Here is a 72,089-nt window from a genome sequence, read left to right on the forward strand (position 1 = left end):
TGTGGATTATAATTTTCGGGAACTGAGTTAAACATAAATTGTAACCATTAATCTCCAAGTACAGCGTCCCTGGGAAGCCCAAACAAAGATGACTGGACTCCAAGCTGAAAATAACAGCATTTCAACGACATAACGACAAAAACAAACAGCTCTTCCTTCTTCTCTGTCGGAGCTCAACAAGTCCACGCCCCCCTTTTTGTGAATTCATGTGGGCGGAGGTCAGTCAAAAAAAACTGTTTTAGTGACGTCATTACTGCAGGAACTAGAGGGATGTAGTCCAAACGGGTCGTTTTTTGTAGGCGAATTCTGTTAAATCAAATATCTCGCTTGGCATTGAACTTTGAGCTTTAGAATTTTACAGATATTATTTATAATCTAACAACAACATTACACACTAACTAAAGTTTAAAACATGGGATCACGAAGAAGGGCACCTTTAAGGAGTCGTAGTCTCTCTTCCTTGTACCTGACTGCCTGTGATGCATTACAATCTTCCGACAAGAAAGTTATCCATGTTATTCCTCTCGTTATTCCAAGTCCAAGCTTAATCCACTCATTATTTTAGCTTCAAGAGTCCACCTGATGTTACGCTGATGGATGACAAATGCAGCTGTGCTCATGTACATTCTGACTCGAGTTAACTCGCATAATAACTTCGACTGTTTGCCCTTTTGAACTATAATAACGCCACTGACGTTACTTATTTGCTATCATCTCTGTGCTCTCTGCTCTGCGTCGAGTCTGAATCTGACCAATAAAACTTTTAAGATTAAATGGTTCATTTATATTATTATAAAAATGGGAGAAAATGTAAAGTGCGGTTTGTCCCTCACTGGTTGCCATAGAAACATGAAACATGCTGGAGACTGCACATGCTAGCTGTATCAACCTAAAATATGTTTAACACAATTTGAGCGTCATAGAAAACATTCATGTTACAGTTCACCTCAGATTCTGTTGCTGATATGAAATATATTAAATACAAGTGTGTCAAGCCTGCAAGCATTATTATTGTGCGGGCACTTGCATTAAGTCTGAGTCTGCGCGCTCTACTTCTAACGGCAGAGAGAGAGAGAGCGAGAGAGAGAGAGCTTTTTTTTTTTTTTGGCTCACACTTTTCTTTTCCTAATTTTACAAGTTGCAAGTTACAAAAAACACAAGCAGAGTCTGATCACGGCCAGGTGTTCTCCGGACCCGGCTGCTCATTTAAAATATAGACCCGAACCTGTACATGTCGACGGGTCTCAGGTGCACTGTGAAGACCTCTACTGTAGGTTTCTGGGCATCATAGAAAGATTTTCCTCATTGAATGTTATAGAATTGCAAAAACTATTTCTTTCATATATTCTACAATATTTTGGGGGACTTAAAAGATCATATTACTCAACCACATTCTCAACCACTTATCCTTCTGTACTGTAGATAGAAATCCAAACTTTCTATTGCTTGAATTTAAATTATTTACCTAGCAAAGTGGATATTGTATATATGAATTGTAATACCTTTCTGGAAAATCCATCAACTACACCAAATATTATCAGGTTGTACCTATGAACAAAAAGTAATACAAATTAAAAAAAAAGTACATTATTGACTGATACTTACCATGTCACACCGATCACTGCCTTGCATGCTTTAAATAAAGTTGTAACTTTGGTGTAAAATTGGGTTGGATACTATGGAGGTGAACAGAGAGATACAAATACACTATTGTGGACTCATATCACACCCAGTGAATTAGCCTCAACTTCAAGTCAGAGGGCCCCCAAGGACCTGAGTTTAAAACCACTGATTTACTTAACACCTTAGCAAGGATAAAGTTAGCTAATCATGTTATCATGTTATCAAGTTCTGAGTCAGTCATGTTGCTGGAGCATCCTGTCACACTTAGTCCATATTCCTCCATCCTACGGAATATAGTGCATTGTGATACCCCTAACAAGTGCGCTATGCAGGGTACTGAGAATTGTGCTTCTAGTAAGTAATGCAACTGATCTCTCTGTATAATCAGCCTGGGTCCTTGTCACGGTTGGTAAACCATGGTCTCGGGTTTTGAACCCTGTCCACTCCACCTCATCCCCAGACCTCATCACTCCCCTTCACGGCTCTTCCCCCGCAGTTCCTGTGTCACACTCTCCTGCTGCCAACGCACCATCGCACCTTGGATCACCAGTGAGCTCTGCCTCTTCCTGGACTTCGCCCTTCCCGTCAAGATTCCCAGTATCACCTGTCTTCGTATTCATTGTTTGTGTTATTCCATTAAATGTTCTAAAATTTGCACTTGCTTCCTCAAACTTCTTGACCCATCGTTACAGTCCTCCTCTTAACCCCACAGCTGTGTCTAAATGTGACACAGCTGGATTGTTTTCAACTGCAGCTTGGACCAGCTCCAACAAATGGTTTAACTGCTGCAAAATGTCAGTGCCAATGTGTATGTGATCAGCAAAAGACTGAATTAAAATTAATTCATTGTTGCAGACAAACTCGAGGAAGTCCAAACCCACAGGTTGTCTTGAAAGTGGTTGCTGTATTCTAGACCGCAGCCACTCAAGTAACTTCTCCCGAAGGACATCCTGGCAGTAAAAGGAAAATAAATGAGAAATTAGCATTCCAAGAAAGTCACATAAACAACACTAAACTTGCAAATACAGAACAATGCTAAAAGATCTATACATGAAATGCATAGCATAGCCTATAATTTTGTATGCAGTTTCCAAACAGCTCAAACCTTAGATATTCTACCTTCATTTTTATATTGTGATTGACAGCAAGCTTAGAAGTTGTCATTTTTACCAAAACAAGACAGCTGTGAGCAGTAAAATATAATAGTCTTTCAGCATAATAATTGTAAATGTATATGCATACATCGGCAGCAAATGTAGGCTATTATTTCACCCCAAAAAACGCAAATTAAGGAAAATGAACATTTCACTATGGCATGTTGAGGGTTAACGGCATGGTCAGGAGGAGTGATGAATCTGCCCGGGAAAATTCACCATAACCAGGGCCGTTTGAAGGAATTTGGGGGCCCCAAGCAAAATGGACATAGAGGCCCCCCCACACGCACACAAAGCCTACAGGGACCACAGCATAGCCATACAGTTTAAGTTCACCCACATTTTATATAAATAAAAAAGGTTTACAGTGCAAATACTGCTTGAAAAAAATAGTTTGGTGGAAATTCAATAGTGATTTGCAATAATATGACAGCACACACTTATCAGTTTAAACTCTGGGCTTTGCAGGATATCAGCTATAATTATAGAGCTTGTGGAGCCTTGTGCTATATAGAGGAAACATCAGCACTGAGAAGTGATGCATCTGTTGATGTTGAGGATGACGTTGATGGTTTAGCTGGGAAAATAATTGAAAAAAAAAAATCTGAAATTACCTGTGAAGTACGTTTTACCATTTCACTGTTAGCATATTGAAAGAGGTCACTATTAACAGCTCAGGGGTGCATTTCCCAAAACCATAGTTGCTAGCTAAGTTAGATGGTAGACACTTTACAATAACAATCATTAATAGATGGTAAATTGATAGTTAATTAATTTTTAGTTAATTGTCATTTAACTGTTAGCAAACAGTATTTTTACTTATTATAAAGTTTACCAAAAACTTAAAGATATGTTAGCATTTGCATATTTTGATATTAGAAAGGAAGGGATGCAGGCAGCTGCTTTCACTGCCAATGCTTAAAAACATCCCAAGCTAATGTTTGATGCACAGAATTTATTGTGTGGTTTTCCTAACCCCCATTTGGTGAATAGATTATCAAGGTGGAATAGTTTAGCATGCTATTTGCTGTGCCACTTTCATCTAGGGCTGTAGCTATCGAATATTTTAGTAATAGAGTACTCTACCAAAAAATCCTTTGATTAATCGAGTAATCAGATAAAATGTGTTTTTGCTTAATTAAAGTGCAATACTAATTATGCAAGAGAAAATAAGACTTCTGGGTCTCTTAAAATGAACAATTAAGTTTCCATTTTTAGAAAAAAAATATTTTTATTTTTTAAATGCATAGAATGCAATGCATACATAAAAAATAAACATTTAATTATTACCCATTGTTTCTCTGTCTGTACTTGTTCTGTGAACAATGAGAATAAAGTTGACAGATGAATTAAGTGCTTTTAAGTCCCATTCGGTTGGGCGTTTTAAATAAAGTATTTTCTGAGATGCACATTAAGCATTAAACACAAAACATTAATTTATCTTTTAATTATTGAAAATTAAGCAAACAACTTTTTGGTAAACAAAGGGGATTTACTATTAAAAATAAAACATGGAAGACATTTTGTGTGATTAAACCTTAAAAAAGAAAAATGTTTTTTTTTTTTTTAGTAATCTATGTACATTCTGCAGAACAATAGTAATACATCTCTGGCAAATACTTGTCTAAAACAGGACTTTTATTTTGACGGGTTGACGTACCTTTGTATGTGATGTGACGCTAGTTTTACTCAAATCAAACGGTCAAAATTCTCATGAAGTGACTGTCAGACCAGTTCTGGAGATGTTGTTCATGTGTTCACATCCTCATTTAGTGACACAGCAGATGCTGAAATCACCGCGAGCGTCACGCGCGCTTCAGTGTCTGTAATAAAGGAAGACGTGCTTCTGCTCCATTCATTAACAGAGACACGCAGAACATGCAGGATTCATATTTAAACAGACTGTTCCGGTTTAATATTTACAGATATTAGTCCATAACGTGATTTGATGTAAGTGCAATGACCTATTTTTAATTCATTCATTCAAAATTTGGCAAATTACATGTCATTCTACTTTAAACTGTAAATTCTGTTTTTATGACTGGATTCCGCGATTCCCTCTGCGTTTTCTGCATCGCGGAAATCATAGGGCCCTAGTTGTGATATACCAGCTTTATCTTGCAATGGACAAACGCCACGATGTCTCTTTACGTTTGCCCGCGACCTCAAATCAAAACACTGCTGACTCCTTGCAGTATGAGATTTCTGATCTGCGTCTTCCTTATCCCGTTAAAAAACATATTACATTAAAACCATATTCCTTCCGTTCTAAAAAAAAAGTTGCACTAACTGTTCGTTACAAGCAGCATTTGCCATCAGGCAGGTAGCTAACATAAACATATTTTTGCTAGCCTACCTGCTGCAAAATTACACCATTTGTACAAGAGTGACAAGTAGAGCTATTTTATCCAGTGTAATTTATCACTTACCACTATCTTGTTTTTTCTTATCCTCCTCTTCCTTTCTCTTCTTTCTCTTCTGGCTTCCTGAAGCATAATTCCACTTCATTACTGCTGAGGAGGTTTTGTATTTTGCCGGTAGCAGAGATCACGTGGTTGGCTGGCTGCTGTCAGCAACTACTGAGAGGGGCCCCCTTGACAGGGATCGCAATAACAGTGTCATTACACGTTACTGCATTGACGATCAAAGGGGCACTCACACAGTGTCGTTGCATTTTATTCTTAACCACTCGTTGTCTTGGGGCCCCAGGCCAGCTCAGGGCCCCAAGCAATTGCTTGGTTTGCCTGCCTTGTCGCGACGGGCCTGACCATAACTTTACTTTAAAGTTTCGAACACAGCCTCAGTTAGTTAGTGACTATAGAGATGATCACAAGCATGCTATTAAGTTTTTTCGAACGAAAACAAGTTTTCAAACACTTAGTTTCAACCTTTCAGAACTTTATTTTCAGTTTTGAAACATGGCAGGATGTTAATCCCATACTCCGCAAGTTAATTTTCTGCCAGCAGAAGGCGCCAAGAGCGGGAGAGGTAGAGGTTTCTCCAATTATGGCTGCAAAACGGCAATGAGCTCACAAACGCTGCCTTATCAAGCATAACATGCGAGCTGAATTTGAACATTTTCTAAATACAGTAGTTTTCCTTCTGAAATACAGTGATAAAAAACACCCGCTCTGGTTTTTTAAAACCCTGCAGTGTAGTCACTTTAAACCATAAAAAGCAACCCAGCAGGTATGATAACCCAACTGGTTGGGTTAAAATAACCCAGCGTTGGGTTCGTCCCTTTTTGACCTAGCGCTGGGTTGCTAAAATAACCCAAATTGGGTTGTTTTCAACCCAGCAGTTTTTAGAGTGTAGTCAATTTGTGTTTATCCTTGTGTTCATTATTTTGCTATATACTATTATTTGGTTAGTTTCGATATATAAATCTCATACTACTTTAGTATTGTGTTGTGGGATATTCTATTGTGTTATCACAATGCAAAAAAAAGATAACAGGCTATTGAGATTAATATAACTTTACATACAGCCATGCTTAATTAATGCATTCATTTCTACATTCAATATACTCTTACAGATCATAAAATGCACAGATTGCCAGTTGGAGGATGACACTCCTAAAGGTAATTGTTTATACTTTTGAGAAAGAATTGAATGTGCAATCAGTATTTACTAATGCAAATCTACCCCTTTAAAAAAAAAATAATAATAATACACATATTAGTAAACATTTTATTGTGTCACCTGTGAAGAAGGTGTTCTACATAGGCATTTATCATCAAAAACAAATTGTGTTCTGCTCTATTCGATGCGATAGGTGTCAGTAAAGTTATGACAACACCACATCTAATAAAATTTATTTTTCACAATCCAAGCTTCCTTTTGAACATTTTTAACCTTTTGAACTTCTTGATGTTCTTTATATTCAAAAATAATGATACTAATTAGTCCCAGCTTCCTGCTTCAATAGGAAATGAGTGTTTGTGCCAGACAACTTCATAGTGTCTTTGTGTTTGTGAGTGACAGGAAGCTATTGAGAAGTGAGGGCGAATGGGATGGGCAGAAAGTATATTGGAGTCAACTTTAAGTGTTTTGACTGGTTGCTTGTACGATTTGGTACTTCTCCCTCACATTCCGTCGTCTCTGGTGATCAGTGGTTACTTCTGATGTATTCTTTGCTGGAAACCAGCCTTTCTTTCCATCAGAGAGACGCATGCCTTCATACCAACCTTGACAAGTGAAATGGAAATCAATTTTATTTTCGAGAATAAAAAAAAAAAAAAAAAAAGATTTGATTTTAACTGTACCTTCACTGGTTTTGCGCAGCACATTGATGACATCAGATGGCTCCAAGCTTAGCTCGTCTGCCTGTTTTGCTACATACTGACTGACACACTGCACTTGGGGACAGTCTGATTGACACACACACACACACACAATATCATTTCAGAAGCTTCCTCTAAGTGATATCACAGACCCATTTTCAGAGTTTGACAGCAACTGGTCAACATTCACTTTCATTGTATGGAAATCAACTGTTCGCTAAAGAAGTCCTTTTGTGTGACATGGAAAAATTTAAATATTTGGGCATATATACACAATAGCATGAAGGGAAGTACAGGACCAATGATTTTATTTTAGTATGTTATTTTTATAAAACAGCAGATATTGTGTTGTGTGTGTCCAATACAAATTTCCTTTGAGATAGTAAACTTGATCTTATTTTATTTTTGGGAGAGTATTCCATTAAAAGACAGTGCTACTGCATTGTGTGATGTTTCCCACAGTGTCTGTGAGGTATTGAATTGAAAGCTCACCCCAGTCCTCATAAATCTTGTCCTCCCCGAGGGCTGCTTTAATCGACGGGAAAGCAGCCATCCACCTATGCATGTCTGACCTGGGGAGAGGGTGAGAGTGAGAGAGGTTTGAATGATAAAAATGTAAAATGTCAGTTATTGCTAGTTATAGACTAGTATGAATAAAACTGAGCTACATGCATCTTACTCTGTATTAGCCTTGAGCAAGTGTTCACATGTGTTCCCCCGATGGTTTTCCAGTAGGGTCAAACAGAAACAGTGATCCAAGTGTGGCCAAAGATTGTTTTCTGTGGCCTGTACTTGAACCAGAGACCGATGCGCATGATCAATCACCACAAAGCGGTCTGGAGAGCCACTGAGAGGAGAGGGAGGCATGAAAGGACAACACATGGGTCCGTGTATCTTTTGGTCATTCAATTTTCTATTTAAAAATAAATAAAGATAAATAAGAAACAGTTTGATTTTCGTTTTTTCGTTTTGTTTATGAAACGGAAAACAAAAATTTAGCTGGATTTTTCGTATTTTTGTTTGTGGGTAAAAAATCAGATTATGCTTTAATTTTTTTTTGAATGTGTGGGCGGCGCTGAAACGCCCCTTTCATCCCTTCTGTACTGCACCGACAAGCGGCAACCGTGTGCAGTTCATTTTCATCAGGAGAGAAGCGGCATACAGCAGAGTTTATTAATCCTGCCAATTCTTTGCTAGTGGTGCTTGCAAGCTTTTTATATATATATATATATATATATATATATATATATATATATATATATATATATATATATATATATATATATATATTTTTTTTTTTTTTTTTTTTTTTTTTTTTTTTTTTGACCAAACAGAAATTAATTTATTCAATGACATTAGAATTTTACTGTAAGATCTACAATGACAAATATGTGCAGATTTTTTGCCTACTAATTTTATTCTATGCCTATTTAAGAAAAACCTCACAGCCTAACATGTTTTCATTTGCTATACAAACAACAGCAACTGAAACTTTATCTTGTAGAGTGTAGTCTGCTGCACTTCTCCGATCGGCGGATCCCGATCCACAGCTTCCATCCCGATAACAAGAGGAAAGAGCTTCAGCTCCATCAGTTTGGGTCGTAAGACACCCTAAATAACATCAAAACTCAACAGGATTTGCTTTCTGTCATCTCGGTCTACATTAACTTCTTTCTGAAACGTCAGAAATGAACCAGGCTCATGCATCAGACGAACCATGTCTTACTGGACACGTCTACTTTTAAAATAAGCCATTTAAATAGAATAATAATAATAATAATTTTATATTTAGGCCTATGTAATTCAAATGAAACCAAAGGTGCAGTGTTTCCCGTCTGAACTCATTATCTGTAACGATGTCACACCGTCACTATATTCATACAGTCATCTACAGAATTCGTGAATTCAGTTCATAATTCTAAGTAGCCTATAGCATATAATTAAAACATTTAAAGTAGACTAATTATGGGGAAAACTTAACTTATATTAATATAAATTTTATTATAAATGTGGGGTTGGATTTTTCCCATTTAATTTTTTTTTATGAATGGCCTAGAATAAAATAAGTAGGCAAAAAATTTGTAGTAGGCCTATATTTTATTCCATGTTGTTGTAGATCACAGGCTAAAGTAAAATGCAAATGGTGTTTTATGAATAAAGTTGTCAAGTCTGCTTTGTCAATAACTATAGCAGCCGGAAAAACATAATATTTTTTTTTATTTTATTATTAATTTAATTAATTATTATTATTATTATTATTATTATTATTATTATTATTATTATTATTATTATTATTATTATTTTATCTTGCAAGCACCACTAGCAAAGAATTGGCAGGATTAATAAACTCTGCTGTATGCTGCTTCTCTCCTGGTGAAAATGAACTGCACACGGGTGCCGCTTGTCGGTGCAGTACAGAAGGGATGAAAGGGGCGTTTCAGCGCCGCCCACACATTCAAACAAATATTAAACCATAATCTGATTTTTTACCCTCAAACAAAAATACGAAAAATCGAGCTAAATTTTCGTTTTCCGTTTCTTAAAAAAAAACGAAAAAACGAAAATCAAATCGTTTCTCATTTATCTTTATTTATTTTTAAATAGAAAATCGAATGACCAAAAGATACACGGACCCACATGAATCAGAAGATTCACTCAACTCACTAGAACGCCACAGTATTTGTTGTTGCTATTTTTTTATCTTTTTATGTCTGGTGATGGCATTTAGGATTTAAAATTAAAAAAAAACTTTTTTTAAAAGATTATCATGATGAAAATAAGGTATAAGAATTATAACGTTTACTGGTCACAGAGATTTTAAAAATTCAATGGGAAAAATATATCCTATTGATATTTTGTTGATGGGTCCCAGCTTGATATTAAGTTCCAGGTTTGCCTACAAAAATATGTCATGTCTACTAAGATTTTTTTTCTCTCATTTTGAAGATTTATCTCAATAATCACATTCCTCTAACCTTTTCTTCATGGTGAGAATGAGAAGGTCATTGAAGAGGAACATATACACAGGGGTACATTTGTTGCGGATGCTGAAGAGAGACCCTCTTTTACATAGCTCTTGGAGTTCTCCCTGTTTATCTAGACAGCGTGTTTTAGAAACAATTGGGATTGCCTGTAGAAATCAAGAAACACAAATAGCCAAAAACAGAATTAAATTTTTTGTTTGCATATTGAAATAATATAAACTGATCAGCCACGCACGATATGAAAACCAGTTACAGGTGATGTATGATTAAATAGTTAACCCAAAAGTGAACATTACAACTAAATGTGTTGATGCAAATAGAACAATGATTTTTGATGGTTCTTTTAAGCAGCACAATCTGAGTTATTATATGGATCCTATAGTGATACTTAAATTGTCACGTTAAACATTTTAAGGTCAGAGTATTACCACAGGTGCATCTCAATGAAATAGAATGTCGTGGAACAGTTCATTTATTTCAGTAATTCAACTCAAATTGTGAAACTTGTGTATTAAATAAATTCAGTGCCTAGACTGAAGTAGTTTAAGTATTTGGTTCTTTTAATTGTGATGATATTGGCTTACATTTAACAAAAACCCACCAATTCACTATCTCAACAAATTAGAATTCTTCATAAGACCAGTAAAATAAATTTTTTTAGTGAACTGATGGCCTTCTGGAAAGTATGTTATACCTGTACATGTACTCAATACTTGGTAGGGGCTTGTAAGACTGGAGCCGGACCATCTGGACTGAGGGATGACTTCTCCCGAAGAAAACAAAGGACTGATAATTAACATTTGAACACTCTCTTGAACACCCTCCATCATGAGTAACAGTGCCATCAAAGACGCACCATGCCTAGTAGTTCACACCTCACTATCACACTCCACTTAGTTTCACTCAGAATTGCCAATAGTATAATATTCTGCATTAATACAAGTGATATTTACAGTCATATTTGGTGTCATTTGAATTGTCTCAGGGCGACTGGTACAATGGACTCAACCCTAGAAAAGTAGATTAAAAGATAATGTTATGTGGAGGGTAAGGGAGGAACTCATACGCAGACAGGAATCACTACACAGAGGGTTTATTAAAGACAAAAGGGGAAAACAAAACCCATGAGTGGGAAAACAACGACTAGGGCAAAGACTAAATAACTTAACAGGACTGGGTTGACACGATAAACAAACTCTAAACACTAGAACACTAACTACAAACAAACATGACCTAATCAAATTCCAATTGTTAGTTTCTGTCTTCATCTCCGGGAATGTTTGTTTTTGGTCTGAGGTATTTAAAGGTTTGCAGCAAAAGGATCAGCTAATAAATTTTTACATTTGATTTTATTCAGTTTTACTCTAATTATTGACTAGTAGATTACGTTGTATCCTTGTTGGCAACATGAGCATCTGAATGAACGAGTTAATATAAAAGTAAAGAGTTAACTATAATAATCAAATGTCAGAAGAATACTAATTAAAGAGGCATAAAACCAATTTACATTTCAACCTAAATTCAAGGTCATACTAAAATGGAGTCAGATTAAATAATAAAATGGAGTCAGATTTGAGTTTAACCTAAATTGAATAACTCTATTTGCTGAAAGACCAAACACGTAGGAAAGCTTCATCCAGCACTGGATACCTGTCACAGTGTCTGGGTTGTGTTCCCTGGGTTCCCACTAGATGTCATCCTTTCCCACGGTGTTTGTCACTTTATGAACTGTCTGTTCCCTTATTTGGTCGCCTTCCTCCTTGTTTGGGTTAATTGATCATTCCCCACCTGTCTCCAGTTCCCTCATTACCTTCTGTGTATTTATACCCCGGTCTGTCTGAGTATGTGTCATGGAGTCCTTGTCTAATGTTTAAAGTTAATCCGTAGTCTTGCGCTTGCTGTGTGTTCTTGTCTGTTTTCGTGTTTATTGGATACTCTGGTTTTGACCCTGCCTGGACTGTTTACCCCTTTGGATTACCCCTTAATAAACGACATACCTGCACGTGGATCTCTCTGTGTATTCCTGTGTCCCGGTCGTGACAGAAGGACTCCGTCACAGCAAGATCCAGCGGTATGTCGTTTGATGTTTCCCGTTCCCCAGCCAGGATGGTGAAGTGGAGAGCTAAGTATTTGAAGCTGACAGCTCTCCGCCAAGAGGGCAATGAGGTGGGTGCCATGGCACAGGTGTTCTGGTCCTTGGCTGAGGGCATGGGATATAATTCCTCCAAATTGGCCAGCGGTCCAGCGCCACAGCACAAGATGGTCGCCAGCCCAGCACCACAGCACAAGATTGCCACCCGTCTCGAGTCAGGTTCCAGTGGACCCTCCAGAGTCGAGTCAGGTTCCAGTGGACCCTCCAGTGTCGAGTCAGGTTCCAGTGGACCCTCCAGTGTCGAGTCAGGTTCCAGTGGACCCTCCCGTGTCGAGTCAGGTTCCAGTGGACCCTCCAGTGTCGAGTCAGGTGTTCGTGGACCTTCCAAAATCAGGGCTAGTCACTGATAACCTTCCAGAGTCAGGGCTAGTCACCGCGGACCTTCCAGAGTCAGGGCTAGTCACCGCGGACCTTCCAGAGTCAGGGCTAGTCACCGCTGACCTTCCAGAGTCAGGGCTAGTCACCGCTGACCTTCCAGAGTCAGGGCTAGTCACCGCTGACCTTCCAGAGCCAGGGCTAGTCACCGCTGACCCTCCAGAGCCAGGGCTAGTCACCGCTGACCCTCCAGAGACAGGGCTAGGTACCATGGACTTTCCAGAGACAGGGCTAGGTACCATGGACTTTCCAGAGTCAAGGCTATTCACCATTGATCTTCAAGGACTGTGTCAAGTCACTGGTGATCTTCAAGGACAGAGTCAAGTCACTGGTGATCTTCAAGGACAGAGTCAAGTCAATGGTGATCTTCATGAACAAAGGCAAGTCACCACTGATCTTCATGAACAAAGGTAAGTCACCATTGATCTTCATGAGCAAATACAAGTCACCAATGATCTTCATGTACAAATGCAAGTCACCAAGAATCTTCATGAGCAGTGTCGGGTCAGCACCGATCTTCTGGAGTCCAGTATGTACACCATGGGATTGCCAGATTGTCGTCCTCCCGTTGGTCGGACCACACGGTTGTAGTGGTCTTTTGCTCCGCCCTGGGGAGCGTTCGCCCTGACCACACGGTTGTGGTGGTCTTCTGCTCCGCCCTGGAGGGCTTGCGCCTTGACCACACGATTGTGGTGGTCTTCTGCTCTGCCCTGGAAGGTTTCCGCCTTGACCAAAGGGGTGTGGTGGTCTTCTGCTCCGCCCAGGGGGGCTTCCGCCCTGACCACACGGTTGTGGTGGTCTTCCACTCTGCCCTGGAGGACTCTGGCCTCGACCACAAGGACGTGGTGGTCTTCTGCTCCGCCCTGGGGGGCTTCATGTTGTTTTTTGCTTTTTGTTTCTCCTGTCCCTGTTCCTCTCTGTTAGTCTGGCCCTCCGTCCTTCCCCCTGAGCCTCCACCTGTCCGCCTCCCTCCTGGTCTCTGTTTGGTGTCTTGTCGTGGAGCGTCTGGGAGCCGCTCCGTAGAGGGGGGGGTACTGTCATAGTGTCTGGGTTGTGTTCCCTGGGTTCGCACTAGATGCCCTACTTTCCCATGGTGTCTGTAACTTTATGAACTGTCTGTTCCCTTATTTGGTCACCTTCCTCCTTGTTTGGGTTAATTGATTATTCCCCACCTGTCTCCAGTTCCCTCAGTACCTTCTGTGTATTTCTACCCAGTCTGTCTGAGTATGTGTCACGGGGTCCTTGTCTTATGTTTAAAGTTAATCCATAGTCTTGCTCTTGCTCTTGCCATGTGTTCTTGTCTGTTTTCATGTTTATTGGATACTCTGGTTGTGACCCTGCCTGGACTGTTTACCCCTTTGGATTACCCCTTAATAAACAACATACCTGCACGTGGATCTCTCTGTGTATTCCTGTATCCCGGTCATGACAATACCTTCCTTGGGCTGAGTGCCTGGAACTTACAGGCTCCTTTTGCTTTAATTACTGCCTCAGTTTGGCGTGGCATGGAGGTGATCAGTTTGTGGCACTTCCTCCAGACTCTAGGACCTTGGTTTCCAAATGAAATACAAAACTTGCTTTCATCTGAAAAGAGGACTTTGGACCACTGGGCAATAGGTCAGTTCTTCTTCTTCTCCTTAGCCCAGGTAAGATGCCTTTTAATATTGTCTGTGGTTCACCAAATTCCTTGACACGTCTGTGTGTGGTAGATGAGTCCATTCCTTGTGAAGTTCACTGAACTTCTTGAATCGATTTTGGTTGACAGTCCTCATAATGCTGCGGTTCTCTCGGTTGGTTGTGCATCTTTTTCTTCCACACTTTTTCCTTTCACTTAACTTTCTGTTAACATGCTTGGATACAACACTCTGTGAACAGCCAGCAACTTTGGCAATGAATGTTTGTGGCTTACCCTCCTTGTGAAGGGTGTCAATGATTGTCTTCTGGACAACTGTCAGATCAGCAGTCTTCCCCATGATTGTATTGCCTAGTGAACCAAACTGAGAGACCATTTTGAGGGCTCAGGAAACCTTTGAAAGTGTTTTGAGTTGATTAGATGACTGACTTGCCACCATATTATAATTTTATTGAGATTGTGAATTGGTGGGTTTTTGTTAAATGTGAGCCAAAATCATCATAATTAAAAGAACCAAACACTTAAACTACTTCAGTCTGTGTGCATTTAATTTATTTAATACACAAGTTTCACTATTTGGGTTGAATTACTGAAATAAATAAACTTTTCCATAACATTTTAATTTACTGAGACTTGATAGTTGCTCTGTCAATTCTTCGTCATCAGTTAGGAACCTAGGTGTGCTATTTGATCGCAATCTTTCCTTAGAAAGCCAAGTTTCTGAACTGAATTTTTCCATCTCAAAAATATATCTAAATTACGGCCTATGCTCTCAATGTCAAATGCAGAAATGTTAATCCATGCATTTATGACCTCAAGGTTAGATTATTGTAATGCTTTATTGGGTGGTTGTTCTGCACGCTTAGTAAACAAACTACAGCTAGACCAAAATGCAGCAGCAAGAGTTTGACCATATTAGCCCTGTCCTGTCAACACTGCACTGGCTCCCTATCAAACATTGTATAGATTTTAAAATATTGCTTATTACTTATAAAGCCCTGAATGGTTTAGCACCTCAGTATTTGAATGAGCTCCTTTTACATTATAATCCTCTACGTCCTCTACATTCTCAAAACTCAGGCAATTTGATAATACCTAGAATATCAAAATCAACTGCAGGCGGCAGATCCTTTTCCTGTTTGGCGCCTAAACTCTGGAATAACCTACCTAACATTGTTCGGGAGGCTGAACCACTCTTGCAATTTAAATCTAGATTAAAGACCCTTCTCTTTAACCTGGCTTACACATACCATACTAATATGCTTTTAATATCCAAATCCGTTAAAATATTTTTGGGCTGCATTAATTAGGTAAACCTGAACTGGGAACACTTCACATAACACCCTATGTACTTGCTACATCATTAGAAGAATGGCATCTACGCTAATATTTGTCTGTTTCTCTCTTATTTCGAGGTCATCGTAGCCACCAGATCCAGTCTTTATCCAGATCAGAGGGTAACTGCAGTAACCCGGATCCAGTACGTATCCAGACCAGATGGTGGATCAGCACCTAGAAAGGACCTCTACTGCCCTGAAAGACAGCCGAGACCAGGACAACTAGAGCCCCAGATACAGATCCCCTGTAAAGACCTTATCTCAGAGGACCACCAGGACAAGACCACAGGAAACGGATGATTCTTCTGCACAATCTGACTTTGCTGCAGCCTGGAATTGAACTACTGGTTTCGTCTGGTCAGATGAGAACTGGTCCCCCAACTGAGCCTGGTTTCTCCCAAGGTTTTTTTCTCCATTCTGTCACCGATGGAGTTTCGGTTCCTTGCCGCTGTCACCTCTGGCTTGCTTAGTTGAAGTTACTTCATCTACCGCGATATCGTTGACTTGATTGCAAATAAATGCACAGACACTATTTAAACTGAACAGAGATGACATCACTGAATTCAATGATGAACTGCCTTTAACTATCATTTTGCATTATTGACACACTGTTTTCCTAATGTTGTTCAGTTGCTTTGACGCAATGTATTTTGTTTAAAGCGCTATATAAATAAAGGTGACTTGACTTGACTTGACTGAGAGGCACCTGTATATATCTATGGCATTCGGCTATACCTTTGGTGAAAACTCTAATTTATGAGTATTTTTCATTTAGTTCAGTAATGCATTAACAGACCTTGAGCTTGTCAAACTCCAGCTTGTTAGAGATCTGAATGAGCTCCTCCATCTGTTTCATCTGCCCCACCTGTGTGTTTGCCTGCATGATTAGCTAAAATTAAGAATAATGTCAAGTGAAAATCAAAGCTGGATATGAAGGACAGAATAAACACAAATGGAGATATTTAACATTTATGAATCATAGTAGAAAGGTGGTATAGATTTTGTGCCCATTTTATAGTTATATTAATACAGGTATGTCAATAGGCATTATTTGAAGCTGTTATGAAATTAACAACATGACACATATGTTTCATTATATACAGTATTGTTCAAAATAATAGCAGTACAATGTGACTAACCAGAATAATCAAGGTTTTTTGTATATTTTTTTATTGTTACGTGGCAAACAAGTTACCAGTATGTTCAGTAGATTCTCAGAAAACAAATGAGACCCAGCATTCATGATATGCACGCTCTTAAGGCTGTGCAATTGGGCAATTAGTTGAATTAGTTGAAAGGGGTGTGTTCAAAAAAATAGCAGTGTGGCATTCAATCACTGAGGTCATCAATTTTGTGAAGAAACAGGTGTGAATCAGGTGGCCCCTATTTAAGGATGAAGCCAACACTTGTTGAACATGCATTTGAAAGCTGAGGAAAATGGGTCGTTCAAGACATTGTTCAGAAGAACAGCGTACTTTGATTAAAAAGTTGATTAGAGAGGGGAAAACCTATAAAGAGGTGCAAAAAATGATAGGCTGTTCAGCTAAAATGATCTCCAATGCCTTAAAATGGAGAGCAAAACCAGAGAGACGTGGAAGAAAACGGAAGACAACCATCAAAATGGATAGAAGAATGACCTGAATGGCAAAGGCTCAGCCAATGATCACCTCCAGGATGATCAAAGACAGTCTGGAGTTACCTGTAAGTACTGTGACAGTTAGAAGACGTCTGTGTGAAGCTAATCTATTTTCAAGAATCCCCCGCAAAGTCCCTCTGTTAAAAAAATGGCATGTGCAGAAGAGGTTACAATTTGCCAAAGAACACATCAACTGGCCTAAAGAGAAATGGAGGAACATTTTGTGGACTGATGAGAGTAAAATTGTTCTTTTTGGGTCCAAGGGCCACAGGCAGTTTGTGAGACGACCCCCAAACTCTGAATTCAAGCCACAGTACACAGTGAAGACAGTGAAGCATGGAGGTGCAAGCATCATGATATGGGCATGTTTCTCCTACTATGGTGTTGGGCCTATTTATCGCATACCAGGGATCATGGATCAGTTTGCATATGTTAAAATACTTGAAGAGGTCATGTTGCCCTATGCTGAAGAGGACATGCCCTTGAAACGGTTGTTTCAACAAGACAATGACCCAAAACACACTAGTAAACGGGCAAAGTCTCGGTTCCAAACCAACAAAATTAATGTTATGGAGTGGCCAGCCCAATCTCCAGACCTTAATCCAATTGAGAACTTGTGGGGTGATATCAAAAATGCTGTTTCTGAAGCAAAACCAAGAAATGTGAATGAATTGTGGAATGTTGTTAAAGAATCATGGAGTGGAATAACAGCTGAGAGGTGCCACAAGTTGGTTGACTCCATGCCACACAGATGTCAAGCAGTTTTAAAAAACTGTGGTCATACAACTAAATATTAGTTTAGTGATTCACAGGATTGCTAAATCCCAGAAAAAAAAAATGTTTGTACAAAATAGTTTTGAGTTTGTACAGTCAAAGGTAGACACTGCTATTTTTTTGAACACACCCCTTTCAACTAATTGCCCAATTGCACAGCCTTAAGAGCGTGCATATCATGAATGCTGGGTCTTGTTTGTTTTCTGACAATCTACTGAACCTACTGGTAACTTGTTTGCCACGTAGCAATAAAAAATATACTAAAAACCTTGATTATTCTGGTTAGTCACATTGTACTGCTATTATTTTGAACAATACTGTATATATATATATATATATATATATATATATATATATATATATATATATATATATAGATTAGGGCTGTCAAAAATTCTCATGCAACGTAGCGAAAATTACAGCTGTTTGGAAAAGCATATGCATTTTTACTTGGTTTTACTGGCACTTGAAGCCTTCAGAACGTGAAAATATCGATCGTAAAGTATTGTGGCAGAGCAAATGAACACCTCCCAAAAACAAGAGTGCCCAGAGTGCTGCTTATGTGATGGTGGCGCATGTTTGTGTTTCTGAGTTCATTCTTTCGAGTTTCTCTATGCATAATTTCATAGATATGTGGCTATATTTAACCACTGGTTCACCTAAAACTCTTACACTATCTGTAGTTAAATGGCATGGTTTGATATAGTGCTTAGGTAAATTTCATCCAAGTAAATGTTAAACTTTTGAAATTCAGAAAAAATAACCACATATTGATGAATAAATACATGAAAATTATATATCCTGTTTTTTATCTTTTGGTATGCATTTCAGAAAAAATATGGTTAGGATTCAGGTGTAATTGCAAATAGTGATTAATCCTGATTAATCCACTGAAAATTCTGATTAATTTGATAAAAAAAAAATATCATTTGACAGCCCATATATATATATATATATATATATATATATATATATATATATATATATATATTAGGGGTGTAACGGTTCAATACCATACACTGATGTCACGGTTCAGTTCGGTTCGGTACATTTTAGATACAGCAAAATGTAAAAACATCTCAACTTTTCAGAATGCCGCAAGCGCACCATGGGTCATGTTACAAGAACTAACCAATCAGCTTCATCCTTTCCCGTAACAACGTTGAAAGCTCAGCCAAGATGAAGGAACAGCTGATCATAGTTGTATATGGATTGCAATTTTGAAAAAAATTTAGTAGCAGAGCTACTGCAAGCGATTTTTAGAGCTGCAAATCCATTTCCGCGTCCACACCGCATCCATTTATCCTTTGCTGAAATTTCCGGGTCTTCATGGAGAGGGCACGTCATGGAGAGAGCACGTCATTGTTGCTTAGCAAAGACAGACGCCTCATGAGCGCTTTTGCCCGAGTGCTTTGGAAAGGAGGAGAAAGATGCGCCTAGCGTTTTCCACGCGTTTTTAGGCACGATATGTGAACGGCCCCTAAGGCGCTCGCTCACTCAGCACCCGATGAAGGCTCGTTGCAAAATGTCTAATGCATTTAACAGACCAGAAATAGAAGATCCTCCAATAACCAACAGGTCTGGTATTTGAGTGCACTTTGGATTCCCTGTAAGCTATAATGGTGATGACAGAATGAATGGTAAATAGTAAGGTCTCATATCCACGGCTATAATGTAAATGTAACGTAAATGGTGATGTCTTTTGCCCTGTTTGAATCAGTTGGAAATGTCGGTCTAAATGCTGCGGGGATAGTTTGTTGCATGTATGTTTCTCCTTTTTATAAGGTGATGTCGGTGTAAATGAGTAGACATGTTTCAAGTATTCCTGTGTTTGTTTTTTTTCTTTTTTTTTTTTATTCCCGCTGGTGTACCCTATTGTCATGTAGATGCGACATACCGTTGTTTTTTTATCCACCACTCTCTTGCCATCACCATTATAGCTTAAAGGGAATCCAAAGTGCACCCAAACACCAGACCTGTTGGTTATTGGAGGATCTTCTATTACTGGTCTGTTAAACGCATTGGCCATTTTGCAACGAGCCTTCAGCACGTACTGAGTGAGCGAGCGCCTGACTGAGTAGCCTAACATAAACATATAAGTTGGTGTTTTTTTCTTCTTCGGGAGTGTCAGGGGTGTTGCCTGTTACGTCGTTTGGGTTATTGGGCTACCTTGTTGAACGCATATCATTATATTTCTCTTTTTTTTTTTCAAATATAATTAATTAGTCCAACGAACAGTTATACATACATAACGCGTACCGAACCGAAAGCCTCGTACCGAACGGTTCAATACGAATACGCGTATCGTTACACCCCTAATATATATATATATATATATATATATATATATATATATATATATATATATATATATATATATATATATATATATATATATATATATATATATAATGAAGACACATTTAAGGAATACAATTTGCTGGGTTGGGGGCAATCTGACAATCTTTTTTTTTATTCCTTTATTCTTTCACTGTTGTATACTGTATAGTGTGGCACAACTAATAGATAGATCCATGCAGTAAATATCAAACAATTTTACCTTTTATGATAAGACACTGATAGTTTAGGTTGTCAAAACATTGAAGGATGTTTAAAAATGTTTTAAAAGGATCACTGATTTCACTGATTCTTAAAAAATGTCCAGCAATTGTAAATTAAATTAAAATATTTTCAATTGTAAACGTTATGAAGGATTAACAATAGAATGTATGACACAATTATCGTGTTTAATTGAATTGTATTATTATTATATCAAAACTTTGTCTTCTCACAACATCTAAAACAGTGTGTCCACGGAGAAGGGTTCTAATCATTGCTATACAATGGATACATTTTTTTTTAATGGTAAAAAAGAGCTTGTTTCATCAAAACACAAATATTTTTTAATGACGTGTTTCCATGGTTGTGTCAAAGATTTTTGTGAAAACTGTGTCAGACATTCATTTAAAGGGACAATAAGTAACTTTTTAGGTATTTTATTATCTAAAATCAATATTTTTATTCATAAATATGCCCTCAATGGTGTACAAATACCTATGCCAATGTTTAAACTAATCCTCGTAAATGAAGAATTTATTATCTTTATATACATGGGACGGGTAGGTCGACGGAGGCTTCCATGTAGTTCCGCCGTCTTGCAAAACCATAATAGCAGAGAGGGACAAAAGTACTAAGCCAACGCGTTTCCACAACGCGTTTTCGGTCAGAGCCAGAAACGCAGGTGCAGAGCAGTGAGAGGCGCTTGAAACTGCACCGGCAAGTTTAAAAGTCTGGATTGCATTCTTATTATGGACCATACATATGCCGCGCCACAGGAGAAGAAAACATCGTCGCCAAAACAGTCAAAAATAGAACGTAAAAGGAAACGTGACCGTAGATTACAGAAAACAAGAGTTAATGTCGGGGAAGCTTTGTCTAGGTGGAAAGAGCTAATGCTGGATAAAGATTTCAAAAGAGACGCTGAAGTGGCCAGTTTTCTTCTCGACAGGTAAGTCAGTGTTACAATCTATATTACAATATTTTTTATATATCTAACAATGCACATTATTCAGAAAATATAACGAATAAAGAAGACTTAACTACTAATTACAATATTTCATGTTTTCCACAGTCAGTAATTCATACTGTAACATTCGTTTGTTTATGGTCATGTTGCTGTTTGTTTGAAATAACACACCTGTTCACCTGAAGGAAAACTCGACGAAGTGCTATTAGAAGACATCCCGTCAAAGCTTTTTGGTACATATCGCCTACCGTAGATGCAACGTGCATTTGAAAAAGCGAGGCGCTGGAGAGCAAAATTAGTTTGAATGCAAAATACAATTTCACCACTAGATGGGAGTAATTCCTACTTAGTGTCCCTTTAAATGTAAAAAAAATAAATAAAATGAAGTGAAGTGAAAGTTAAATTCAGCCAAGTATGGTGACCCATACTCAGAATTTGTGCTCTGCATTTAACCCATCCGAAGTGCACACACACAGAGCAGTGAACACACACACACACACACACACACTGTGAACACACACCCGGAACAGTAGGCAACCATTTATGCTGCGGCACCCGGGGAGCAGTTGTGGGTTCGATGCCTTGCTCAAGGGCACCTAAGTCGTGGTATTGAAGGTGGAGAGAGCACTTTACATGCACTCCCCCCACCTACAATTCCTGCTGGCCCGAGGCTCGAACTCACAACCTTTCGATTGCGAGTCCGCTAACCGTCAGGCCACGACTTCCCTATAATCAGGGTATACCAGGGGCAACTGTATCTCTAACAAAAACCCCTTGCCACAATTTGCCTCTGCATCAATGTCAGACAGGCTATGATAGTTTTTATAGTTTTAGAATATGTCAAATCCTAATGTTACTGTTTTCTGTGTCACAACATAATGTCAACATCATCTTCCAGTTTCTGAGGAAATAATTTGAAATTTTCAGATCATTTGATTCTCCTGAGACAGGTTCTGTTAGCATCTAACATCAGCAGAGAAAACAAAATAGCTACTACATGAGCTTCCTTTGTTTTGTGAAAGAAATGCCAAATTTGTCAAAACCATCAGATGTTACCACCAAAATATTTTCTGTCTGATGGTGGTGACGGGCTAATGATGGAGTTGACATTCATCATGAAGTCATCATATTTTTGTGGTTATAAAGTCATTTATATTATATTTATATTATACATAATATTAATATTATATTAAATATAACATAGTGTTACATTTTTCTAATACTGTGTAAAATGTACAGTATATACGCCTATTGCTTTTGTGGATTGATAGTCATCACTTCTTTATAGAGTTAGGGTGGAAGGAACATAAGATGCAGGGAACATAAGGCTGAGAAGGGCTGCTGCTGGCCTAATGGGTGACCTAAGCAGGATTGTATTGTTGTGCCCCCCTTCCTCAAATATGATGGAAAAAACAATAACAACAGCAAAACCTTCCTATAGGGATAAAAATTGAATTATCATAAAATAAAAAAGTACATAAATAAAAGAATAAATTGTATTATTTACAAATTACAATTGTAGCTCTCGACATTTACCAATGGCTATAACTTTATGACTCATTTATTTTATAGTTTCAAGCATTCAGAAATCATGCAAAAGAATATTAAGAAGTTTTACTTTGATAAAACCATGGTTAATTTTTGTAAGGGTTGTGATGTCCACATGTTTTTTTGCTGAAGAAATTATAGAGGCTGAGTCATTTATGACAAAAAGGAGGCCAACAATTAGGCAAATAGCCTAAACAAGGATTTGATCCTCCTGTACCCTTTGGCTCCCTTTGCAAGGAGTTGTAATAACATTTTATGTACATAAATTATTTATTTTGCATTAGCCTACATTATGTTTCTTTTTTTTAAGTGTTATTAACCAATCATTATAAATACTTTGTAAATTATTATTTAGAAGTAACAAAACTATGGTTAATTTGCAGTTACCATGGCTACAAAAGAACAATAATTTTTGGTGTTTTTCTTGTTAAAACCATGGCATATGTTTTTCTGGTGGTGGAATTATTTCCGACATTAAAACTTGTTTTTAACATCAGCAGCCAAAAAAAAAAAAAACTTCTTCACAGAAATGTGCGTGAAAGTGATACACAGGCCTCATCTTTACCTAAATGATTTACAATTTATTTAAACAAATATAAAAAAGGTATGCATTGTAGTTGACACCTTAATGAACACAATACAGTTGTTTTTATGACTGTAACATTCTCCCTAAATTTGCCAATATCGAACGTCCAAGGTCAAGCCAGTTTTATGTTTAAAGATTTATGCCTTTTTTTTGTACTTTCTTCCATTTTCTTTTCTCTGCACCGGATTGCTGATGTCTTTTAACCAGGCATAGATGTCCATCAATTATGAGCATTCAGCCACAAACATGAGGTGTGAGCGGTCACGAATTGGGGAATGGCGCAATTGTGATGGTGCCCCCCTGGGAGTTAGTGCCCTACGCAAACTGCGTTCCCTTTCAGTCAGTCACATTCAACATTATGTCAGTGACCGATGAATTGGGATCTCGCTAGAGAGACGAAATGTCTTATAGTTTTAACAAAACAAGCCAATGAATGTTGGCGTGCAAGATTTGCATTGTGTACCCTTCCCCGCAGCATAGTTATATAAGGAGAGTGCAAGCAGTCGCACATACAGCTTTTCACTTCAGAGCTGAGCCTTTCAGCTTCCTAAAGCGAGTGTCTTCAAGACAGCCTTTGACGCAGTGTTGGTGTTACGGCGCGTCAGCTGGGGTTGCCAGTGCTGTTTCTTGATCTCGGGTTGCCAGTGCTGTTGCTTGATCTCAGCATGCTGCAGCTTCCCATTCTGTGGTCAAACTGCAACTCCTCCTGGGTGCTTCAACACTTAAGTGTTTACTTAGAAAAATAGCAATTCTAATAGAGCAAATTCTAAAAGAGCTCCACGAGTGACAGGGCGTCTTTTTAAAGATGTCTTTCCACTCGTGAATTTCTGGATATGGTCACTTCCTGGCTCCATCTGATGGTCACGATCGCTGCATCTCGTGTGTCTGTGCCTCGAGTACGCTAAGGCTGTGTTCCGCGATGTTGCGTTCAAGGCACCTCTTCATCAAACAATGATGCACAGCCTCTACACTCCTGTCCCCCTCTCCTTTTGCCAGCGGGCAATCATAGAGACAGGTAAGAGTCGCACCACTCACTCAAATCTGTGACGATCGTGTACCAGAGAGACACAGGGAGAGAGAGAGATCCAATTGCAGGTATTTATTAAATGGGGTAATCCAAACATAATCCAAAAACAAGCCTCTCGGAGGACGAGAAGGCTGGATGCACGAAGGGTAAGGGTAAGGACTCCATACAAACAACAGGAAAAGACTGGTATTTATAGGGAGGCTAATGACAATAAAGGGACTGCACCTGGTGCAATTAACAAGAGTATTCTAGTGCCTACGGTGAAGTGCATAAGGGGAAGTGATCCCACTATTGGACACCCAAGGAAACAGAGACTAGACAGCGTGACATTACCCCCTCCTCCACGGAACAGCTGCCAGATGCTCCACCCGAACCCAAGGGAAAACTAAAAACACAAAGAGACCAGGAGGGAGGTGGAGCAGCGGAAGACCGGGGGGAGGGACGAAGGGCCAGGTAAAATGGGGAAAACAGAGACAAGAGGACCAGGTAAAATGGGGAAAAAAGACAAGAGAACCAGGTACAATGGGAAAAAAGAGACAAGATGAGTGCAACACAAAACAAGGAGTCCAGAAGGGAGGTGGACCGGCGGAGGTTCAGGGGGAGGGACAGAGGTGATTTGCCTTTGTTCATGAAGATCAGTGGTGACTTGAATTTTCCCTTGAAGAACCCTGGTGACTTGACTCAGTCCTTGAAGATCACCGGTGACTGGACTCTGTCCCTGAAGATCACCGGTGACTTGACTCTGTCCTTGAAGATCACAGGTGACTTGACTCTGTCCTTGAAGATCACCGGTGACTTGACTCTGTCCTTGAAGATCACCAGTGACTTGGCTCTGTCCTTGAAGATCACCAGTGACTTGACTTGACTCTGAAAGGTCAACAGTGACTAGCCTTGACACTGGAAGGTCAATGGTGACTAGTCCTGACTCTGGAAGGTCAATGGTGACTAGCCTTGACTCTGGAGGGTCAACGGTGACTAACCCTGACTCTGGAGGGTCCACGAGCACCTGACTCGACTCTGAAGGGTCCACGAGCAACTGACTCGACTCTGGAAGGTCAACAGTAACTAGCCCTGACTCTGGAAGGTCAACAGTGACTAACCCTGACTCTGGAGGGTCCACGAGCACCTGACTCAACTTTGGAGAGTCAACAGGAACCTGACTTAACTCTGGAAAATCAACAGGCACCTGACTCGACTCTGGAAGGTCAACAGGAACTAGCCCTGACTCTGGAAGGTCAATGGTGACTAACACTGACTCTGGAAGGTCGACGGTGACTAACCCTGACTCTGGAGGGTCCATGATCACCTGACTCGACTCTGGAGGGTCCACGAGCATCTGACTCGACTTTGGAGGGTCAACCATAACCTGACTCAACTCTGGAAAGTCAACGGGCACCTGACTCGACTCTGGAAGGTCAACAAGAATCTGACTCGACTCTGGATAGTCAACTGGAACCTGTCTCAACTCTGAAGGGTCAACTGGAACCTGACTCAACTCTGGAGGGTCAACGGAAACCTGACTCAACTCTGGAGGGTCAACGGGAATATGACTCGACTCTGGAGGGTCAACCGGAACCTGACTCAACTCTGGAGGGTAAACGGGAACCTGACTCAACTCTGGAGGGTAAACGGGAACCTGACTCAACTCTGGAGGGTCAACGGGAATATGACTCGACTCTGGAAGGTCAACCGGAACCTGACTCAACTCTGGACAGTCAACGGAACCTGACTCAACTCAGCAAAGCCCACTGTAGCTGCCATCCTCTGCAGTGGCTCCGTGCTGGCGGCCACCTTGTGCAGTGGCGCTGGGTTGGTGGCCATCTTGTACTGTGGTGCTGGCTCAGCAGATGTGATGTGAACAGTCTCTGGATCAGCAGACGTGACGTGAACACTCCTGGGAATCTCTGGGATTTTTGACAGCATGGAGAAATAATCCAAAAATGTATCAGCGGCCATCTTGGGCATTGGCGCTGAGTTGGCGGCCATCTTGCATCGTGGCGCTGGGTTGATGACCACTTTATACTGTGGCGCTGTGCTGGCGTCCATCTTGCCTCGTGGCGCCGGGTTGACGACCATCTTGTGCAGTGTCACTGGACCTGTGGCCATTCTGCGCGGTGGCGCTGGGCTGGCGTCGATCTTGCCTCGTGGCACTGGACTGGAGGTCATCTTGTGCTGTGGTGTTGGGCTGGCCTCCATCTTGCCTCGTGGTGCTGGGTTGGCGGCCATCCTGTGCAATGGCGCTGGGTCGGCGGCCATTTGGCGCAGCAGGCTGGGCTGGGAGCCATCTTGTGCAGTGGCACTGAGCTGGCGGCCATCTTGTGCAGCGGCACTGGCTCGGCAGACTTGCGTCTCCTTTCCCCTCTCCGTCCACAATGGTGAGACGGTGGCTCCCATCCGTTCCTCCCGAACCCAGGGTCGACGGGGGCCAGAGTGGAGAGTGAGGCCGAACCTCCTCTCGACCACTCATTCCGACATACCCAGCGACCTCCCCTGGTCCCACGAAACACGACCAGGTGGGTACCCTCGAAACCATTTGGTGACTGGGGAGGAAATATGAACAGACATACCGCTGGATCTCAAGTGATGGAGTCCTTCTGTGATGATCGTGTACCAGAGAGACACAGGGAGAGAGAGAGATCCAATTGCAGGTATTTATTAAATGGGGTAATCCAAAACGTAATCCAAAAACAAGCCAAGGTCAAAACCAAAACAGCAGTCCAAAGCAAACAAACAAATAAACAAAGGAGGGAACCGGAAAGGGAACAGAATGGGAACTCGGAGGACGAGAAGACAAGGAAGAATCTCGGAGGACGAGAAGGCTGGATACACGTAGGGTAAGGACTCCATACAAACAACAGAAAAAAACTGGTATTTATAGGGAGGCTAATGACAATAAAGTGACTGCACCTGGTGCAATTAACAGGAGTGCAATTACTGTGATGACAGGACAAGACTAGAGGAATTATAGTGCCTACGGTGAAGTGCCTAAGGGGAAGTGAGCCCACTAGTGGACACCCAGGGAAACAGAGACTAGACAGCGTGACAAAATACCCACTCCGGGATGCTGTGCCTTCCGTGTCAGTTCCCTGTGCTCCGCCTCGCTGCCCCACTGCAGTGGTATGTCAGTGGTTCCCCTAGTTCTGCTCGTTCGGCCTCTGGGGGCCTGGCTAGCCCAGACCATCACGCTGGCTCACGAGAACCATCAGACTCAGCTATGCAATGAAGTTCACCCAGCGTCATCCCAAGTACAGGGACGTGGTTCACCTCTGTGTTGGACAAAGATACTCCCGTCTTGCGAGCAGAAATTGTGGTCCTGCCGGTGAAGGATGCGATAGAGCCGGTTCCTCCAGCCGATATGAAGTTGAGGTTTTACAGCCCATACTTCATTGTACCCAAGAAACGCGGTGGGTCACGGCCAATCCTGGACCTGAGCATTCCGAACCAGGCCCTTCACAATCTCCTGTTCAGGATGTTAATGCAGAAGCATATCTTTCTATGTGTTCGTCCACGAGATTGATTTGCAGCGATCTCGTGAAGGACATGTACTTTCATGTCCCGATTCTCCCCTGAGACAGGACGTTTCTCCGCTTTGCGTACGAGGGGCGGGAATATCAGTCCTCCCCTTCGGGCTGTCCCTGTCGCCTCATGTCTTCACCAAGGTCATGGAGGCGGACCTCGTCCACTTGAGGGAAGCAGACATTCGCATTCTCAACTACTTCGGCTAATATTGGCCCAGTCCCAAGCTCAGTTGTGCGAACAGAGAAACATGGTATTCAGCCACCTTCGGCCAGTTTGGGCTTCAGGTCAACTGGGAAAAGAGAAAACTCTCCCCTGTGCAGATGATCTCTTCTCTGTGTCGAGTTGGACTCGGTCGACCTGACAGCACGTCTCTCGACAGAGTGTGCTCAGTTGATGCTGGACTGCCTGGAGTCATTTTGGGGCATGAAGGCAGTTCCACTGAAACAGTTTCAGAGGCTCCTGGGGCATATGGCATTCATTGCTGCTGTCATGCCATTAAGATTGCTTCTCATGAGACCGCTTCAGCATTGGCTTCTCGGCACGGATGCGCTGGCACACAGCTGGCCTCGGGGTCTACGCAAGTATGTGTTTCCCCCAGTGAGCCTTCTCACACAGACGCTGTGCTAGGTCAGGCAGGGCAAGGAGCAGGTCCGCTTAGTAGCACCATACTGGTCCAGTCAGACTTGGTTCCCAGAGCTGATGCTCCTCATGACAGCCTCTCCTTGGCGTATTCATCTGAGGAAGGATCTTTCGCAGGGCACTGGAGCGGGTCAGCAATAGTGGCGTTTTCCATATGGATCCGAATTTGTCAATCACTGATGTAACGTTGAACATTGTTCCCTGTTATGTTATGTAACCCTCGTTCCCTGGAGGAGGGAACGGAGACGTTATGTTACGTTGCCACAGTACGGGGCACACTGTCTCCGACTGCTCGCGCTCTCCTTATATACCCCCACTGCAGGGCAGGGTGCGCTATGCAAATCTTGCATGCCAACATTCATTGGCTTGTTTTGTTAAAGCGATTAGCGAGATCCCAACTCGTCAATCACTGACGTAACATTCCTTCCTTCAGGGAACGAGGGGTTACATACGTAACCGAGACGTACTCTGCATATAGGGAGCGGCGGTACTGAGGCTAATGGAATACAAACTCTGTCAGTTCTATGTCATCTCCGTCAGAATGATGATATTTTATATTTGTTGAGGAATTGTTGGTCACGTGTGAAAATGCATTCTGTCTGCTAGGAGAATGTGTTAAACTGCTATGAAAATGTTAAAAACTTCTTGACTGCTTGACTGGAGAATAAGTGATGGCAAGGTAAAAAAGCACATTTTGTAAAAAAGGGAAAAGTTAGGAGGTTGCATCAAAGCCTAGCTCTGTAGCTTAGTACATGTAAGTTCAAAAATTTTGTTTCATTTGTCTGAGTACAAGGTTTTACTTTTTCAATTTTGCACCGTTTTTTGTCCCACTTGTCAAGAATCAAAAAAAAATTTTTATTGTGCATGTGATTTTGTTATACTTGACATTACACAACACGTTTTTCAAAACCAGATGAAATTAACATAAATAGAAAGAGTACATTTTTAAGAGCTTGGTATAGGTGTTTTAAACTAGGTTTTTAAAAGTATCTTCTTTATTTTTATGTCACTGACCCATTGTAAAACAGATTTGAATGTGACTCCCAATCAGATTTTGTATTTAGAACACATTTATATTCAAAGCAATGTCAGATGAGCAAAAGTAATTGTGTTGTGTACTTAAATTCTAAGTAGCAAATGCTAAAATGTTTTACTGCTGTTATACTAAACATCAGCACTCTGTCACTCAAACTCAAGGATCAATGTCTATATGTTTTTTTTTTTATTGTACCTTGGAGACTGAAGCCAGGGCCTTTGAAGCTGTTTCCTCCTCTTTTGTGCCCTTTGCAGTCCGCTTTTGAATATTCTACAAAAAGTTTAAATTAATCCAATTGCTATTTTCTTATTCATTTCACATTCACTAGAAAATTTTGAGGAATAGGTATTTTTTGAGAACATTAGGAGTGTGTATCTCACCTGTATAAGGATTTTGATGCGGGTGATTCGTTGGAAAGGCAGAAGCATAAAGGATGTGAAGGGCAGACGTTTACAAAGTGGAGATGACTCTAGCCGCCTCATCACAAGAGAAAAATCTCTGTTACTCTCCCTGCCAGTACCACACATACACATAAGCAACATGTTTACACACTGTTTAATTATTACTAATATTATGTATATTTCTGTTTTTGGTCACCCAACTCCAAAAGTAAATGTAATATAAAATGTATTTTATGCATTTTGAAAATGTTTTACATTAAAATTATTATTATTATTATTACTATTATTTTTAGGTATGGGTAAAAGTCTCACATCAGTCTGCTGTAGGTTTTCTCTTGGTACTGCTGATTTCGAACATAATCAATAAAGACTGAGAAATGATTCTCTGAGTGCTCATAAATTATGTCACACACATCAGATATCACCACACTCTCATCTACTCGCTTCAGCAGATCCCCTATAAACCTAAGAACAACAGAGATGTGTATTCATGCCTGTGGGATAGTACTGATTTGGCTGAGAGTAAATAAATTATAACAGAATAGATTTTTCTTTCATGTGTCATGCTCTTGAACTTGTCTCTCTTTCTCACCTCTCGCTGACTTCATAGACCTGCAAGAGGTTGGAGAAGAGGACCCTCCTATCATGAATGACCAGAGTCTCACTGAGTTCGCGTGACCCCAAGAAATTATCCTTCAGAACACGCAGGGAGCGCAGGTAGGAGGCCTCAGAGGTGAGGACCTCAAACATGCTCTAAAAACACACATAAGATTTAAAATAAAAATATGTAATACAGCTGAATTTAGCAAAGAAATATGTTATTTCCAATAGTGGTAAAGTTTTTTCTAATAGTGGTAAACTATTACCCTCACCTCTTGTCTCTGTTTTTCAGTGCGAGTGAGTTTATGTAACACTCCACTTTCCTCGACCACTGGTAAATCCTGCCAGAGTGTAATCTCTTCAGGGCCTCTCTTGAATCGGGTGCCAACCACTGCAAACCCTCCGGGACCCTCAAGACCCAGGGTTTCACTAACACTCCTCCTGTTGCAATTAGGACTATCAGACTGGATCTGACTGGCTTCTTTCAGGACCTTTGCCTGGTAGATCTGATATAGAGGTTCTGAGGATGACATATTGTTTTTGAGAATCCTTGTTGAACAGCAAAAGATCCAAATAAATGTTATTGCACCTGATTTTCATTTAATCCTGCTCCAAAATCTACTTTGAAATTTAATAATAAAACCAGAAATAATTTTTAATTTTTAATAATTAAAACTGTTGGTTTTAGACATCTAAAATGGATGAAAGCTTTCCTATGTTTGTGTGTTATACATTCACTTAATTATCTCACCATAGTCGCTGTTTGGCTCCCAGTCACTGGAGATTCTCCGTGGGCTTGCTGTTTTGTCACACAGCCTGTAAGAAACTCAAAACAGTTTAATCTGGCCACACAATACTGTGCTCAAGTGAATATCTGTCACAGATAAGGCCTAATGAAAAGACTGAAATTTTTTAAATGTCATTGGTCAGGTAGAAAAAAAAAAACTCTGGATATGCTGGGAGACAAAAAAAGGGCATTCTCACCACATATTTTAGTTTTGACCACCCTTTCCGGCTATTAGTGAGTCAAAAATATAACCTCTGGGTATGTCAGGTTTTATATTTCAGGGAAAGAGGAAATGTAAATCAAATGATTAGCCTACTACTTGTTGATGTTGAAATACAGTAAAAAGGAATCAGAATAAATAGTTGTGGGGGTCATAAAAAATATGCATTCATATTACATTTAAGCACATTTCAGTAACCACAAATGCTCATTTTCAAAGTGGACTAAAAAGACGGTCACAAATGGAAGTCCTGATAATGTGAGGAGTTAGAAATATATCTACAGACTGTCTCACTTCCCATTAGTAAAGATGTATTTGAGCATACATCAACAAATATAAACAGTCATTTCATTAAAGGATTTTGATATTGTGTGAAAATCTGTAGTGTTTTCCTTACAATGTCTTTAATGTACCAGTCTAGGAGCAGCACACAACAACAACCTACAGGATGAAAATTACTGATAGAAATTCTTTGACCCCTCTAAAAATCATTGGGTAATTTGTGCATTTTTTAACAGTAGCAAAGGTCAACTTTTTGATGCTGTTAACTTACGCTTCTGTGTCAATAGACTCCCAGTCTTCAAAATCACCATTTTCATAGCTCTTACCTAAAAAAACAAACATGAAGCATTTAAAAAAATCTAGACATCTTTTTTTTTCTGATTAAAATATTTCAAAGCAGATAATTTAAATATATATTCATAATTGATAGAGGTTCCTGGATCAACATTAGGGTAGGGTCAGGAGGTTAGGGTCTTACTGTTTAGGTTTAGAACTATGTTTATTAAGAGACTACGTTTATTTGAAAAAAATTTAATGTTAGGATAAGACGTTATTCCAAGAAGATACTTGGCAAAATCTCTGCCAATATTTTGAAAAAGAGCATAAGTTAAAATATAACTTATTTTTCTCTCTGTTGAAACTGCTTTGTGTGCTGTACTTTAGTAAAAAAGCAGTATCTGGAAATTATTTAGCACTCACCTGTTGGGTTTGACATAGATATGTGGCGAGACGATTTTCCATTCTCTCTTTTGCTGGTGTTTCTGATTGGTGGCCCGCCGCCTCGAAGAGAAACTACACATGCCAGCACTGGGTGGGAAGACCGTTTTTTTGTATTTTGAGGATGTAGAGGAAGTTGTGGGGGAGGTCGAGGGGGGACAGCTGGAGGGGTAACTTTATTGTCATTTGATGGCAAAATATCCAAATATATATGATCATCTGTGTGTTCTAGCTGTGCATACTGCTGGGTATTTTGATACTCAGATGACTGATAAGTCCTTGGTGGTAAAGGGGGTTTTGAATGGCTTTGAAATGATTTATAAGCATATGCAAATCCATTCCCTGCTAATTTGTTAGGGCTGTGGTGAAGCAGGAAGCTTTGGCAATTTATACATGGAGGCAATGCTTGGGGTTTTGAATTGGAAGATCGGCTGTTCAGTCGCCATCTGACGTCATTGCTGGTTAGGTGTAAAACATGCTCATTTATCTGACCTCCTATGTTTCGATGTTTGTGATTCTTTTCAATTGCAGTATCCATGTTATTTTTCTCCTCATGTAGAGGAACCCAGATTAGTTTCATACCAGGCCTTTGAAGATGGCAGAGGCAATGACAGTGTTTCTCCTCTGAGTGGGTAGGTGGTGCAGTTGAGCCCTGATGATTCTCTAAGGTGCCACTCACATTATTTACTTCACTGCCATCAGGAGCTGAGGGAAAGAAGAGTAGCCAGGTGCTTTACTAAAGCTTATCAGCAGGCTCAGAAAGAATCTACATTTTTCTCCCCACATTTTAGTTTTTGTGAGGGTAAAATGGTATAGTGTATTAAACAGTGTATAGTGTATTAATCTGATAGTTCTGCATCCTTTTTGGTAGGTGAGAACATAATCTGATTAGCCAAAATATTTAATTACTGACTATGGAAAGGGGCAGGGGTTTGTGATCAGTTGCCTTCTACAATGCGCGAAGCCAGTGGCCCTTAATTGATTTCACTTTACTGTGAATTGTAATGACTTTAAGACCCACTTTTAACATTGGACATCAATTTAAAATTTAATGCTATACAAAAGCAAACAAAATTAAAATCTCTTAAATTCCAACGGTTTCATTCTCTCAGCAGGCAATTCACTGCACATGACATGTTGATCCTGCTTTCAAGTTTGTCTGCATTTGCGTCAAAGACAAACACACATTTCTTTTAAATAACAAAAAAAAAAAAAAAAAAACTTTAGAAAATCTAAAAACATTTTACAAGCAATTCCTGTACTTTTTGGATTTATATTGGCTTTATATGGTTTTATTTTAATGGCTCTAAAACTCCATCATGTGATATAAACATAACATGATCCTACATCAAGTAATAGCAAACACAATGTAAAACAATCACTTTTTCAGCATTATTTCATATTTAGGCATATACAGAATAGAGAAAATATATGTTAGAAACAGATTCCAAAATGTTCACTACCTGATCGACCAACATCCACATCATCTACTGCCAGTTGAAGATTTGTTTCCCTCAGTCTAGAAACTGAAGATATTTTCTCTGCTTGGTCCTTTGCCCTGGGTGGACATGACAATCTAGTTCCAACTACCACAGACCTTCCATCTTGGCTTATATTTTCAGAGTATCTTCTCACTTTATTGTTGTTTACTGCTGTTTGCTTGCCCGTTCCTTTTTCAAAGTTACGCAAAGCTTGAGCCACACTGCTAGAGGGACCAAAGTGCCTTGACTGGTGTGAAGCATTAAGGTTTGGTTTTGGTGGAATGGTAGGTTTTCCATTGGATGTGTTACGGATTGACTTATCCATGATTTGAAGCTCCAAAATAATTTTCATGTCCAAGTGAGAAAGATTTACAGATCAAAATCCGGAGACACATGGATGCACTGATATTAAAGTGCAAAACGCATCAACTGATCCACAATCCATGATTGTGCTGATTTCATAATCAACAATTTAGTGTCTTCTTGGTCAGTGAAGCCTGTGTTGTCACGCTCTGTTCTCTTGTCATATCAAAATAAAAAAACAACAAAAAAAAAACAAGAAAAGCAGCTCATTTACCTTACATTGAGCATTCAAAGCTGCTACACACAATATGTAAAGAAATAATTTCACTCCCCCGGTGTGCTATCATTGTGAGCAAAGCTGTTATGAGTGTTGTTAATAAATGTCACTAATGAAGGTCATTTCTTCTTTCAGATCTTGTCCTCTGGTCCCTCACATGGCTTAAAAGGGAAGTAGGTCACCACACAAAATGGGTTGTTGTATGTAAGTGAAATATCCTGTAGATGTAAGATAATAAGATAATACAGTGTTACTTTGATTAGAAAGATTATTAGATTTTCTGTATGATGCAAAATCTATTTAGCTAATTTCTTTAAGCATTGTAACATATAATGAAGTTATAATATAAACTTCCAGTTCAATATTTCAGCAAGGCAGCTGATTCCAGACTTACCATAAAAGCACATGACTCGCCTTTCATGCATTAAAATATTTTATTGTTATAGTCAAGTTTAACAAGACATCTTTACAATTAAATGTATTATAAATCCCCCAAAAATCAATGTGTTGACAAACAGTAAACAGAATATCTTCTGAAATGTCTGGAAAATATATATTTTAACCATAAAAGTAAACAAGGATCTCACTTCCTCTATGAAATATAAGCCGATATGCGTTACTTTTTCAGTTCCTTTATTTTCCATTTACTAGATTTAATTCCTCTTTTAATGCTAACATCCTCCATGACCAAAAATTCCCTCATGAAACTGTAAACGTACAAACATAACATTATAAGTAATTTTACCTCATATTACAATAATTCAGCTATCAGAAAGTTTTGTTTAAAAAAAATGTCATAACTTGGGGTGATTTGCTTACTTTTTATCAACATTTTTAAGGAAAAAATAAATCCCACTACATACATAGGGAGACCTTCTAAGTTACACAAGCATTCTTCACATTAAGCATTAAAGGCACATTAAGCAACATGCCTTTGTTGTTCACCATGAGTCATTGTGCCCACAAGTTTATTCATTTATTTTTCTAGTTCACAGTAGAACACTTCCCCCTCCCTTTGCTTCCACATAGTTGGGATCCAGATCGTTGGGGAGTTTTCCATTTTTTCCCCAGACATTAAGCTCCCCAAACACACCTGTCTCAATCATCTCCTCCTGCCAAGGAATTGGTAAATTCTCAGTTGCAAACTCATTATAGAATTAATTTTATTTGTTGTCAATAACAACACCTTTGATAGTGCTGATTGCTCCTACATCATCAATGTATTTGGCATCATCTTAGGATCTGGGACAAAAGGAGGAGGAAGCATTCCTGTGCAAAATATGTTTTAAGATGTCAAAAATGTTTTAAATTAAAATACCTGATAAAAGGGAGTACCATTGTACTCAGATGATACTTTGATACTGTACATATCTTTGTTCTTTATTACTACCATATTCGTTTACACTTTATTTTAAAATGTCCTTATGTCAACATAAGTAAATGTATATTTTAGGTAATAAGTAATCTTAATTAACAAGATGTACCCAGGGTTAGGGTTAAAATTGGAAAAAATATATAGATAAAAAAAAAATCTGTGACATGCAATAATTTAGAACATTAGGACAATGACCAGAGAAAATGCCATAAGGCTTAGGGGTTGAGGGTCTCTGCACAACCACACTTTTCATGCATATTTAATTACATGTTAGGAGTACACGAGTAGAAAGGAACATTCTGCATTTTAAACGTTTAACACTTAAATTGACTCAAGTACAAACATTTGACATCTCAAAAATGTCATTATTGTCAATTAATGTCAAAATGTCAATTGTCATTACTTAAGATTTCTTTGGTTACCGCTTTGTTTGTATCAAGGATTTTCTTCAAACATGCACTTGAGCTTCGTTGTGTAGCTTAAGTTAAACACAAAGAGAATGAATATTGTTCCAATGCCAGTCACAGTGTCAGATTGAGAAATGTTAAGGGTACATTGTTTACAAACTCTGAAATGTTGGATATGTAGACTCATTCAAATGTACACTGTCTGGTCAAAAAAAAAAGTCACTACTTGGATTTAAATAAGCAAATACTGAAAAGTCTAGAATTGAATGATTATTGCAGTTATTTTTATGTTTCTGTATTATTGCATGTTTGGCAATTTTTCTTTTAGCCCAAACTGATGCAGTTTGTAGCTTTTCATTTCTTAAACAACCATGTTGGAGGACGTACCAATGTACACATTCCAGCATGACAACAACAAAATTCATCAGGCTCAATTTCTGAAATAGTGGTTCAGTGAGCACAAGGAATCATTTTCATGTATGAATTGATCACCAGTCCTGAGCTTAACTCTACTGATTGTCTTGAGAATGTGCTGGAGTAAACTTTACGGAGTGGCTAGACTCTCCCATTCAATAAAATAGCCAAAGAAAAAATTCTTAATGGAAATAAATGTTGTGATGTTGCATAATGTTGTTTAAACAATGTCAACTCCAGCACATCCTAAATACTTTCAATAGGGATTATATGGTGTTATTTTTTAGTCAAAAGTTATGAGCGTGTAAGACATGCTCACGAGCACATTATGTTATTTCACATGTGTGGCTTTGCCCCGTTGTTCTTCCAAAATGACAGTTGGGGAGCAATTTAAACATCTTCAAGGCGTGTTAAATAACTCAGCGCTGGCCTGAAACAACCCAACGAGGCAACCCAGCAGCTTTAACCCAACAGAGAGGATCTCGTGCACCTTACCTCTCAAAATTTGATTGATGAGGGTCATAAAAGCCATCTGTTCTGGACACCTGTTTGTACACCCCCTCCCCTCCCTGTACACCCCAGTGACCTAAATATGAACTTATGAACCTAAGAAGGAATTTCGGTGAGGGAGGGGAAAATGTGTTGGGCTCTATGTGCTTTTTTTAAACTCTGAAAAGGGTGAAATCATGAAAATGGTGTAAGGGAAGTTTTTATTAAGGTTTTAAGTACACAGTGCATTTCAAGAAAAAGGTTAGACACACATACGAAATGGAAACGATGTAATGATCATTTTCGTAGTTGGAAAAGTGTAAAACGTTGTTAAAGTTGTAAGAAATGAAATAAAAAGAAAGCTAGGTTACTGGTTATTTATCTAAAACAACTAAACAAGTCAAAAACTATCATATATGTTTCGTGAAGCAACACGTGAAAAAGATGTGAGAGCTTGTAGCATTACAATTTAAAAACTTTTAAGGTTTTTTACCAGCTAGAAAAGAAAGAAAACTAGATTATAGAATTTTATAGGATGTGTACCTTACCTCAAACTGAAAAAAGAAACAAATGTAAAGTAAGGATACAAACCAGAAAATTTGGCGTTTTGTCACAATGTTAGAAAAAGTTGTAAAAACAATGTAAAAAAAAGATGGTAGGCATTACGCTGATTTAAAATAAAATCCATCAGACAAGATACTTGTCAAATCTACGTTGTACTTTACCACTAACTACCATTTTAAAAATCGAGACTGTTACTGACAGAGAGTTAGAGTCAGCAAAGTGATGTTAAGGAGATGTTAAGGCATCTCCGTTGAGTCATCCTCACAGCACCGCAGACACACTCAGAATGATGCTTGGGAATGCTCCGGAAATAAACCACGCCTCCAGCGATAGAGACTGCCCCGCTGTAGGCGTGATAGCAGCATCAAATAGATTTAAATGTTAAAATAATTAAACTAAGTAGTTTTTAATATATATACATCAGTCCTTAATTAGTGAAAACTTTATATCCGTTTAAACATAAGATCAATTTGTACTTTTTAAATGATGTAGGCCTATACGATTTTATTTGCTTTTAGTCTTTAAAAAAAAAAAAAAAAACAGCGTTGAAAAAGCGTTATTTGTTTTTAATTTATTAAGTTAATTACTCTAATCTACGACTAGTCTAAATTTAGACTATTGCCATGGATAGATCTTTTATTTTTGTCAAGCTTAATTTCTCAAGCTATGTCAATTAACACACACACACACACACACACACACTTTCCTTCTGTCAAGTTTGTAAGTTTGTGTCGCGTTATCTAATAAATAAAACAGACATGTAATTAAAATTACTCGGTTTAACAATATAGCAGGAAAGAGATGTCATCTCAACCATCGAAACGTGAATGTGTCCGGCATCTGGTGTCTGTGTGATTACTGGCGCCTGTGTGACAAGTGTTTCTATCTCATCTAATTTACAATAGGTTTACTATAGTCTGTTATATTAATGGTTATATTAGAATACATTTTAAGGTTGTCAAAGTTAAAAACTGTATTAAGGTTGTCACTGTTAAAAACTAGACGAGTAATATTGAGAAGTGTAATGTAGATAATTCTGATCCTTCTATTGGTTGATTATTCGTCGATCTATTGGTAATGCCTCAGGGCTTCTGTAGGCGGATTGCATGCGCGCGCTTCTCTTCCTCATTCAATACAGACGAGTGAAGGCGAGAGCTGCGTCGAAAACGGCTGGAACCAAAACGACGCTGCTAGCTGCTGTTTGAGGGTTTCTGTGTGGAGGAAGGCGAAGGTGACGTTTACACAAAGCGTCAAAAATTGGCGCGACCTGCTACAGGAAACGCTGGTTGGGGATGATCCTGGGAGAAAGGAGTGTATGGAAGTGGGAGTTTGGAAAGAGGTCAACTAAAAATGGACAAGAGGGAGAAGGCAGCAGGTAGGCACAACTATGTTGAGAATGGGTCAGAGTGGACTGATATGGGTGATAGTGAGGGGGGTATGGATATAAGTCAAGATGGTAAAAAAAAAAGAGGGACAAAAGAGGAAATACTTTTGCTGGGATCAGTACAAAGAGGGCAAGGATTAATGAGGATTATGGGAAAGTAATAAACGATAATGGTATGGAAGGACTAGAGTTTAAAATCATATTGAGATTTGGTGAGGAGAGGGGAATTTTGTCAATAAGTCCGGTGAAATTAACAACTGTATTGAGAAACCAGATCGGGGATATTATAGTAGCCAAGGTTTTGAGAGATGGTAATCTAATGATCGGTTGTAAAAATGAAGAACAGAGAGAGCGGGCTGGAAGGATTAAAGAAATTGGGAGGTTTAAAGTAATAAGTACAAGTCAAATTGAAAAAGGAAACATGTGGAGTAAGGGAGTGATATGGGGGGTACCAGTCGGGGTTACAATGGAGGAAATCAAAGCAAATCTTAAAGGAGGATATCTAAAAGGTGTCCGAAGGATGCAGATAACTCGGGAGGGAGTGAGGAAGGACAGTGAGCTTGTGATTCTGGAGTTTGAGGAGGAAGTGCTCCCAAAGAATGTAACACTAGGTTTTTTGAGTTATAGTGTAAGAGAGTATGTTCCAAAGCCAATGAGGTGTTATAACTGTCAAAGGTTTGGACATACAGCGATAACATGTAAAGGAAGAAGAAGGTGTGCAAGATGTGGAGATGATCATGAGTATGGTCATTGTAATCACGAGCAACCAAAGTGTTGTAATTGTGGGGGTAGTCATAGTGTGGCTTACGGTGGATGTGAGGTGATGAAAAGGGAAATGGAAGTACAACGAGCTAAAATTCAAAATAAGATCTCATATGCAGAAGCTGTGAAAATGGTTAGTAAGAGTGATGAAAGAAACAGAGAGGAAAGACAAAAAACAAAAGTACCAGACCAAGATAAGGAAGAGATAGTAATGGTTGATCTAAAGAAGTTAGTCACTTTCATAGCAGGGGTGATAAATGCAACTATGGAGGTTAAAGGGGGGGTGAAATGCTATTTCATGCATACTGAGTTTTTTACACTGTTAAAGAGTTGGATTCCCATGCTAAACATGGACAAAGTTTCAAAAATTAAGTTGTACGTTTGAAGGAGTATTTTTGTTCCAAAAAAACCTCTTCCGGTTTGTCACAAGTTTCGGAAAGTTTTTTTTCGAGTATGGCTCTGTGTGACGTTAGATGGAGCGGAATTTCCTTATATGGGTCCTAAGTGCGCGCTCTTCTGCCGGAAGAGCGCGCTCCCGTATAGCAGAGCACTGAGAGGCTGAGCACAGCCTGATCAGAGCGAGAGCGTCGCGAAAAGTCACAAAAGAAGTGTGTTTTTGGTTGCCAGGGCAAGACAACCCTGCACAGATTACCAAAAGAGAAACAGCATTAAGGGACCAGTGGATGGAGTTTATTTTTACAGAGCATCAACGGAGTTGTGCAAGTGTTTGTGTTTGTTCCCTGCATTTCGGATTGCACATCGTTTATTTCTTAAGGATAATGCGGATAATGCAGTCCCAACGGAAAAGGGTCACGATCGTGTGTTGGAACCGCATGCAGTGAGTAAAACTGCTTCAAATATCTCTGTGTTGTTAACTTAGCTATCAGCCTGTAAGCACATCAAGTAAACAACATGCGATGTTGTCATCAAACTGCACTTTCCACATGTACAGCTTAAAAAAAAAAAAAAGACGACATAAAGTGGAACTTAGTCATTTTCCAAAACCGCTAAGCATATATATACAGTTTCAGTACATACCACATAGCATACCGCCTTGGCTGATCCTGCTCTTGTTAAATTTCAGCCTCTGGATCTGTGTCACAGCTTCCACATGCGCTCAACTCAAAAGCCTACTGGCGCTCGTGATTCTTTAGCTCCGCCCACACGTCACGCCTCTAGGCGCTCGTGTTTTTCCGGGAAAAATCGGTACAGACTATCTTTCTCTTATAAATATAATAAAAATAAAGACTTTTTGGAGTTATGAAGGATGCAGTACTACTCTATAGGTACTCAAGATTAACAGGATATTGAGTGAAAACGAGCATTTCACCCTCCCTTTAAATCTAAAACGGAGAGAATACAAATAATTGTAAAAGCAGCAGTTCATCACCTAGATATCAGGGAGTTGACATGGGAGGAGGTGAGGAATGAGCTAAACAGTCAAGCAAGCCAGGAGCAAGTAGGGACTGGATAGTATTAATAATGGTCCTCTTGCTACAATGGAATGCTAGGAGCTTGATGGCCAACGGACAGGAATTTAAAAAGTACATTGATGATCTTCCCAATAAACCAGACATTATTTGTGTACAGGAAACTTGGTTGAGACCAAATTTAGAATTCAGGATAGATGGATATGCCTCTGTAAGGTGTGATAGGGGGGATGGAGTAGGGGGAGGATGTGCTACATTTATTGGAAATGATATTTCATTCAGAGAAGTGAGTGTAGGGGGGAACGAACAAGAATATGTTAGTGTAGTGATATGGACAAATGAGGGAGAGTGTGTAATTATAAATTATTATAATCCATGTAGGAAATTAGAGTTGGGGCAGATAACACAAATAGTAGGGTTGGATGGTAATAAGGTGGTGGTATGTGGTGACTTTAATGCACATAGTACGTTATGGGGAGGAGTAAAAACAGATGTAAATGGTGTGGTTGTAGAAGAATTATTAGAAGAGAGAAACATGGTGTGTTTAAATGATGGGAGAGGGACTAGAATAGATGTACATACAGGGAATATCTCAGCATTAGATTTAACTTTAGTTTATAGGAATTTAGCGGGAATATGTGAGTGGGATCTATCTGAAGAATCATTGGTAGGTAGTGATCATTTTCCAGTATGGTGTAGTGTTTTATTGGAAATAAATTAGGATCAAAGGGAATTAGTGGGGAAATGGATATTTAGTAGCGCAAAATGGGAAAGATATAAATATACGTGTGAGATAGAAATGGATAAAATAGATCTTAATGAGGAAATAGAGGAGATTGATAAAAATATTAGAACAACAATACTACAAGTTGCTAAAGAATCGATATCTAAAAGCAAAGGGAAAATGCAAAGAAAGGCAGTTCCCTGGTGGACAGAGGAGTGTGGGAAAATAGTGAAAGAAAGGAATAAAGCACTCAGATTATTAAGAAAAACATAATTTTCATAATTTGATTAAATATAAAGAAACACAAGCAAAGGTTAGGAAAATTATACGAAAAGCAAAAAAGCAAAGCTGGCAGACTTTCTGTTACAAAATTGGTAGAGCAACACCTGTTGGAGATGTGTGGAACATGATTAAGAGTATGCGTGGAATTCGAAGTATCCAATATTGAAGATGGGGGAGGAAGCAGCAGTGTCTGACCAGGAGAAGGCAGAGATGATAGCGAAGGCATTTACTCTTATTCATAGTTCCGATAACTTAACGGAGAAGGGCAAGAGAGGAAGGACATTGACAAGATTAGCATATGGAGATTTACTTGAAAGAAGGGAGGATAGTAACAGTATAATGGATGCACCAATTACAATGGAAGAAATGAGAAGGGCAATAAAAAGATCTGGATTAACATCTCCGGGTAAAGATGATATCTGCTATGTAATGATAGAACATTTAGGTGTTTTAGCATCTACAAAGTTGCTGGGGTTTTATAATAAAGTATGGGATTTAGGGAAATTGCCAGCTGGGTGGAAAGAAGCAGTAATTATTCCTATCAGGAAACCAGGGAAAGATTTATCAAGCCCAATGAATTATAGACCAATAGCACTTACATCACATGTAGGAAAGATAATGGAAAGGATCATTACAGATAGATTATCTTTTTATATGGAAAGTAGAGGAATTTTATCACCTCATCAGAGTGGATTTATGAGGGGTAGAGGAACGATGGATCCTGTTATGTGTTTGGAAACAGAGATAAGGAAAGCTCAAGTTAATAAAGAATCTGTAATGGCAGTGTTCTTTGATGTAGAAAAAGCCTACGATATGGTTTGGAAGGAGGGAGTAATGATAAAATTAAAAATGATAGGAATAGGAGGTAGGATATATAATTGGATTAAGGGATTCTTGGATGAGAGAAGTATACAAGTAAGAATTGGGACAGCTGTTTCAAGAAGATACATGGTAGAAAATGGTACTCCTCAGGGCAGTGTTATTAGCCCTATACTCTTTTCCATAATGATTAATGATGTTTTTTCACAAGTACAGGGGGATATCGGACAGTCACTGTTTGCTGATGATGGAGCCTTATGGAAAAGGGGAAGGAACATTAATCATATTAAAGGTAAAATACAAGAGGCAATTAATGTGGTGGAGAGATGGTCAATTGCATGGGTATTTAAGTTTGCAATTGGGAAAACCAAGACAGTATTTTTCACTAGAAACAGAGGGGTTGAAGCTCAGGTAAAGATGTATGGGCAAGAAATAGAGCAAGTAAAAGTTTTTAGGTTTTTGGGTATGTGGTTTGATGACAAGTTAACATGGAATGAATATATCAGAAGGGTAAATACCAAGTGTAAAAAGATACTAAATGTGATGAGATGCTTAACAGGGTCAGATTGGGGTCAAGTAGGCCTGCTAGTAAAAATGTGTATATTGCATTGATAAGATCAGTATTAGATTACGGGTGCATCACTTATGGATCGGCAGCAAAAACGTCATTAAAGAAGTTTGATGTGGTGCAAGCTCAAGCTTTAAGACTATGCTGTGGGGCTATGAAAACAACTCCTGTGGCTGCTCTTCAGGTTGAGATGGGGGAAATGTTTTCTTGTATACATTGTTCAAAAGCATTCAATACAGACGAGTGAAGGCGAGAGCTGCGTCATGTGTGTTTCTTAAACCTTACTTTTCCCCTTTTTAAGGGTACAACACCTGCATATCAGTTAGACATCAAGCTGCTGTAAAAACATCTAACAGGTTTTGAAATGCTTGTAACTGGCTTGTGAAACTAACTAATTTCAGAGGGTGTTATATATATATATAACACCCTCTGAATATATATATATATATATATATATATATATATATATATATATATATATATATATATATATATATATATATATATATATATATGTGTGTGTGATTTTTCAAACACAAATGCAAACAGGTCATACAAGCACACATACCTTGATTTTCCAAGCCTCAATATATATATATAGGCTATCGTTGGTTTTATTTTAATTACATTTCCTATTTTTATTCACAAGGTGATTTTTCAGAAACCAATGCAAACAGGTCATACAAACATGCGTACCTTGATTTTTTCAAGCCTCAATACACACACACACACACGCACACACACAAATATACAAAAAGTATAAATACACGTAAATATACCCAAACATGCAAATACAAGCACATGTACAAACAAGCTTGTAGAATATGACTTACAAACAATCTCACACACACACACATACTTTCCTTCTGCCGCGCTTGTGTCGTGTTATCTAGTAAATAAACCAGACATATGTAGTTAAAAGTATCCCCATTTAACAATATAGCAGGAAAATAAATATCTCAACTCAAGTTGTGCATCGAAACGTGACTGTGTCCGGCATCTGGAGTCTGTGTCATTTAACCACCAAAAACCCAGCCACTCATACATCCCAATGTTAGGATTAATATATAGGAATATAGGACAATTCAAATGTATTGTAATTACATTTATTTTTCAAGCATCAATGCAGGGCTCAACACACACACACACACACACACACACACTTATGAGAGTTTTAATTTAAGACTTTGACTTATTGACTTTTGACTTATTAAGATCTTTGATTTCCAATGTAAGATGGAATAACTTTTAAACGCAAACGATTCGTAATACTTTGCGGGAGAAACGCTACACAGATATCATTGCATTGATTTTGGGTTTGTTAAAAATCTGTGCATTTCATACAATCGAAGTTAATTGCCGTATCTACCCCCGTCGAGATGAAAGGGCGTCTTAACGCACCAGGATATGTGATAAAGGCCAGACGGTGTCTGGCGCAGATCATGCCTGTAACAGATACATTCAGGCAAGTTGTAAAAATCATATACATAAATCAACGTGTATGAGAATTAAAGATTTATGTTATTAGGGTCTCCTCTACTGAAGTTTATTATATTTTAGAGGTGTTTTCAAGAGACACAGGGCTACCCAGCCTTTAAAAACTAAAAGTTTTGTCATACTCATTACCTGCAAATTATCTTCAAGCCGTGCTACGTTACAAATCCAACAATAAACGAAACAATGGCAGACAACTACCAGGGTGAGTTTTTTTATACAAATGATTTAAATATATTTTAAAGTGAATATTTGTTTAATGTGTCGTGGATGATTTCTAGGTGGTTTTGAGAATCAGGATTTCGATGAAGGTTTGGATCAGATCCTTGAAGAGTTATGTGAGTATTTTCCAATTTTATTTTATTAATTCAATGGCTAATAATAACATCAATAACTTTGCTATCATTCTTATAGTTGATGAGGACGTGTTGTTTGCCTGTTAAAAGATGTTAATAACGGTAAGCCTTTTTTTCACTAAGTTAAAAATGGAGGTTCACATAACATGCTTGTCAGATAAAAAATAATGATGAAATGTTTTTTTTTTGACAAACGAACAAGCTGTTGTCAACAATCAAGCGCTGGTAACTCCTCCAGAAAACATGCAACAAGAGGTTGTGATTAGTACCTGAATCACAACACGACCTAGGACACGTCACAAATCCCGCCCCCGCCGACGTTCTGGGTCCCGAAGGAGCTTCTCACAATCTCCCAGGTGTTTCAAGCGGTGGCACCGAAGCTAGTGTTACGTGTAGGCCGCGACACTCCCAGGGTGAGGGGGTAAAATGTTTGAGGTTACCGGAGTGGGGAGCGGACGATGTACCAACCACCAGTCGTTTAAAGACTTCGGAGAATAACGGTATGTATTAAAGCAGAAAAACTTGTTTTTACGTTTTATGTTTTGCGTTTTATTCAACAAAATAATAATAAAACCTTTATCTACATTTACAGAGCACGGATATGACGAAGGAGGACTAACAGCCTGGACCGATTCTATGGTGAGCGCCGGGATCGTGCATCTTTTAACGATTCGGCAAGCGAGGAGGAGACGGAAGAGTCACCTAACGAAGACCCTCAAGAGCTGTTCCGTGAACGTGATTTAAATAGAAGGCTTGATTATGATATGCTTCGCCGTGTTAATCGACGGTTTGACACACTTTTCGAATTGAGCTGTCAAGCATTGTCCTATTATGTAGAAGAGATCGTCGGTAATGCACAAAGTGATGTGGGGCCTGTACCATGATGGCAGCTGAACAAATTCAGAGTTACAGGATTAGTTTTGAGTTGACAAAACCAAACCTCTCCAATCCGGCTTTGTTGGTACCATGATGCTGTTCATCAACTTTCTTTGTCAATTCAGGCTTTGATCCTGATTTTGTGGAGCGCGTGCACATGAATGCGTATCACTGGCGAACAGCCAATCACGAGCCTTGCAACACAAAGCAAGTTTGATTTACTTCTCGCGAGAGACCCAGCGAGATTCAAAACTAAAGGTTAAAGGTTTTGCTAAAGGTTAAGAGATTGAAGAATATGACAAATTTAAATGTCATATGAAAAATGAAGGAGGACTAATAAAATAAATGATCTTGCTCCATCAGTGTAGTCACAAGTGGAACTTGTTAACTTAGTTTATAAATTTGAAAATATATAGTGATAGAGACTCGAACATGTAAGGTCAGATTTGTAATTTTTAAAATAGTGCAATCTTTTGATACTACAGCTAATTTATATTACATGATCTGTATACATTAATATTTATTTAAAAAAATATTTATGCTTGTGTGTAAGAGATAAATAATAATATGAATCACAATAATTATATAAATCATAAAATGACTCCGTTATTATCATTAAAGCCAGACTTTTTTTTAATTTATTTTTTTTAAGCATAAGTGACCTTTAATTTGGAGCAAGATAAACTGGAGTGACTTTGTGTCAGACATGTGTCACTTCTCTCATATCTGATTGGTTCACCGTCAGATTGAAATCTCTAACCCAGAACATAACCTGCCCGGAGCAGGTTAGCCGTGCAGCGTAAGATACCATGGCAACAAACACAGATTAAAGCCAAGCTACTTTCATAGTACCTAAAACCCAGGGTTGGCGGAAACTAAGCTGAAACATAGCTGGCTAGCCACCTAATCCAGCTTCATGGTACATGCCCGTTGTGGCGATTTTGAGGAACATCATAGAGTGTCAACAACAGCTCAACGAATCCTTGCGTCACGCGGCTGAATTTTGGAGAAGTTGCCACGAACAGCTATATGGTGAATTTCGACAGTTTCAACAGCGCATGAGCGGGGTACCGGGAGAAATCCATCAGGTACAAGTTGAACAAAATGTATCTGTTAATGCTCTTACTCTGATCATGGAACGTTTAAATCTAATGCAAAGAATGTTAGCAGATTTGTACCAGCGTGATCGCCCTTGATATGTATTGTATTGTTGTTTTTTATTATTATTATTTTTTTTTATTTTTTTTTTTTGGCTTCGATTCGTTATAACCACCAAATATTTCTTACATTATTGTTTGTTATTTCTTACATGTTTTATTGTTTTGTTCTTGGTAGTGAATTATCATTAGCTTCTTTCATTTATTAATATTGTCTGTTATACCGTATTGCATGTTATTGTCTCCCATATTAGGCGTCGTTTTACTTGCGGAGAAAAGGTGTTTTGAATTTATACCTGCTGTATGTTTCTGTTTTGTCATCTATATCGCATTGTGAATCGGTGTTGGTGTTTTCAGGAGTGTGCACGCTTGTTTTTAAAATTTAAAAAAGGTGTGTTTTTCGATTTAAAATAAATAAAAAATAATAATTCAAAATGAGTAGTAAAAGATGTCACGATGATTTACATACCCACACTTCAGAAGATGATCAGAGACCATTAAGGCCCAGATATGATTTTCAAAACAATACACAACAGTTACATGAAATTATTAACAATCATTTACAGATGTTACCGCCTAATCCTCTTAACATGATAGATTACACAAACTTATAGACGAACAACACGAATGGTTGGGTGCCGCTATAGACAGCGATCAGGTCGGTGCAGGCCCTTCTAATAACGATCCCTCGGGTTACGATCCCACAGCTCCAGATATGGGTCTCAGTCAGCCTTACATAGATAGACTAGTGAGAGAAGGAGGTAGTGTGGGTGATTTTACGATTGTCTCAAGACCTCGATTTAATGGTTTAGAAATTCGCAGAACTATACATTTTCGTGAAATAGCGACAGATGATTTTGCAGCGTATAATATATTTTTACATGATATTTTGAACGAGATTGTTACGCTTTACAGATTATTAGCTGGCGAGGTTTTTTTTTTAACATCTCTCTGCAAGGTGCAAGTCTACCCACAGCTATTAATGCCGTTCTAACGCCTGATAACAATCACGACGTTAATCTATTTGTAGACCAAATCGAACGAACCGTTCAAAGCAATACGGATCTGAGTTTTGATACCGCTTTAGAGTTATGTGTCTCTGTAGCGCGAAACAAACAAGGTGGTGGTCGTAGGAAGTTGGCAGACCTGGCACATAATCAGATCATACAGAAAAATAGAATGCATTTGTTTGCTCCCAAAAATTTCGCAGACAATATGTGTTTTAGCATGTGCATAGCTCACATTCTAAATCCACAGTGTACCGATGCAGAATTGATGACATTAGCCAGAAATATACATACCGATCTGGGTTACGATCCACAAGATAAAATTGTGTTGCATGATGTTTCTAAATTTGAAGCCTTTCTAGACCTGAAAATAGTTATCGTTCACAGATCGGATTCAGGTAAATTGGACGTGTATAAAAATACGGATGAGCCCCATCACAAGATGTTGCATTTGTACCTGCATGAAGATAATTTTTATTGGATAAAAATCTGAAAGGCTTCTTAGGTTACGCGTATGTTTGTGAGTACTGCTATCAAGGGTTTAATGATCGTAGTGTACATTATTGCAAATTTACATGTAATGTGTGCATGAACATGTCTTGCTACACGCATCCCAAGAAATCGGTACAATGCAATGATTGTTTGAGATACTGTAGATCTGATTTCTGTTATGAAATGCATAAACAAACACAAAGTGACGGATCAAAGTCTCAGTGTGATAGCATAAAATACTGTGATAAATGTTACAGACAGTACAGAACAAAATGGTCGGGTGATAAGCTATTATTGCACAAATGTGCACCATCCAGATGTGCGCATTGCACCGAAGTTCTCATGGGTGAAGATCAGCACTGTTGCTATATTCAACCAGCCAAGCCTAGAGAACATAGCCAAGACTATATTTATTTTGACTTTGAAACAATGTATGGAAACGGCCGCCATAAGGCAAATTATATTTGTGCATCAACGCAAGCTGGGGATGAGTTTTCAGAGGAAGGGGTAGATTGTGTGGATCAGATGATCAAGCATTTCAGACGACCGAAATTTGAGGGTTTCACATTTATCGCACACAATTCTTCAGGTTTCGACTCTTTTATATTGCTAGAGTATTTTACTAGTCAGGGATTAACTCCAAAAATCATACTCCAAGGCTGCAGACTTGTTTACATGTACGACCAAGCCTTTAAACAGAGATACATCGACATCTATAGCTTCTTGCCCATGAAATTGTCAAAAATGACCTCTGCTTTAAACCTAAACACCAGCGAAAAAGGGTACTTTCGGGTGTATAACATTAGCCGGGTGTGCTATGAAAGTGTTCAAAACGCTTTTTTTAACCAAAGACACAATTGCCTTAACGCACAAAAATGCTTACATCAATCAGTACAAATCTTACTCAAACCCTTCCATACAATGGTTGGAATACATTAAAGCAAGCAGAAACGTCGATGTTCATCACGCTTTAAATTATGGCGAAGCCAAATTTGGACCGTATCATGTGGACGGCTATTATGAGGCTGATAATGGAGATAAAATAGCTTTGGAATTTCTTGGATGTTTCTGGCACGGGCATTGTTTTCGTTTTAATCCTAACGATTTGAATCCGGTGTCAAAAACACCTTTTGGCCTGCTCAGAAGATAATCTGACAATAAACTGAAAGTTTTGAGTGATACCTATAATCTCAAAGTGCACAATATTTGGGAATGTCAGTGGGAGGCTGCTAAACAAAACAATCCCAATGTCATTGCATGTATGAGTAATTATAATGCCCCAGCGAGACTGAATCCTAGAGAAGCACTTTACGGAGGTCGCACAAACGCACTCCACTTGTACCACGAGACCACCGAGGATGAACGCGTCTCATATATGGATTTCACATCTCTATATCCGTACGTACAATCATGTAAAACCTACCCTATCGGGCATCCTGAGATCATTTTAAATGATTTTGAACCGGTCAAATCTTATTTCGGTCTCATTCGGTCTCATGACTGGTGCCCTTGAGCAAGGCATCGAACCCCCAACTGCTCCCCGGGCACCGCAGCATAAATGGCTGCCCACTGCTCCGGGTGTGTGCTCACAGTGTGTGTGTGTTCACTGCTCTGTGTGTGTGCATTTCGGATGGGTTAAATGCAGAGCACAAATTCTGAGTATGGGTCACCATACTTGGCTGAATGTCACTTCACTTTTCACTTTAAATGCAGTGTACTGCCCCCACGTAAACTACTGCATCCAATATTACCTGTCAAATCATCTCAGGGGAAACTACTATTTGCGCTGTGAAAAAATATTGCTTATTACTTATAAAGCCCTGAATGGTTTAGCACCTCAGTATTTGAATGAGCTCCTTTTACATTATACTCCTCTACGTAAAGCTATGTTCTCAAAACTCAGGCAATTTGATAATACCTAGAATATCAAAATCAACTGCGGGTGGCAGATCCTTTTCCTATTTGGTGCCTAAACTCTGGAATAACCTACCTAACATTGTTCGGGAGACAGACATCTAGATTAAAGACCCATCTCTTTAACCTGGCTTACACATAACATACTAATATGCTTTTAATATCAAAATCCGTTAAAGGATTTTTAGGCTGCATTAATTAGGTAAACCGGAACCGGAAACACTTCACATAACACCCTATGTACTTGCTACATCATTAGAAGAATGGCATCTATGCTAATATTTGTCTGTTTCTCTCTTGTTCCGAGGTCACCGTGGCCAGCAGATTCAGTCTGTATCCAGATCAGAGGGTCACTGCAGTCACCTGGATCCAGTACGTATCCAGACATGATGGTGGATCAGCACCTAGAAAGGACCTCTACTGCCCTGAAAGACAGCGGAGACCAGGACAAGTAGAGCCCCAGATACAGTTCCCCTGTAAAGACCTTGTCTCAGAGGAGCACCAGGACAAGACCACAGGAAACAGATGATTCTTCTGCACAATCTGACTCTGCTGCAGCCTGGAATTGAACTACTGGTTTCGTCTGGTCAGATGAGAACTGGCCCCCCAACTGAGCCTGGTTTCTCCCAAGGTTTTTTTCTCCATTCTGTCAACGATGGAGTTTCGGTTCCTTGCCGCTGTCGCCTCTGGCTTGCTTAGTTGGGGTCACTTCATCTACAGTGATATCATTAACTCGATTGCAAATAAATCCACAGACACTATTTAAACTGAACAGAGATGACATAACTGAATTCAATGATGAACTGCCTTTAACTATCATTTCGCATTATTGAGACTGTGTTCCAAATGAATGTTGTTCAGTGCTTTGATGCAATGTATTTTGTTTAAAGCGCTATATAAATAAAGGTGATTGATTGATTGATTGATTGACTGTGTCTTACCTGTGCTGAGGCACAGTATCAGGGTAAGTGTCAGCACAGTGATGATGAAAGAGTCATTTCAGGAGTTTGGACCTCTGTCGAGCTCTCCTCGAATTGAGGAAGTCTGGCATTTTCCGCAGACATCAGACACTTTATTCAGCGGTTATGTTAAGACGTTTCTCAAATTCAAACAAGAGGCTTCAGGATTTCCATCATACGTAGTGACAGATGCTGAAAAGGAGTCTTGCGTCAGAGATTATTTTGAGAAGGAGGGAGTTCAGCTCAACCTTGACAAAATAGCACTTAACCCCGCACGCAGATCTATAAATAAATATTTATTGAACTCGCTTTGGGGTAGATTTGGTCTTAGGTGTAATCAAGCTTACAGCAGAGCTTTTAACAGACCCTGAAGATTTCGCCCGCTATATCTGTGGAAACGGTTGCATCATTAAACACTTCTCATTTGTGTCGGACACTGTGGCTTTAGTTCAATGGTGCTATGCCGATGAAGACCCCGCCCCGCGAGTGATGTTAATGTGTTCATCGCTGCATTTACCATGGCTTACGGGCGTCTGGAGTTATATGAGCTCATGGATCAGTTAGGACCCCGTGTTTTTTACGTAGATACAGACAGCGTTATCTTTGTATCGAAAGATGGAGATTGGGTACCTAAAATAGGTGCATATCTTGGTGAGTTGACGGATGAACTTGATGATGGAGATTTCATAAGGACTTTTGCGTCAATGGGACCGAAAACATGTCTTTATAACCACAAAAAATAAAGTAACTCTTAAAGCTAAAGGGATCACGCTGCATTCTGCTAATGCGAAAATTGTAACTCTAGAAAGCATGATATGTCTGATACAGGGTTATGTAACATCACGTGACACTAGCCACCTGCTCACGCGCACAGAGACCATTGTGCGGAATAAAAAGAAGTTCACTCTGCATTATAGATCAGTTTTGAAAAAATTCAAGTGGTTTATGAAAAATGCGTGCTACTTCCTGATTACACCACACTTCCTTATGGCTACTAAGGGTATTTCTAACACACAAAATGTGTATGTTGAAGAGGATTTTGACTTTCGTTTGCAATATCCTTTCGCAGCCTTAGTCTCTGGGCCATCAGGAAGCGGAAAAACTGTTTTTGTAAAGAATTTATTGCGTAATGCATAAAATGTTGATCAATGTAAAAACTGGCAGGATTGTATTTTATACAGTTGTTGGCAACCTTTGTATGATGAACTGTTGTCATTGTATGATATAAAAATTATTGAAGGTATTCCAAACTCTTTAACCGATGAAACTTTAATAAAGCCTACTGTCAATGTACTTATTATCTGTGACGACCTGGTGTGTGAGGCATTTTCAAACGATGAACTCTCGCGAGCTTTCACACAATACGTGCATCATATACCGTTTTCTATCATATTGATAAACCAGAATCTGTTTTTTCACGGTAAAACCAGTAGGACTATTGCACTCAATACTCACTACCTTATTTTGTACAAGAGTCCGAGAGACTCGATGCAAATAATGACCTTAAGACGCCAGATTTACCCTGGAAATACAAAATTCTTTATGGAGTGTTATAAGGATGCTACCTAACGAAGACCCTCAAGAGCGGTTCCGTGAACGTGATTTAAATAGAAGGCTTGATTATGATATGCTTCGCCGTGTTAATCGATAGTTTGACACACTTTTCGATTTGAGCGGTCAAGCATTGTCCTTTCGGGGTGCAGAAGAGATCGTCGGTAATGCACAAAGTGATGTGGTGGCGATTTTGAGGAACATCATAGAGTGTCAACAACAGCTCTGTTGTTTTCAGATCAACAGGTGGTGTATGTACAGAAAAGAAAATGAGTGATAGGCTCTGTAAAAACGTACCTCTTTTAAAACTATTATATAAGGCTTCACAGAGACAACGCCGTGTTATTTTACAGTCAGCGTCAGATCAGCTGATTCTATCCCTGTGTGAGATAGCTCTTAATGTACTTCACGGCAACATACCTCTAAACACCAACCAGTTCCGGAGGTTAAAAAAGAAAAAACAGGAGATCAAATACGCAGCTAGTAAAAAGATTAACATCAAAAGTAAAAAGCGGTTGATTAATCAACGAGGTGGTTTTCTTGTACCTCTGTTAAGTGTGGCAATACCATTTATCACTAGTTTAATAACCTCCAGACAGCATTAGGAATGGAAAATGCCGAAAAACTTTACCTAATCCCTCATAATCAGATGAATAAATTAAGAACTGCAGGTGCTTGTGAGACAATTCAACAAACAGTGGAGAACGATTTAGATACAGCTATAAGAAACGTATTGCAGAGGAGTGATTTAGATTCACATGGGAAGGCTAAACTTTATTCCAGCGTCTTACAGAGGTTTTTAACTATAGTAAAACAAGGTGATTTGGAGAGTAGTATTTTAACTCTTTCACTACCGAAAACGGACGCTATTCACCCCGATGAACCTGCTATTACACCTGCTAATACACCTGCTACTGCACCTGCCATTGCGCCTGTTAGTGCACCTGCTGCTGCACCGTCGCATGATGAAAGCGAGGATCAGATTGTCAATGAAATCTTAAACAATGTGCCGCAAAGAAGTTTAAAAAACATCAAACTCATTCTGAATAAAATGTCTAATGCCAAACAAGTATCGTCATGGACAACTTCTGGGGAGTTTGTATATAAAGGGAATGTAATCGTAGGTTCACACATGTTGGATTTGGCTAAAAGTATAACGGCACCTCACACGCTCCGTAATGAATACAGACCGCGCGGTTGGTATGAATTTCTGGATGCTTTTGCAACTTTAAATATACCATTTTCCACTATCACGAATCAGCAGGTTAAACGCACGGTTGAAACCCTTAAAAGGAAATCGCCTAACCCCATGAAAAAAGGCGGTCGTAAAAAGCACACGTCAAAGACTATGCCACAATCTACTGCCACTTCTGGACAGTTGTTTAATTCACCTTCAATCGATACTACTGCCTGGTTATCTTTATAATTGTTTTTTTTGTGTGTGTGTAAATATGTTTTTGAAATAATTGTGTTGTGTTATGTATTAGGTTTTGATGTTAATAAAAAAGATGAAAAAAAGAGGTCTGTCTATACGTTGTCTTTATTTATACAGTACAAACATATTGTTGATACATTAAAGATTACATACCATTTTTATTTATTAAACATAAAATAATAACACAGTTCTAGGCGCACTACAGACACCTTTTACAATTTTGTACACACTTAATATAATTAAATGTATCACAGAGAGAAGGTTTCAGTCTCTTTACAAATCGTGCAACCATATTATCATTTTTAATCAGATCATCATGGTACAGTTTAACAACATTTTCATAATCATAACCCTTTGACATGTGATACAGAAAAAACACACAATGTTGTCCGCAAGTATCTGATGTGAAGTCTTGAACCTGTTTGTTAGTGTATTGTACACAGATAGAGTTGTTTTTTAAAAAGGTTTGTAAAGTCTTTGGAAAACGGGGATCTTTTGGAGATCCTCGAAAGGTATCAAAAAAGCAGCTCACGCCATCCTTGGTTATGTAAATTGCTAACCAATGCAACCCCGGTTTTGTGGAGGGGTCCGAGTTAAGAATAAGCATAGACGGATATGCTTTACCGTCAATTTGGGTAGATAATCGCTGGGAAGCACTCCTAAAAAACTTGTATTGTGATCAAATTTTATCCATAACAGACGTTAGTTGAACCGTATTCATTTTCCTTCCTCCTCATAATAATCCACTAACACCTGTCTTCGATTGGATATTTCAACAATTGAATCAAAAGTCGCATATACGATAATGGTTATGGATTGTCTGAGAGGTTGTCTGAATCGTGCTTCTAGTCTAATATTTCCTGATTTAATTAGTGAAACATGATTCGAACAATCTTCATCAGGGGTCAAATTAAATGCGTAGACCGTGTATCTGTTTAGAAAATCCTGACGATCTATTACAAGAGGTTGATTTTTAAGATGTCTTCCGGTAGCCGTCACAAGTTGATAAAAGTTCCTAACGGCTGATCCGCTCTCATATTCCAGTTGAAACGGTTTGGACGGAATTTGGACGCCGTCTTGATATAAAGCCAAAAACTCCAGGTTAAAATGTTTAAAAGCAAAGGGTTTTTTTATCATACGCCCCTGAAAAGGCTGAATTGCTAAAATGATTGATTTTGGTAGTGTCCCGAGAAAAAGATTTTCTTGATAAGATACGCACGAACCAGTTGGGATAGAAAAATTCTTCACACACACATGGTCTATGGGGTATTCAGCAGTAGTGTCTAGAAGCGTCTGAGAATGCCTCAACCGGACGCCTGGTGAAACAGTAACTTTTTTGACAAAAAGAGATGCTGACACAATATTGAGTTTATATTATATTATATTCACGCATTAGACAGAACTCATCTTTAGCTCTTGTCATTCTTATTTTTATATCTACACCATTCAACATTAATTTTTCTTGAAAGAAAATGTCACTATGAATGGGGGCTAGTAATTATATCACATTGCAACTCTCTTCATTAACCCCGTATTTTCTCCAGCAGGGTCAGTGGCATCCATGTGACCCGGTGTATCTTTGTAGAACAAACCGGCTGAAAAGACACTTTCGAGTGTATCTTTTCCAAAATTAATCAGAGCTTCAATCAAACATCTGTAGGGGTAGGTACTGGAACTCTGGGTTATTAAACGATCCCCCAGAGAGATATCCACCTGTGAGAATATACATGCTCCCGGATAGTTTATTAAACCGACAGGCGATCCGTCTGGTATATTAGAACCGTCGTGTCGGTTATTTTGAGTCTAGTGTATAAAAGAGTGTTATTAAGATCCAAATAATCCTCTCCCGTGCCAGCGATAAAAAATTCTAATGGTGATGAATCGGTTATTGTGGATAGCGGTGGTATTTCGACGTAAGTATTTTTTTCAATGGACGTCTGTGTCATGGGGATCGTAAATAAGTCTAACTCTGATTTAATTCACTCCTTGGACATGCGATGGAATAAAGCCATGATTAGAAAATAGTGTTCAGAAGTATTTTGGTACGGACGGTTTTCTTTACACGTTTAGTGCGGGGATTCCGGTTACGTTTTGGGGCCGCGCGCTTGTTACTGCGACATTTAGCTTTCTTCACACGGCCACTCCCCCTACGTAGACGCTCACCCGGTGGTTTAAAAGAACCTTGTGACATCATCATTAACCCGTTGCCACTTTGTCCATTATTATTATTATTATTATTATTGTTGTTATACAATCTTGATAGAGCGCTGGTCACAACATCGCTAGCTATATTTCTAGCAGCAGTTTTTAGATGTGGTTTTACTATACTAAAACCTCTTTTCAACAGCGGTAGTGCCGTCCTAAAAAGAGATTTGAAGATGCCACCTATGCCTGCTCCGTACATAACAGGACCACCTGCGTATCCTGGTAACCCGTTACCCGCCTGGTTCCTGTAGTATGTAACATATCGCTTGGGGTCCATAGTTGCATAATAGTTTTGCTAAAACTAAAACTTATTTCACTGCTCTGAAGTGAAGTTTAGCCACAACTTTACCATAAGTGAAACGCACGTGTTTGTTCTGATCGTCTTTAACCTCAATGCAGATATCTGTAATATTAGATTTATTCACAGGTACGTAATGCGGCTTGTCGAATCTAACACTGACGCTGTCATTAGATGTACCGTCTATATGTACAGTTCTCAGTAGCGGTACATACGAATCACCTACTGGTTGATATACGATCATATCACTGTATATGTACATGCTATAAAATGCACCTCTTATGTCAGCTTGATGCGGTGCGTATGTGACGACAGGTGCACCGTCAGAACTATTTTCGGGTTGCTGCTTTGCAGTTCCTAGAGACACACCAGAATTTAATCCTAGAATAATAGCCAACTTCCCATCAAATATCAAAGATGTGTTTGTCGGTGCTTTTAGAAATATCCAGTTTTTTATGTGATCGTAACCAAGTGTGACTTTTGGTGGAAGGTTGGCGTTGATTTCTCTAACCAGAAATAGTACATCTTCATAATAACCCGGTTTTAACGTATTGCACACTTTAGATACATTTTGTAGATTTTTTTCTTTAATGTAGATAATCACATCACTGTCCTCTTTGTAATGTCTCTCATCATATCCCTAAAATCTTTTCTATTTTAAACGATTTGTTTTGGTTCACAATGATCTTTTGTAATTCCTTTTCATAAAAGCAACTGTCGATAACATCACCATCATAATCTTGTAGTCTGTACACTGGAGGGTTTCGTGGTATACGAGCGGCTATAGTGAAATATTCCTCTGTGTAATTCTGTTCATAACCCTTCGAAAATACACCTCTAACTTGTGAAACTACATCTCCTATTTTATACTTAAAGATAGGTGTTCCTTTACGTAACTTTCCATACAGATTATTGAACACATCTGTCTCATTTTTTTTATTAATGTCCAACGGTCGCATTTTAATACTTTCGTGATAACTGGCGTTATATCCTTCTATAAGATCTTGTAAGATATTGTAGTAACGCTTTGAATTGATAGCCGTTAAAAAAACTAGCCATAAATGATTTAATAGTGCGATTAAATCGCTCAACACAAGACACTTTCACATCACTTGACGTAGCAAAATGATGTATGTTATACTTTTTCATCAGTTGTTGGAAATGTTTGTTGAAAAATTCTGTACCTTTATCGGTCTGTAATTTTTGAGGTATACGGTTTAAATATGAGTTTTTCCAGACAGTTTGTGCTGCAGAGGTTACCCATGTCCCCACGGTTAATCAGAATCAGCATGTGTACTCTTCTTCCAGCTGTCAACAGTGTCGTAAATGGCCTGCTCACAAGTTTCATCCACAAGTTTCGTCCAGAGTTCTGCCAGACCTTCCACTATGTACATCTCATCTCTGAGCTCACAAAGAACGCCTTCGACAACCCCCTGAATTCTTTGCTGATGAGGTGTTAAACCAAACAGTTTCAAGGTTTGTGCCAGAATGAGTTTCAGATCAGGTTTACACAATTTATGTGAGAGTTGTTCAAAACATCCATGAAAATAGTACACAGGTGCCTCATAGAGACATGAATGTTGTGTTTGCGAAGGATGATCGACCTGACATCCGTAACAATCTTTCTTCAGCTGCTTGTCAACCAGATGTTCCAGAATTATGGCAACAACAGCTTTAATGATCTTATGTCCAATCACCCCGATGCAACCATCGACGGTGTCCGAGACGTTTGTAGAATTTGCTGTGCCAGATGGACCAGCGTGGGGAGGTGGCGGATTGTACTTTGCGAGGAAGGCGAGGTTATGGTATCCGAGATCTGTACAGAATTTGTTCAGCCAGGCGTCATTGTCCGTCGTTGACCACAGTGCAGATGCGTTGTCATCACATACAAAGTGTGGAGCTGGCAAAGTATTTTCTTGAGTCATGTTGGTGGTGGTGATGTCGCTCGAAGTCTATTTCCACAGAGGTCCCTGACGTGCGTATTTAATGATTTTAGATGGTAGGCGGGGCCACATGAACCCCTCTCCGGCTGGCCACACACGCTTAACATTGTCCAAAGGTTCGTGGAGGAAATTGGCCAGACACGGACCATGTTTTATCTTCCTCTGGGCCAGCATTAGCTGTTCCATAGCTAACTCAACACTCTTCTCAGGAGTTTTAGGTAATGATGTCGTAGCCATTGTTGCAGAATAGCTCTCCAATTTTTCCAATTCACAAAAAACACCTTTCGTATTTTACAACTAGGTACGGATAAATTAGCTTCAACAAAATCCTCTTTTTAAACACTTGCTACACCCAAATTGATGCTGCTATCACGCCTACAGCGGGGGCAGTCTCTAGCGCTGGAGGCGTGGTTTATTTCCGGAGCATTCCCAAGCATCATTCTGAGTGTGTCTGCTGTGCTGTGAGGATGACTCAACGGAGATGCCTTACACTTTGCTGTGAGATATTTTTTTCTTTCGTCTAACTCCCTGTCAGTAACACTCTCGATTTTTAAAATGGTAGTTAGTGGTAAAGTACAACATAGATTTGACAAGTATCTTGTCTGATGGATTTTATTTTAAATCAGCGTAATGCCTACCTTCTTTTTTTTACTTTTGTTTTAACTTTTTCTAACATTGTGACAAAACGCACACGCACAAAAGTTTTCTGGCTTGTATCCTTACTTTAAATTCATTTCTTTTTTCAGTTTGAGGTAAGGTACACATCCTATAAAAACTCTGTAACCTAGTTTTCTTTCTTTTCTAGCTGGTAACAAAACAACTTTTTAAATTGTAATGCTACAAGCTCTCACATCTTTTTCACGTGTTGCTTAACGAAACCATATCTGATAGTTTTTGACTTGTTTAGTTGTTTAGATAAATAACCCGTAACCTAGTTTTCTTTTTATTTCATTTCTTACAATTTTGACAACGTTTTACACTTTTCCAACTACGAAAACGATCGTTACATCGTTTCCATCTCGTATGTGTTTATAACGTTTTTCTTGAAATGTACTGTGTACTTAAAACCTTAATAAAAACTTCCCTTATACCATTTTCCTGATTTCACCCTTTTCAGAGTTTAAAAAAAGAACATAGATCCCAACACATTTTCCCCTCCCTCACCGAAATTCCTTCTTAGGTTCATAAGTTCATATTTAGGTCACCGGGGTGTACAGGGAGGGGAGGGGGTGTACAAACAGGTGTCCAGAACAGATGGCTTTTATGACCCTCATCAATCAAATTCTGAGAGGTAAGGTGCACTAGATCCTCTCTCCCAACACCTGGTGAATTTGAAACTACCCAAAAGTGTTTAAAAAGAAATAAAATAACCCAACAGACTCAGCCCAGCATTTTGGGTTAAAAAATAACCCAGCCGTTTTTAGAGTGTATATTCATCGATGGTAGCCTAATTGATTTAACCATGATCTGCGCAGCATTTTATACGTGCAGAGACATTTTATGTATATTAGAAAACTCATTCTAATTCATTCCCACTCTTCTTCGGTGATAACTTAACCCAACTCCGTGCTTCCTGTAATGAGAGCTGTCAATCAAGGTACAAGGATGTCCCTGTGTGAAAGTGACCAATCATAAGAGGGTAAGTGCCCTCCTTGGTTTCCGCCCCCAAATTGTCAAAAGTCATGTAGACTCGAGGGAGCAGAAATCAGCTGAGCGGGCAGAAATCCACTGCGTGAGCAAAACAGCACTCCGCGAGCAGAAGCCTGCTGCGCGTGAGCAGGATTCCACTGTACAAGCAGAGTTAACCTATGAGAGTATGCCAGGCGCTCACTCGCAGCTACATGTACACCTCTTGGTTGTTGAATTTGTGCACAAGTACTTTTATCATGCCAGCTGAAGGTTGATTTTTGCGCGTGTGAAATAACATAACATAATGTCTTATACACTCATAACTTTTGACTAAAAACCCAAAAGGCCATAGGATTAGGTCACCTTTGACAGTTTTAGCCTAATGAATCTTGACATTGTTATCCTTGAATATAGACATGGATACGACTTGCGGCTTGGTTGTTGAAATACAATGCTACACACTGCTTCAGTTAATGTTTAAAGAATTGTCGTCTGTAATAATAAAAACTCCATAATCATCGGGAAGAAGGAGGCGGGAACCGGCGGACAATCAAAATGAAACTTTAATAATTCAAAATAAACACAAAACAGCGCATCAGCCCCTCACGGATGACTGATGCGCACAAATGAAAACCAAAACACAACTAAAAGCCCAGGCCTGGTCCTCTCTCGTCTTTCACTGTCATCGCTCCAGTTTTATATCCTTCCATCTCCTCCATGGGACTCGAGACCGGTGGGTCGAGCAGGTGTCGCTCATCTCCAATCACTCCACCGGCCTCGCTCCTCGTTCCCATGGCCCTCGGCCCCGCCCCACTCGTCACCCTTGAGACTGTGCTCAACCCCCCGGGGGGGGACCACTCACGGGCACCTGCGGGAACCTGGGGGTAGGAGAAATGAGGCGAAAGAAAAGGAGATGGAAGGATGAGGAGCGAGAGAGGGGAGAGAGGAGAAAAAAAAAATTCGGTTCCCAGACGCACTGCCGCTTGGCCCTCCACCAGCTGGGTGATCTCCTCCGCGGTGCCTGGTGGTGGCACTGGACGGCCACCACCACCGAGCAGAAATCCACTGCGTGAGCAAAACAGCACTCTGCGAGCAGAAGCCCGCTGCGCGTGAGCAGGATTCCACTGTACAAGCAGAGTTAACCTATGAGAGTATGCCAGGCGCTCGCTCACAGCTACATGTACACCTCTTGGTTGTTGAATTTGTGCATAAGTACTTTTATCATGCCAGCTGAAGGTTGAATTTTGCGCGTGTGAAATAACATAATGTGCTCGTGAGCATGTCTTACACATAACTTTTGACTAAAAACCCAAAAGGCCATAGGATTAGATCACCTTTGACAGTTTTAGCCTAATGAATATTGACATTGTTATCCTCGAATATAGACATGGATACAACTTCGAGACTGTGCTCAACCCCCCCCTCCCTCCAGGGGGGACCACTCACGGGGACCTGCGGGAACCTGGGGGTAGGAGAAATGAGGCGAAAGAAAAGGAGATGGAAGGATGAGGAGCGAGAGAGGGGAGAGAGGAGAAAAAAAAATTCGGTTCCCAGACGCACTGCCGATTGGCCCTCCACCAGCTGGGTGATCTCCTCCACGGTGCCTGGTGGTGGCACTGGACGGCCCTCGGCGGACGGCACGACACTCCTCCGCCGCCCGGTGGACGGCGATGGCTCCTCCGGTTTTGGGCAGCCGGCAGGAGTCCCCCGTTCCCTGCTCCTCCCCGTTCCGACGGATGGCAGCAGGCTCCGGCTCCCTGGCGAATGGCGACGACTCCTCCGCTCCCTCACGGACAGCCGCCCATCCACATCACAGGCGGCCGGCAGCGTGCTCGCCCGTCCCTGGCAACTCACTCCAGCCCACCGCCTCGAGCGTACATGGCGGCACAATTATTCGCCGACTCAATGGCACCGCAGATTCACAACAGCGGCGAGGGATCGAAGCAGCGCGTGCCTCCTTCTCCCGGGTTTCGGCACCACTGTGGTGTAACCGCACTGACCATCTAGCAAGTTCGTAATTCAAGATTAATAGATCTTAATAGACCACACTGACCATTCTAGCAAGTTCGTAATTCAAGATTAATAGATTTTACACACATTTTACACAGGGGAAAAGTTGGGTCACAACATGACAATTCCAAAAACACCAAACAGTACATATATAACTGATAGAAACACGAAGTTACATTCAAATGCAGAATTACACACATTTAATGTTTTGATTAACATACGATATAAACTGCAGATAATCCAATTTATATGAGGACCCATCTAATGAACCAAAAAGCAAAACTTAATACATTTAGAATACATTTGAGTAGATTTTACTATTCTCTTTCTAAGAGTCAGCTTTGATTCCTGTTCTGTTTCCCAGTAGGATCATAAAGTTTTACGACCTGGTCAGGAGTAGAGTTACAAAAACATGACTCTATTTGAGAAAGTTAAAATGAGGAGAAACATTTCCAATTTATAAGCTAGTAAAATTATAATCATCGCATAACAAGGATTAACCATTTTATGCAATACACAAACATTCAAAATACATATTAATAAAATAACGCAGATACAGAACCTTAAGAAAGGTTTGTTTGTGTGTGTGTGTGCTTGTGTGTGTGTGTGTGTGGGGGGGGGGGTTTCATGTATCCTTTGAGGCTCGCACGGGTATCATAAATAATTTAAGTCCAGCCAGGCTGGGGCCAGGCCAGGCATTTAGTGGAAAAAGGTTTCATGTTATATGCCTGAATTTAACCGATGAATCGATGACCTGCGTATGCGTTACACCTCCCCCTTTTCGTCAGATGAAGTCCCTGTGTGGACATCATCGGACGGCAATCATCAGGATGGGCAGATGACAGGTGATTCGTGATGGTCATGTAGCAGGTGGATCATGATGGCGGGTGGTTCAAGATGGCAGGTGGTTCCTGGAGCTGAGGATTCAGCTTGATGAGGTTCGGTGTTGTCTTTGACTTGGCCTGACTCGCTGATGAGTTGGTTCAGGAGCACATTCACTTCTCTCTGTTTGGGGTTGACGTGCTGTAGGAAGGCACTATCCAGAGAGTTGGCCAGGTGTATTTGTAGCAGGTCAGCTGGCATGGTGATGGCGTAAGCCAGCACAGTTAGCACAAGGCTTAAAAGTATCATGTATGGTGGGGTTTTACTCTTGGTTAGGTTGTCATTGGAGGAGCTAACCTCCCACAGCATGTCTGTTGTTAACGCTGTAAACAGCTGAGTCTGGGTAAAGTCCTTCTGGAAGACAGTAAACAGTGGTTTCAAGGAGTTTACGGTCTGGTTCGCTGCATTGACACTGGACATAACAATGTTAAACATTCTGGCGGCAGCAGCGGCTCTGAGCAAAGCTCCCGGGAACTGTTTGGAGCATTCGTGGTGTCCACTTAACTCCATTTGTGTAATAGTCACTTTCTCATGTTGGCTGACCATGTGTTTGACATCGGCCTCAGTGTGAGTGAGGGAGTCCTCTCTCCATCGGATCCCTGTACAGCTGTTCGGTTACAGTGCTGGGGTAGTGTGCCCTGTCGTCTGTGATCAGGAGTCTCAGTGGTTCTCTCTTTGGCTGACAGCACAGCACAGCAAACCACAGCAGCATCCTGGTACAGATAATAGGGAGAGAGAGAGAGAAAGGGGAGAAAGAAACAAACGAGGGTTGTCTTTGGTTGGACAGGGCAGCCTCTTTGCTTAGTGGGGGGAGACTGGGTTTAGCTCGCCCTGGCTCCTGTTTTGCCACATCTAGCTGCTGGCATGACGCTTGCTTCAGTGTTTCGTCAGTGGCTCTGGTGCTGCGTGGTGCAGCACATGCTGCGTCATGGAAATATATTGGCTTTATCCCCCAAGCCCTGGTATTGTGATGTTAGACGGTGCACAACCCACAATATTGTTCTGTGCACGCAGCATGTTTTGTGTATCATGCAGTGGTCTGGGGCGTTGGTTGTCAGTGACTGTAGACTGGTTACCAGGGTGGATGGAGGGGTCTGAGAGGTGGTAAAGCAAAGTCATTATTGAGGTTTCAGAAGCCCGCATGTCCGCTATGTTGGTCTGTGTAGACAACGGAGCCAGCGTAAGCATTTCGGAGGTAGACAGTTTAGCTAGTAAAGTTCTCATGCTGTGTGTAACCACTTCAACATTGAATGTGGGTGGGTGGGTTGGGAGTGACTACAGAATGTTATTTAGTGTGCCAGTTTTGGCAAGGGTGTCAGTTTGATCTTTTAAGTCCTTGTCTAGACTTAGTAGCTTCGAGTGTCCTTTTACCTTCCTCCAGTACACTGTCACATTGTGTGTTTTTGTGATGTTGTAAGGGAAACAGGTCAATTTAGCTCAAAGGGAATCATTTAAGATTTTAAAGGGAATTTGAACAGAATCACTGTTTCACGGCTGATCACTGCGATTCACTGAACGAGCCGTTTAACATCAAATCTGCGCTGGATACTAATATCCAAACTATAGTGAAAACACTATCAATTAGCACAGTAACAAGATCGGCAGTTTAAGACATTAACTTGTAAGCACAAAACACAAGATACTTCTCATTTCAATATGAATAAGGCTTTATTAGATAAATCTAAGACATATAAACGCCAGCACTCACACATTCACGCAAGTTGCAGGAAGATCGAAAGTTAGGGAAAGATGAGTTTAAGAGAATGGAAATATGGAATCCCAAGTTTACAGCAATACCTTAAATTGCATAGACATGAACAACCATCAATCACGTAATTAGCCCTCGCATTGAGTTCCTCAATGTGACTAAAATTATATTAGATACACCAGCACAACAAATATCTGGGGATACGTTGCCTTCGTCTCCTGTGAAAGGGACTCCCGTTGAAAAGGGTATCCGGGTGTCGCTGATTGGCTGGAAGTTCAGTAGTGAAGTGACGTCTTGGGAAGCCCGTGGTTGTTGGGCGTTGGCTGAAAGTGCAGAGTCGTGTGCGCTGGTCGAAGTTGAACGGGCACCCGAGGTCAGGCGTCGTAGACTCGACGTTACAAAACTTAACTCAGAACACGAAACTCTCAAACGGAAAAGAAAAGAAATAAAGTTTGACGAGACTAGGTTGTGTTCCTTCTCATCGTGGCATAGTAGCAGCAGGCAGGCACGCTGGAACCGCGCTCAAAGAACAGTGATGACTATACAGCATGGCTAGGAGCTACAAGCTAAAGCTAGGTAGCAAAGCTACAAGCTAAAAGCTAAGAGCAGGCATGACTAATAGCAGAGACTAAAAAGCAGACTGAAAGCAAGGCATGACTGATAGCACAAGCAATGCTAGAACTAAAAGCCGACATGGCTAATAGAAGCAGCTAGGGACTAAAAGCCGACTAAAAACCCGCATGACTGATAGCACAAGCAAGACTAGAACTAAAAGCAAAGATTTTACGATGTCCTAGGTATTTAAACTGGCCTGTTGGCCACACCTCAAATGTTGTCTTGACCAATCAGATATTGTCTTGGCTCGGGGGTATCATAAATCATATGTTTATCTTACCAAGCATGTGGTCCGAATGTTCCTGCTCTGGCAGGGTCTAATTTTGGACATGATTCCTATAACACGAAGTTATGCCATAGTTATAAAAAAAAAAACATACACAATAAGTGATTATAACGTGATAGTCAAATGTGTGGGTTACACATAAATGAATATGGAGTGATGCGATGGAATGATTCATTTATAAGTCTTTTTGAGTTCATTCTGGTCCATATATATGTACAAAAGACAGTTTCTTTGTCATTCTCTGACATAGGGATGTTCTGTAGAGACAGAGGTTTAAAGCCCTTCCCCCCCTTAGGAATTTCAGTCTGGTTCTGCTAGGTGGGGGGAAAGTCAATAGAAGTGTTTAACTCATGGGTTTCCATGTGATGTCCAGCGTTGCATTTCAATTACGAACAACAAATTTGACACCAAATTTCTCTTCTTCGAATTGAAATTGTAAATAATTGTTCTAGTGGTGTTAGTGTTGAAAGCTGTTGTGTGAACAAGTTGGTTGGTCATCTTGCTTGGTTCTTGTGGCACTAGAACTGATTTATGACTTCCTGAGGAATTCAGCTTGTGTTTCAATGCATACAGCTTTGATAGACTCTTTAATTTGTCTGGTTCGACTCATTTCTGTTACAATGTTATCACATTGCTGGAACAGGTGTTGGTGTTTGACATGCTTGTTGTTTGCAAGTGTGAGTCCGAGTTCCACACATTCAGGTGAGGACTGGAAGAAACCCAGCGTGTGGTTTAACCCTCTGGAGTCTAAGGGTATTTTTAGGGCCTGGAGAAGTTTTGTCATGCCCTGATATTTGTGCTTTTTTCAGTTTCTTATAAATATCTAAATGGGTAAAGTCTAATATCACTGTAATCAGCACAAACTGGGCTATAATAATATGTGAAATGCATGCATGTACATGATTGTATTTTTGAGAAAAAAATGTTATGCATGGTTAGTGAAAAACTAAAAATGTTAAGTCACTTGAATAAGGCAATAAAACACATACATAAAATTGGTTGCCGAAAAAGTTGAGAACTGGAGCTTGTAGCCTAGAATTTTTCTTTCTAAATTATGTGAAAATCATCTTGTTTACTCATTCACAGAAAACAATATATTGATTTAAATTTTCTAAGACACTTTTTGTTGGTAAAAGTCATATGCGAGTAGGCGTCAACTATCATGAATATCATTGTGATTTACACCTGAGAAGACAAAGGCCTGCATAATGAGCTGCATAATGAGCCTCTCATTCAACTGTGCCACTCTGAGGGAGGACTTACAAGTAAGAATGTGAGAACAAAATAAAAGTATGTAATTTTATGTTTGTAGTTTATTAAGAATATATTTAATTATCCCACAACATAATTTAATATCCACTTGGGGGAGCAGTTAAACAGTTTATTAGGGACAATCAAAGCTTACTTTCAAACAAATTTTTTGGCATCCTTACTCCAGTCACACAATCCTTCAGAAATCCTTTTAACAATCTTATTTTCTGACCACATTGCAGGTTGAGCCGAACAGCGACCCCTTTGGTGTAAGCTGGTACCACCGTACCCTGTTTGTTGACTAAGGTACAGAGGCTTGAACTTGAGCTTGTCGTTAGGGTGTTGTACTCATGGCTGGCTGCTGGGGTTCCCGTGACCTCTGTGACCTGACTGTCTGGCTCTTTGGGATTTCCCGTGACCTCTGTGACCTGACAGTCTGGCTCTAGCAACCTGTGTGGCTGGAGGGAAAGAGGTTCTCACACTTGAGCAAAGTCTTTTAGCTGTTTGAAGTTCAGAAAAGGGTCAAAGTGGTCTAGCAGATCTTTGCCGATGAGAAATGTATGAGTGTTCATTGTTGAGACATACAAGGGATGTACTAGACTAGAGATTTGATAGGCAGTAGTCTAGCGGGTCATGTGATGACACCGGCTGCTGGTTGTCGCTCTACTATTTAGCTTCCTGTTGGCTCCCAAGGTTACTGTCTCTATGTGAAATGAAAGAAACTAATCACAACAGAACAGAGGATAGAAAAAGATCAAAGTGAAACAACACTTGAAATGAGATAAAAACAATAGAAACACAATGTGTTAGTGAGAATAAGGAGGCCTAAGCCTACTGCTAGGTTTTAAGATAGGGCCAACAGGTGAGTGGGCTATCTGGGTAGGAAACCTAGAAATATGGTGTGGCTTGAAGAATCAAAAGGGTCAAACACTTAAAATATATCCGGGGGAATATCTAATATTCTGTGGCTTATAATAAGTGGATGGGTTTTATCACATTTGGTTCATCTGGGTGAATTGAAGTCATTCAGGTGGAAACCAGTGGCTTGGTCAACCTCTCCGGCGCTCCCCAAACACTCAACCGCAGTATCCCAGGTCCTCCGTTACTCTGGCGTTGCGCCCTCTCAAACAGCTTGTGACTTTTAACACAACCTTTGGAGTGCCAAATTGCTGATGTCTCCACTGTGTGCCGCTAACGGACAAAGACAAGAGGAACCGAGTTTCACTCGCAGCCAGTGTCGGTAACACCGGTCGGGCAGCCTTGCTCACTGGAAACCTGAGATGACTGTCCAATCACCAAGGGAGTTCTACAAATGAACAAAGGAAACTTAAAGTTAATTAAGGTTTGGTTTGTTTAACATCAATTGAGTAAATATATATGTAGAAGTGAGAGGTAACACCTTTACCTAATAATGATAAAACAAAACAAAGGAATTATGATAATAATGGTAATTATCAAAATAACCTAAGCCAAAAGAGAGAAGGAAAATAATAAAAATCTAAATAAAAGACAGGAATGAAACAAGGGAGAAGTAGCTGGTTTTCACCACCATGGGGGGGGGGGGGGTACTGCCTCTCTGTGCTTAACCTGGCAAGCAGAAAACTTGATTCAAATTAAAATTTCAAAACTGGTTTAAATCAAAATGTAAAATAAGCATGTAAGAATTAAAAGGAAAATCTGAATAATATCCTATAATAACCAATGATAGCTGTAAGTTATCATTAATAATTATGGAATTAATCACACAGGGTGAGATTAATCAAAAAGGGTAAAAGTGGACATGCAATTCAATACAGAATGGAAAAGACAGAGATCTGTAAGTCGATTTAACAGGAGACTGCCACTAGATGGCTTACCTTCTAAGTGGGTCAATCAGTAGTTGACCTGAAACATCTAGATTTCCACTCTTAAACAATTACATTTTAATTCAAATCATGTTTGAACCAAACTCAAAGTAAATGTAAACAGTCAAAGGAAGGGAAAATTCTTTTGTTTCCCTGTAATAATATTCACACGAGCAAAGCTGTAAATGCAAATAATTATCGAGAATTTAGACATCTAATTCAATACATCACAGGGGATTAGAAATTAGCAATCAGAGCGCATTATCTGAAACGGCCATGGGATGGCGGGCTTGCACTCATGCAAGCTGGAATCAGAAAGCAGGGCGTAACTTGAAACTTCTAAACCACAAGTTCCCTCTGGTGTTTAGATAGCAGAATTACAATTTCAATAGGACTTAGAATCTGATCGTTTGTCAGGCTGATTTTCTGCATCAAAAATCACAAGTAACAAACAGAAAAAGGTTTTATGACCTTTTGTGGTGCTATATACTGCACAAGAGCGTAAGGACAGGATTCGTTTCACTGCCAAGACAGAAATGTGAAAAACAGGAATTTTTACATCTGTTGAAATCCCATAAACATTTATCAAAATAGCACTTATGATTTAAATGTTTTAGGCTTAGAAATCGGGTAGCTAAGCCAATTTTAGACCAGGAGTTTTTATAGTTTGTTTTTGAATATCACTGTGGTTTACCACAAATTCAATAACGATATTTAATAAGCAAGGCCTTTTTAACTGAATCAGAGGAACATGGTTTGTCCAGCAAACGGCCGTAAGATTAACTTATCAATTTTCAATAAAGTTATCACTTCTTATAATTCAAGGAAAAATATTCTCTGGCCATGAAAACTTTATCCTATCATTATGATAAATTTAGTTTCTCAAAATAAAGCTTGTAGCTAGATCAGACACTTAATTGACTTGTAATGTGAGCGGTGTGGAGGCAAAGGCAATCATGAATATATGGGTTTTTAATAGTTGAACTAATAATACATCAAACTACAAATCACACAGAGTAAATATGCATACGACAATACAGACAGTAAACTTTTTACAAGACATAACGGAATCCAAATGAGGGAGAGAGAGAGAAAGAGAGAGAGAGAGAGAGAAAGAGAGAGAGATCACGGAATGAGCTCAGGTATGAAAATCACAGACAGTAACCCTTAACAGCCAACACGAATCAAATCACAGAACAACTTTAAAGCAGCATTTAAATCTCCATAGATAAATGATACTTGCAAAGTGTCCAGTGTGCGTGAGCGTGGTCTTTTTGTGACGCTTTGTGCGCTGGTCTTTTAAAAGCAGCGTGCGTGTGCTGTAGCAGCGTGAGCGGGGCCTTTGTTCTGTCTTCCGGCCCGGGGCTGCTGCGGAATCGCGCGGTATTCGAAAGGTTTTACAAGGCAGTGTTTCAGAATTCGTCTTCCTCATGTGGAGAGGCGAATAAACTTAGTAAAGAAAAGAAAAGAAAACAACGAAAACAAAGCTTCCGGAGGAGCCATGAGATTGGCTGTCCTCTCCACCTCTCAGCCTCCCGGCGATGTTAGAGCAGGTCGACAGGAGAGAAGCGTGTCAGAGAACGAAGAGAGGGCGGACCTTGTTCGGTCATCTCTTATGGCTTGAGATGTTTCACGCCCCTGTTCGCGTGAACAACCAATGAACGTCCGCGATCTGAAGTGGGTAAAAGTTTCTTTGTCTCTGTGGAAACATCCACCCTAATGATTTAGGGCTTATCAGATTTCATCAGTGATATTCTAGAAAGTTCTTAATTCAAGATTAATAGATTTTACACACATTTTACACAGGATTAACCATTTTATGCAATACACAAACATTCAAAATACATATTAATAAAATGACGAAGATACAGAACCTTAAGAAAGGTTTGTTTGTGTGTATATGTTTGTTGGTGTTTGGGGGGGGGGGGGGGGGGGGGGGGTTCATGTCCCCTTTGAGGCTCGCACGGGTATCGTAAATAATTTAAGTCCAGCCAGGCTGGCGCCAGGCCAGGCATTTAGTGGAAAAAGGTTTAATTTTATATGCCTGAATTTAACCGAT

The 72,089-nt window shown here is 39.7% G+C and overlaps 1 protein-coding gene across 4 annotated transcripts; it reads right to left on the bottom strand.

Annotated features, from left to right (window-relative positions):
* Positions 1–6,453: 6,453 nt before the first annotated feature.
* LOC113049863 (rho guanine nucleotide exchange factor 15-like) lies at positions 6,454–35,081 on the bottom strand. Of its 4 annotated transcripts, none has more exons than XM_026212557.1 (15): positions 34,303–35,081; positions 32,822–33,544; positions 32,394–32,448; positions 31,585–31,649; positions 31,106–31,353; positions 30,826–30,986; positions 30,546–30,698; positions 30,213–30,309; positions 30,028–30,102; positions 16,338–16,430; positions 10,036–10,190; positions 7,740–7,973; positions 7,553–7,632; positions 7,043–7,147; positions 6,454–6,964 (listed from the first exon to the last, which is right to left on the bottom strand). In XM_026212557.1, exons 1-15 carry the CDS (start codon positions 34,670–34,672, stop codon positions 6,819–6,821), a joined length of 2,760 nt encoding a protein of 919 aa, XP_026068342.1. In that variant the 5' UTR covers positions 34,673–35,081; the 3' UTR covers positions 6,454–6,818. The 4 variants fall into 4 exon arrangements, with proteins under 4 accessions (XP_026068342.1, XP_026068341.1, XP_026068343.1 ...); XM_026212556.1 differs by having other exon boundaries at positions 30,213–30,342; positions 34,303–35,080; XM_026212558.1 differs by having other exon boundaries at positions 7,740–7,907; positions 30,213–30,342; positions 34,303–35,077.
* Positions 35,082–72,089: the final 37,008 nt, after the last annotated feature.

This window comes from Carassius auratus, chromosome 30 (assembly GCF_003368295.1).
Source record: "Carassius auratus strain Wakin chromosome 30, ASM336829v1, whole genome shotgun sequence".
NCBI lineage: Eukaryota > Metazoa > Chordata > Actinopteri > Cypriniformes > Cyprinidae > Carassius > Carassius auratus.

Bases quoted from the DNA above. Each gene is read 5' to 3' on its own strand.
- LOC113049863 (XM_026212556.1), bottom strand. From the start codon at position 34,672: ATGAAAATTATTTTGGAGCTTCAAATCATGGATAAGTCAATCCGTAAC. The intron at 30,103-30,212 runs GTGAGATACACA...AACTTTTTGTAG, and splicing joins GCATCAAAATCCTTATACAG to AATATTCAAAAGCGGACTGC. The intron at 16,431-30,027 runs GTACAATAAAAA...TCTTAATTTTAG, and splicing joins CCCTGGCTTCAGTCTCCAAG to CTAATCATGCAGGCAAACAC.